Source organism: Oncorhynchus mykiss, chromosome 25 (assembly GCF_057628025.1).
Source record: "Oncorhynchus mykiss isolate SJ-2025 chromosome 25, ASM5762802v1, whole genome shotgun sequence".
Lineage (NCBI taxonomy): Eukaryota > Metazoa > Chordata > Actinopteri > Salmoniformes > Salmonidae > Oncorhynchus > Oncorhynchus mykiss.
The window spans coordinates 51379557-51451645 of record NC_143046.1 but is presented as its reverse complement, the minus strand read 5'-3'; the positions used below and the strand labels follow the sequence as shown (position 1 = coordinate 51451645).

The window sequence follows — 72089 nt, the reverse complement described above, 5'->3', positions numbered from 1 at the left end:
AAAACGACTCAGAAAAAGAGGGAAATGAGGCAGTCTTCTGGTCAGACTCCGGAGACGGGCACATCGTGCACCACTCCCTAGCATCCTTCTCGCCAATGTCCAGTCCCTTGACAACAAGGTTGATGAAATCCGAGCAAGGGTAGCATTCCAGAGGGACATCAGAGACTGTAACGTTCTTTGCTTCACGGAAACATGGCTCACTGGAGAGACGTTATCGGGGGCGGTGCAGCCAGCGGGTTTCTCCACGCATCGCGCCGATAGAAACAAACATCTTTCTGGTAAGAAGAGGGGCGGGGGTGTATGCCTTATGGCTAACGAGACATGGTGTGATGAAAGAAACATACAGGAACTCAAATCCTTCTGTTCACCTGATTTAGAATTCCTCACAATCAAATGTAGACCGCATTATCTACCAAGAGAATTCTCTTCGATTATAATCACAGCCGTATATATCCCCCCCCCCCCCCCCCCCCCAAGCAGACACATCGATGGCTCTGAACAAACTTTATTTGACTCTTTGCAAACTGGAATCCATTTATCCGGAGGCTGCATTCATTGTTGCTGGGGATTTTAACAAGGCTAATCTAAAAACAAGAGTCCCTAAATTTTATCAGCATATCGATTGCGCAACCAGGGGTGGAAAAACCTTGGATCATTGTTACTCTAACTTCCGCGACGCATATAAGGCCCTGCCCCGCCCTCCTTTCGGAAAAGCTGACCACGACTCCATTTTGTTGATCCCTGCCTACAGACAGAAACTAAAACAAGAGGCTCCCACGCTGAGGTCTGTCCAACGCTGGTCCAACCAAGCTGACTCCACACTCCAAGACTGCTTCCATCACGTGGACTGGGACATGTTTCGTATTGCGTCAGATAACAATATTGACGAATACGCTGATTCGGTGTGCGAGTTCATTAGAACGTGCGTTGAAGATGTCGTTCCCATAGCAACGATTAAAACATTCCCTAACCAGAAACCTAACCAGCATTCGCGTGAAACTGAAAGCGCGAACCACTGCTTTTAATCAGGGCAAGGTGACTGGTAACATGACCGAATACAAACAGAGCAGCTATTCCCTCCGCAAGGCTATCAAACAAGCTAAGCGTCAGTACAGAGACAAAGTAGAATCTCAATTCAACGGCTCAGACACAAGAGGCATGTGGCAGGGTCTACAGTCAATCACGGACTACAAGAAGAAATCCAGCCCAATCACGGACCAGGATGTCCTGCTCCCAGGCAGACTAAATAACTTTTTTGACCGCTTTGAGGACAATACAGTGCCACTGACACGGCCTGCAACGAAAACATGCGGACTCTCCTTCACTGCAGCCGAGGTGAGTAAGACATTTAAGCGTGTTAACCCTCGCAAGGCTGCAGGCCCAGACGGCATCCCCAGCCGCGCCCTCAGAGCATGCGCAGACCAGCTGGCCGGTGTGTTTACGGACATATTCAATCAATCCCTATACCAGTCTGCTGTTCCCACATGCTTCAAGAGGGCCACCATTGTTCCTGTTCCCAAGAAAGCTAAGGTAACTGAGCTAAACGACTACCGCCCCGTAGCACTCACTTCCGTCATCATGAAGTGCTTTGAGAGACTAGTCAAGGACCATATCACCTCCACCCTACCCGACACCCTAGACCCACTCCAATTTGCTTACCGCCCAAATAGGTCCACAGACGATGCAATCTCAACCACACTGCACACTGCCCTAACCCATCTGGACAAGAGGAATACCTATGTGAGAATGCTGTTCATCGACTACAGCTCGGCATTCAACACCATAGTACCCTCCAAGCTCGTCATCAAGCTCGAGACCCTGGGTCTCGACCCCGCCCTGTGCAACTGGGTTCTGGACTTCCTGACGGGCCGCCCCCAGGTGGTGAGGGTAGGCAACAACATCTCCACCCCGCTGATCCTCAACACTGGGGCCCCACAAGGGTGCGTTCTGAGCCCTCTCCTGTACTCCCTGTTCACCCACGACTGCGTGGCCATGCACGCCTCCAACTCAATCATCAAGTTTGCGGACGACACAACAGTGGTAGGCTTGATTACCAACAACGACGAGACGGCATACAGGGAGGAGGTGAGGGCCCTCGGAGTGTGGTGTCAGGAAAATAACCTCACACTCAACGTCAACAAAACTAAGGAGATGATTATGGACTTCAGGAAACAGCAGAGGGAACACCCCCCTATCCACATAGATGGAACAGTAGTGGAGAGGGTAGCAAGTTTTAAGTTCCTCGGCATACACATCACAGACAAACTGAATTGGTCCACTCACACAGACAGCATCGTGAAGAAGGCACAGCAGCGCCTCTTTAACCTCAGGAGGCTGAAGAAATTCGGTTTGTCACCAAAAGCACTCACAAACTTCTACAGATGCACAATCGAGAGCATCCTGGCGGGCTGTATCACCGCCTGGTACGGCAACTGCTCCGCCCACAACCGTAAGGCTCTCCAGAGGGTATTGAGGTCTTCACAACGCATCACCGGGGGCAAACTACCTGCCCTCCAGGACACCTACACCACCCGATGTTACAGGAAGGCCATAAAGATCATCAAGGACATCAACCACCCGAGCCACTGCCTGTTCACCCCGCTATCATCCAGAAGGCGAGGTCAGTACAGGTGCATCAAAGCTGGGACCGAGAGACTGAAAAACAGCTTCTATCTCAAGGCCATCAGACTGTTAAACAGCCACCACTAACATTGAGTGGCTGCTGCCAACACACTGACACTGACACTGACTCAACTCCAGCCACTTTAATAATGGGAATTGATGGAAATTATGTAAATATATCACTAGCCACTTTAAACAATGCTACCTTATATAATGTTACTTACCCTACATTATTCATCTCATATGCATACGTATATACTGTACTCTATATCATCGACTGCATCTTTATGTAACACATGTATCACTAGCCACTTTAACTATGCCACTCACCTCATGTATATACTGTACTCGATACCATCTACTGTATCCTGCCTATGCTGCTCTGTACCATCACTCATTCATATATCCTTATGTACATATTCCTTATCCCCTTACACTGTGTATAAGACAGTAGTTTTGGAATTGTTAGTTAGATTACTTGTTGGTTATTACTGCATTGTCGGAACCAGAAGCACAAGCATTTCGCTACACTCGCATTAACATCTGCTAACCATGTGTATGTGACAAATAAAATTTGATTTGATTTGATTTGACTTGACAGTGATTGCTTGCGCATTAACAGTGAGGAAAAAAGGCCATAGGCAAGGGGAAAGGGCTACAGTGGATGGCGAAATACATATTGCCGTTCTGCTTCGTGTGTTGGTGAGACTCTACACTTGTTGTTTACAAAGCATGTGACAAAAAACATTTTATTTGATTTTGACATGCTGACATCTGCACTGAGGATAGAGCCTGAGGGAGGGAGGCAGTTGTGGGGAGGGATGGTCACATGTGAACACGGAAGGGAGCTCTGAATGCTATCCTCTTCAGACTCCAGGGCTGCGTCCTAGGTTGGCCGCTACCTACTTACCTCACTTAGGAGGGTTACAAGGATGGAACCCTGCTGCGGAACCCTGATGCTGCTTCCTTACAGGGGCCTAGCCTGAGCCTTGGCATACTGTTGCATTGCCGGGGACCTTAATTACCCAAGGCCAGATTGTTGCCCTCTCCCAGTTGTGAGGTTGGGGCGAGATGCAGGAACCAACGGGCTGCCACAGGGCCCGGGTCTGCGGGGCAGGCAGAAGTTGAAGGCTTCACCTTCTTTCTTGCGCATGTCACACTTCAGCTGCATGTAGGCGACTTTTGTCGAGTCGATGTTGGCGATTGAAAATAGAAACCAGAAGAAATATCATTGATTTCATAGCGAACTGAAGCTTGTATCCCCTCGTAATATTAGACAGCACTTAGGGCATAACAGCATAGCCTTGTGGTTAGAGCGTTGGACTAGTAACCGAAAGGTTGCAAGATCGAATCCCCAAGCTAACAAAGTAAAATCTGTCGTTCTTCCCCTGAATAAGGTAGTTAACTCACTGTTCCTAGGCAGTCATTGAAAATAAGATTTTGTTCTTAAATGACTTGCCTAGTTAAATAAAGGTCAAATATAACATTTAAAAAGCATGTAAATTCTCTGCTATGAGAAAAAGCTGTCCACAAGCCTGATGACTCCCGCTCACCAGAAGTAGTTTGGCTGCAACCTCTGGTGGCATCAAAGACAGACACTTTTATCAAAATAACACGACACTCTGCCCCTTGTTTCAAGGGGAAAGAGAGGGATATATTTCTGGAGGCAAAGTGCTGCAGGCATGGAGTGCGGACAGGGCTTGATGGCGACTGACATTTACTCATCCAGCCTTGGCTTGAACCTAAAAAAGGTGCTGAGGGGAGAGGATGGCACTTGGGTAAGTAAGCACAAAAACGTCTAGCATAGGTTAGCAGTGGTAGAACCAGCCATGTCGCGTTAGCTAGCCTGTTATAATCTGTGTCACGGACCAGATCACTGCAAAGTGGGGCTGGTTCACTTAGTAGGCACAAAGCAACTCAATGCTAGGCAAACTTAATACGAGAGCAAAGCTAGCAATAGCCAGATGTGGGTAGCTAGCTGGCGTTAGCTGTGAGGACTCGTAGCAGTACTTAAGCTCAGCACAGGCCGGTACGCTGAAAAATCTTTACAACACTCGCAGGACTTGTAGAGGAGCTGCCTGAGCATGTTTGTTTCCCATTGGGTACAGTGGGGTCATAATAACTCTGGGGAGAAGCATTTCTTAACCGGGTTTTGCTAGTTGAAGCTTAGCCATGAGGCTTTTGATGTTAGCTAGCTAGTGTTCACCTTAGCCTAAGACAACCGTGTGAACAGCGTTGTTTCTTCAATCTTGACTCTGTTTTGGCCATAGCCCCTGTGAGGTGTATCTGGTCAGATTAGCCAATAAAAACAAGTGAATGTTTGGTGTACTTAACGAGAGAAGCAAGCTGGCCAGTAGTAGGTGGAATAACAGTTAGTTTGTAGAGCATCTACAGATGGACTATCCAAATAATCTACAGACCATCAGAAACATGTCTGTTGACTGTCAACAAGAAAGTGTCTGTAGTCCATCTACAGATGTTCAACAAACCATCTGTAGACTAAGCAGCATTTCAGCAATATGTCTTTAACCTTTCAGTAGCATCTCAACAGTATATCTCATAATTTCCAACAAGGTAGTCTATAGTCCATCGATAGATGCTCAACAATCCATATTTAGACTATCAGCAGCATATCTGTAGCCTGCCAGTAATATATCAACATTACACAGTATCCCTTCATGCCTAGCTGAAGTGAGCACTGTGTATGAGTGCTATAGAAGCTTTATATGACACCAATGTTTGCTTTGTAGCATCTACAGACTATACATTATGGAGTCTTAAAGGAGGCCTGGGTAAGGCCAGAATGTAATAAATATGCCAACTTTGATAAATGATTCATCAGTTATGCTTTTAGATACAAATGTCAAATATATGTCAACAATCTTTTATCCAAAGGACTATTATATGGATTATATTTTGTAAAAGTTCCCCAAATCATGATCATTTTTTGTCAGGGTTTTGTGAGGAATCACTCAACAGCAAAATCGGCACCTTCTCCTAAATGCATTTTCTACCTCGGGGTTAAGTATTAAGGGGAAGGCAATTACCTCCAAGAATGTAATGGTCCCATTATGCTGACGACAACATTATCAAGGCGTTTGAGAGCAATATCTGGAAATAGCGTTCTAAATCACTCAGCGTTGTGCTAAATCAAATCTTCTCCAATCTCCCATGCTTGGCAAAGCCTTATCGTCATGGTTTTGGACATAAAGTTTCAAGTGAGGATAACAACTTAGTTTCATGTCATCATATTCTCTCTTTCTGTGGTGCCATTTTTGTAAAGCTAGGGAAGTGTCTCTAAATGACAGATAAAATGCTTAGCGTACCATAATTCCTAGTTCAATTTCATTCATGATACAAATAACCTTAATGGGCAAAGGTAAAAATAATTGACATACAGAAGTGTTAACACCACTATTACCCATATCCATTATCAAACTAACTGTAAGATCTCTCAACAACACACGGCATGAATAAATACACATGCAAGTCCACTTCCTGTATTTCATGCATTCTACAAACATAGAATTATGTGCTTCCGCCTCATAATATGCCTGACAATTTACCTTGATCATCTCACCACTCAGTCAATGGTTAAATTTTCACAGTGTCAGAATAGCAACAAGGCAAAGCACAACAAGGCAAATAAAAATGACTACAGCAAAGAATTCACAATCATTATGTGTAGATTGTACGGCAGCTTTCTCTTACACACTCACACACACAAACAGCACACCCACTCATGACCGCATGCTTCCCTCAATCTCCTCTGCTTACCGTTTATATGTTTAACATCACATTTTCATCTCAGTACGATGACAATGTTAATAGGTCTGTGCATCTGGAACTCTGAGCAGTAGCAGCATGCATTGAGAAATAAGCCCTCCACCAATGCTGACTGAATACAGCATGCAGGAGGGACCTCAAAGCTGAATGAAGCAGGAGGGGGAGAGATGAGTGGGAGGGAGAGAGAGGAGGGGTTTGTGGTGTTTCAGCACATTAGCACAGAGGTTGAAAAGTGAAAGTAGCCTACCTCATGTCATACATCTCTCCATCAGAAGAAGCCTAGGGGGGATAGATAAAAGGGGAAAGAAATTAAAAGATTAGATGGAAAATCTGTTTTTATCCCGGTTGTTACTGAGCTGAGGCACTCTGTCTAGTATCTTTAACGAGCCACTTTTCAGTGTTAGAAGTGTCTCTCACTTACACACTCCATATCAGCATTGAGACATTGAGAGAGAGACAGACAGAGAGGAGAGGAAAATGACACATTTACAGTAAGATAAAACAAGAATGGGACCTGGTACCCCTGTGGCCATGGGTAACGAGAGAGAGATCAACTACTTTTACTTTTCTTTTTTAATTGAAGTTGAAAATTACCTGCTGATTTTGCTAAAGTTTTTGGGGGTGCTGTTGCAGTAGAAAGACTGAACTGAGATAAAAACAGAGCCATAAAAAGCTGAAAAAGCTTGGAAAAGAACTACAAAATAAATGACTAAGAGAAAATATAATTGGAGATGATGTACCCTACAGATGTCTGCTCTTCCAGGACAAAGAAAAACTTTGAAAGTAAAGTAGAGAGAGAGTTACCCGAGACCTTGGTGGCAAGCTTCTCAATAATAGATCTGAAAAAACATAAAATCTCTTATTTCACAGGGAGAGCACCACAGCCTTCCACACTGCCTTGTCCACAAAATACCCAAAACAGAAAGAATGGTATTGGAAAAACAGATAACAATCAACGAGGACAATGATGGAAACGGCCTGTGCTTCACCTTTAACATCTACCATAACGGCACCATCATGGGTCAGAAAGCAGCCTGAGGAAGTTCCAGGAAGACTTCCATTGCCTCAGAGAAGAAGCAAAGGAGCAAGAAGCCTCTCCACAGACCAAAACCCAGGAGAACACCGTTCCAAGCTCTGACAGCAGCCCTGTCTCTCCAAGACTCTCATCCAACATCAAATTGCTCATTGACAGTCTGTTTTAGAAAGAGACTTTGCTGCATTGAGGGAAATCCTTGACTTGCCTAAAGGAGAACAGAGGCAGTCAGCAGCCGACAGAGGAGAAGACCAGTCCGGTATCTCACATGAAACAGCAACAGAGTAAGATTCGGGAGCTATAGTCCGCCATGAGAGAACTGGAGGAGGACAACCAGGGCCTCAGAATGGAAGTGCTGTCGCTGAGAGAGATGCTGACTACCACAGCCACCTGCATCACTAACAGAGAGAGCTGAAGGAAAAGGTCATCAGCCACCAGCCCGGCCAAACAGCCACCCCCTCTCCCTCTTCCTCCCATCACACACACACACTTTGTCCCCCTCCCATCGACACACACCATGACCAACCCAGCACTGACACACACACCCCTGCCCAGCACTGAAACAATGAGAGGAACAACCCAGGGATTGCACTCGTGTGATTCTAACGGGAAGTTCATTGACCTGAAGTGTCTCTTCCCTGGTGAAAAGAGTCTTCAAGCTCTGGTGGTTGGATCTGGAAACACTTCCTATGTCTTCCACTAGATGTCCTCATTCAGTAGAACTTGGAATGGAGCATATGCTGTGAACTTTGACCTAATGGGTTGAGAAACTGTAAGTGTTGCAAGGATTTTCATGTGCGTGAAAGGCGCGCTTGGGGAAGAGTGCTTCCTTATTTCCAATCAGACGAACATGGATGTCCCGGTTGGAATGATATTCGATCTGTATGATTATAACATCCTAAAGATTGATTCTGCACTTAGTTTGACCAGTTTCGTCGACCTGTAATATGTAATTTGGAAGTTTTGATGCACAATTATTCTGGACCAGAAGTAATTTTGGGGGCATTTGAGCTTAAAGTGTTAGCAGATGCTACTACATGGACACTAGAATTGAACATTATGAAACAAAACGATTTATCGTTGAAGTAGGACTCCTTCCACTACATTCTGATCGAAGACAATCAAAGGTAAGGGAATATTTACGTTGTAATTTTGTATTTCTGTTGACTCCAACATAGCGGAGAAATATTGTTACGTCTGAGCGCCGTCTCAGATTATTGCATGGAAAACTAATTCCGTAACGTAAAAAAAAAATGTGACACAGCGGTTGCATTAAGAACCAGTGTATCTTTCTAATTATATGTAGAACATGTATCTTTAGTCAAAGTTTATGATGAGTATTTCTGTTATCTGGCGTAGCTTTCTAAAATTTCTCCGGACATTTTGGAGAATTTTCTGAACATGGCGTCAATGTAAACCGAGATTTATGGATATAAAATGCATATTATCGAACAAAACATAAATGTACTGCGTAACATGTCGTATTACTGTCATCTGATGAAGATTTTCAAAAGGTTAGTGAATGATTTTTCTTTTAATCCTGCTTTTGTGATTGTATCTTTTGTTCTACAAAATGGCTGCATATTGTCTGTGTTTTTGTGGTGGTCTAACATAAATATGTGCTATGTTTTTGCCGTAAAACATTTTAAAAATCTGACACGCTGGGTAGATGAACAAGGTGTTTATCTTTCATTTGAGGTATTGGACTAATGTTAATGTGTGGAGGTTAAATATTTCTAAGAATATTTTTGCATTCCCTGCCACAAAAGGACCAGCTGACATCCTGTCAGTGATTCTCTCGTTAACACAGGTGTGAGTGTTGATGAGGACAAGGCTGGAGATCACTCTGTCATGCTGATTGAGTTTGAATAACAGACTGGAAGCTTCAAAAGGAGGGTGGTGCTTGGAATCATTGTTCTTCCTCTGTCAACCACGGTTACCTGCAAGGAAACACGTGCCGTCATCATTGCTTTGCACAAAAAGGGCTTCACAATCAACTGTCATGACGTTGGCCTGGGGGGTTGGGTTATGACAGTCATAAATACCTCTTCCCCCTTTTTCCTCTCTCTACCCTACTATAAGGTTACATTCGCAAAACTCTTGGTTAACATAGAGATTCTGGGAACGTCAGAATGTGGGGGGAAATGAACTATATTCTGGTAATCGAACAATTGAACATATGCGGTGGTACTTAATGAATATGATGTCAGTTCGGTTGTCATCTTAGACATTCTCATCAATGATAAGATTACATAAACTCTACAGTGGAAAGTCTACACATCAGAGTTATCGGATTCACATGGAATTGTTGTTCAATTTAAATGTTTGAAGATGAAATTATTTGTGACAGGATGAAATGTGATTTTAGCTTCTAAAATGAGAGATGTTAATTTTCATAAGTTAGGGCTGCTCACTCAGTGGCCCGCCTCTGTGAAGGAACATGGGCTATAAAACTTTTCAAACACGCCCTCTTCTCCCTTCTTATATAAAGCCTTGACGACAATAGAGCTTCCTGTTCCGAGGATATGAGGGTGACAGTCCTATGTCAGAATGGTTCAGATGATAACTACAGAATGAAGCCAACATCAGCATGAGCTTTGGTTGCGAATGGTATGAACTTTTCAACTCTTATTCACTACAGAAGTGATACCTCCTAGCTGTTGAGTTAGCGACCACAGCTGCAAACGCAGGTTAGGAAGGAACAGACAGAGTATCCCGTCTATCACACAACGACGTTACTACAATTTATCCAAGTGACCAACTGAGACATTCTTCAAAGGACAGAGGATTCGGTTTGGCAACATGGTCTTCCATCTACCTCCAACCTACTGAAGCGCAGCTCAGAGTAAATATTTATTGCATTTTCCTTTTCCAAATGGGCGGTAATTTAGAATGCATAAGATACTGTATTTACGATAGCACAGCTTTTTCCCATTGTTCCTCAGTGTCCCGCTCTTTCACTCAACCCAGCCCCTTTTCCTTTGTGTAACAAGCTGTCATATCTGTTCCGCCCGCTAGGGACGTTTTCCTTTATGACGTAATTTGTAATCAAGTTATGATTTAATTATGTGTCTGTGTGATTAGTTAGGTATTTAGTAAATAAATGATTAAACCCAATTTTGTATTGCTGATTCAAATTGTTAGCCAGGGTTCTTGCAGATAACCAAGAATTTACAACTTTCAGATGAGACTGAAGTAAGATTAAGATTAATGTCCAAAATGCGCAATAAAATTTTTATGCTGATGATACTGTCAAAGCAAGGGCTGATTTCAAGGTTTTACTGCTAACCTACAAAGCATTACATGGGCTTGCTCCTATACCTATCTCTCTGATTTGGTCCTGCCGTACATACCTACACGTACGCTACGGTCACAAGACGCAGGCCTCCTAATTGTCCCTAGAATTTCTAAGCAAACTGGAGGCAGGGCTTTCTCCTATAGAGCTCCATTTTTATGGAACGGTCTGCCTACCCATGTCAGAGACGCAAACTCGGTCTCAACCTTTAAGTCTCTACTGAAGACTCATCTCTTCAGTGGGCCATATGATTGAGTGTAGTCTGGCAACGAACCGCCCTTGCTGTCTCTGCCTGGCCGGTTCCCCTCTTTCCACTGGGATTCTCTGCCTTTAACCCTATTACAGGGGCTGAGTCACTGGCTTACTGGGGCTCTCTCATGCCGTCCCTGGAGGGGGTGCGTCACCTGAGTGGGTTGATTCACTGATGTGGTCATCCTGTCTGGGTTGCCCCCCCCCTTGGGTTGTGCCGTGGTGGAGGTCTTTGTGGGCTATACTCAGCCTTGTCTCAGGATGGTAAGTTGGTGATTGAAGATATCCCTCTAGTGGTGTGGAGGCTGTGCTTTGGCAAAGTGGGTGGGGTTATATCCTTCCTGTTTGGCCCTGTCCGGGGGTGTCCTCGGATGGGGCCACAGTGTCTCCTGACCCCTCCTGTCTCAGCCTCCAGTATTTATGCTGCAGTAGTTTATGTGTCGGGGGGCTAGGGTCAGTTTGTTATATCTGGAGTTCTTCTCCTGTCCTATTCGGTGTCCTGTGTGAATCTAAGTGTGCGTTCTCTAATTCTCTCCTTCTCTCTTTCTTTCTCTCTCTCGGAGGACCTGAGCCCTAGGACCATGCCCCAGGAATACCTGACATGATGACTCCTTGCTGTCCCCAGTCCACCTGACCGTGCAGCTGCTCCAGTTTAAACTGTTCTGCCTTATTATTATTCGACCATGCTGGTCATTTATGAACATTTGAACATCTTGGCCATGTTCTGTTATAATCTCCACCCGGCACAGCCAGAAGAGGACTGGCCACCCCACATAGCCTGGTTCCTCTCTAGGTTTCTTCCTAGGTTTTGGCCTTTCTAGGGAGTTTTTCCTAGCCACCGTGCTTCTACACCTGCATTGCTTGCTGTTTGGGGTTTTAGGCTGGGTTTCTGTACAGCACTTTGAGATATCAGCTGATGTACGAAGGGCTATATAAATAAATTTGATTTGATTTGATTTGATACTGTTATTTACCGTAATTGCCTCGTCTCTTACAAAAGCTTTCCAGAACTTGCAAACTGCTTTTTATACTGTTCAACATACCTTGTGTCAATTGAAGCTTATCCTCAATACTGACACAACTAAACTAATGGTGTTTTCTAAAGCAGGAAATAGACCTCTGAACCTTTCACCTATTACTACCTGTCAGGCCAAGGAGATTGAGGTTGTAACTTCATAAATATCTTGGAATTTAAATTGATGACGGCCTCTTTTAAATTGCATATTCAATTTACAAAACAATTTAAGCTGAAATTGGGATTTTATTTTAGGAATAAGGCCTGTTTTTCATTTGAAGCCAGAAGGCGGAGAGTATCAGCTATATTTCTGCCTTTACTAGACTATGGGGATATTTGTCACGACTTCTACCGAAGCTAACTCCTCTCCCTGTTCGGGCGGCGCTCGGCGCTCGGTGTCGCAGGTCTACTAGCCGCTACCGATCCCTTTTTCTTTTTCTGGTTGTTTTGTCTGTGTTCCTTTTCACACCTGGTTTTCAATTGCTTTGATTTCTGTGGGTATATAGGGCACCTGTTACCTGCCGTAATTCGAGCACTGCCCGGACACCTCAGGTGAGTCGGCACCAGGCTCACCCAGAGCCCCCTGTTGGTCACATGTATGTATGGATTGTTTTTCCTGAATTTTCCCCTCTTTCCCGGCATAAGGCGCTAGTAGATTCAGGCGCGGCGGGGAATTTTATTGACCGCGGTTTAGCGAACAGGTTAGGGATTCCCCTTGTTCAGCTGGACAAACCCTTCCCAGTGCACGCCTTAGATAGCCAACCATTAGGGTCAGGGCTAGTCAGGGAGGCCACGGCTCCACTGGGTATGGTTATGCAGGAGGGTCATGAGGAGAGAATTAGTCTCTTCCTCATTGATTCTCCTGCGTTTCCGTTGGTGTTGGGGATCCCCTGGTTGGCCCGTCACAACCCCAGGATTTCGTGGCAACAGAGGGCTCTACAAAGGTGGTTGGAGGAGTGCTCAGGCAGGTGTGTAGGAGTTTCCATCGGTGCTACAACGGTGGAGAGTCCAGACCAAGTCTCCACCGTGCACATTCCCTCAGAATATGCCGATTTGGCTATCGCTTCCTGTAAAAAGAAGGCAACCCAATTACAACCTCATCGACGAGGGGATTGTGCGATAAATCTCCTGGTAGGCGCTGCACTTCCCAGGAGTCACGTGTATCCCCTGTCACAGGAGGAGACGGTGGCTATGAAGACATACATATCGGAATCTCTGGGGCAGGGGTTCATTCGGCCCTCCATCTCACCTGCCTCCTCAAGTTTCTTTTTTGTGAAGAAGAAGGAGGGTGGTCTGTGTCCGTGCATTGACCATAGAGGTCTAAATTCCATCACAGTGGGGTATAGTTACCCGCTACCTCTCATTGCCACAGCAATTGAGTCATTTCACGGAGCACAGTTTTTCACAAAACTGGATCTCAGGAGTGCATATAACTTGGTGCGTATCCGGAAGGGAGATGAGTGGAAGACGGCGTTTAGTACCACATCCGGCCATTATGAGTACTTCGTCACGCCGTACGGGTTGAAGAATGCTCCAGCATTCTTCCATTCTTTTGTGGATGAGATTCTCGGGGACCTGCACGGTCAGGGTGTGGTGGTTTACATCGATGATATTCTGGTCTATTCCGCTACACGGGCCGCGCATGTGTCTCTGGAGCGCAGGGTACTTGGGCGACTGTTGGAGCATGACCTGTAAGGCTGAGAAATGCTTGTTCTTCCAACAGGCCGTCTCCTTCCTTGGATATCGCATTTCCACATCGGGGTTGGTGATGGAGGATGACCGCATTGCAGCCGTGCTGCAATGCTCTTTTTACCTCGGCTCCCGTGCTGGCGCATCCGGCGCTCGGGTGCGCCACCGAAACTATGATGTGGGGGATCAGGAGCTGCTAGCTGTTGTCAGAGCCCTGAAGGTGTGGAGACATTGGCTTGAGGGGGCCCAACACCCTTTCCTCATCTGGACTGACCACCGTAATCTAGAGTACATTCGGGCAGCGAGGAGACTGAACCCTCGTCAGGCAAGGTGGGCCATGTTTTTCACCCGATTTAGGTTTACCATCTCCTATAGACCAGACTCCCAGAACACTAAGGCAGACGCACTGTCCCGACTATATGATACGGAGGAGCGGCCATTGATCCTGCGCCCATCCTCCCGGCTTCTTGTCTAGTGGCACGTGTAAGGTGGGAGGTGGACGCAGACATTGAGCGAGCATCGCGTGCTGAGCCCACTCCACCACAGTGTCCAGCGGGACGGGTGTATGTTCCGCTGGAGGTTAGAGACAGGTTAATTTGGTGGGCTCACACATCCCCCTCCTCTGGTCACCCGGAGATCGGGAGGACGGTGCGATGGCTTAGTGGGAATTACTGGTGGCCCACTTTAGCCAAGGACGTGAGGGTTTATGTGTCCTCCTGCTCAGTGTGCGCTCAGTGCAAGGCTCCTAGGCACCTGCCCAGAGGGGGTATTGTCACAATTTCTCCTGAAGCTAAGTCCTCTCCCTGTTCGAGCGACGCCGGTCTACTGGCCGCTACCGATCCCTTTTTCTTTTTCTGGTTGTTTTGTCTGTGTTCCTTTTCGCACCTGGTTTTCAATTGCTTTGATTTCTGTAGGTATATAGGGCACCTGTTACCTGCCGTAATTCGTGCAGGATTAGACTTGTGTGTATTGCGCTCGATTGTATTTGATGTTTGTTGTTTTTTCGCTATTACGCACGTGCATGTAAAGTGTCAGAACTGTGTTTGTTCCTCCGTGCGTTTGCACGAGTTTCTGAGTATTCGAGAGCATAGTTTGGGGATTTTTGTCTGTGCCGTTTTGTATTGGTGGACTATATTATTAAACACGCTTCTCAGACATCCCTGCTCTCCTGCGCCTGACTCCTACACCTCTCACCAAGACGCATGTTATCACAATATTTTATATATGAATGCTTCCGCTCAGTGTTTGAGATCAATTGGCACTTTGAGATTTATTTTATACTACAAAATTCTTACGCACCACTGCACTTTGTATACCAGGGTTGGCTGGTCACTCATGGGTTCAGGCACTGGTATACTTTTATTTACAAAGCCATTTGGGGTTTTACTACCTTTTTATTTGGGCATTTTTATTGTTCATAAATGTGGTGGATACTCTCTTCTTTCGCTGGACTTTATCCTGCTAACTGTTCCAAATATCCGAACTGAATTTGGTAAAAGGGCTTTTATGTACTCTGCGCCATCGTCTTGGAATGCCTTACAAAATACTTTTAAACTGGAAGAATTTGTCCAGATTGGTATTTTTTAAATCACTGATGAATGATCTTGAGACTGATTCCCTGACCTGTCAATGTTTTTAATTTTCTGTTTTTGATTTTGTTATACTCTTGTGAATTCTATGGTTTTTACTAGATTACTTGTAGTTTCTTGTTTGTCTGTAATTTTTGCAATGACTTGGCATAGAAAATGGACACTGTTGCTTGAGAGCTAGCCAACAACAAAACTAACACTATCACTCCAAACACTATCACTCCAAACTGAAATTGGAACGACTTCAAAGTAGCTGCACTTTGTTTAGTTTTACCTGTTTTCTATTGATTGTTCTTTGTGTATATCCATAAAAATGATGCCGATTCATGATTTCGACTGGCTGAGAGAAGCTGCCTACCTGTCTGTCTAGCTGGAGATCAAATTTGAATATTGAAACAATGCTGCAAATTTCGGTAGAGACAGAGAGCAAGGTTTATACAAATATCCACTGTTGAAAACGACATTTTAGTCTAAAAGAAATGTGAGATGTATTGCGCAGTCAGCTGGACCAGAGTAAATAGGCATTTTAAGATCATAGATTTAGATAGTGGTAACAGCTGGAATGCGGTTTTAACCAATCAGCATTCAGGATTAGACCCACCCATTGTATAATAGCCTATACTACTACCCTAGTGCACTTAGAGACCACTGTTGTTAATGGCATTTCAGAAGCAGCAATGCTAGAGCCAAGCCAAAGAAAGAGGATTGTGAATTATTTATGTTGGGTACCTTCACAGGCAGGTAGAATTGTGAAATGTGTTTTTAAACCATCTGTCAAAGCAGCCATGTTTATTCTCAGCATGGACAGTGAGTGAGAGGGGTTGTGAATAAAGCCGATGTATATTTTTCGACATATGCCAAAGACCATAACCATCACCAGTATTTATATTGCTATGGCTGCTCACAGTTTAGAAGGGAGAAAAAAAACTCCATCAATCAGGCCTTTGTGGTAGAGTGGCCAGACGGAAGCCACTCCTTTGTAAAAGGCACATGATAGCCTGCTTGGAGTTTGCCAAAAGGCACCTTAAGGACTCTCAGACCATGAGAAACAAGATTCTCTTGTCTGATGAAACCAAAATTCAACTCTTTGGCCTAAATGCCAAGCATCACATCTGGAGGAAACCTGGAACCATCCCTACAGTGAAGCATGGTGGTGGCAGCATCATGCTGTGGGTAAGTTTTTCAGCGGCAGCGACTGGGAGACTAGTCAGGATAGAGGGAAAGATGATCGGAGCAAAGTACAGAGAGATTCTTGATGAAAACCTACTCCAGAGCGCTCAGGACCTCACACTGGCGCGAAGGTTCACCTTCCAACAGGACAACTACCCTTATCACACAGCCAAAACAACGCAGTGGTGGCTTCGTGAAAAGTCTCTGAATGTCCTTGCGTGGACCAGCCAGACCCCATACTTGAACATGAACAAACATTTCTGGAGAGACCTAAAAATAGCTGTGCAGCGATGCTCCCCATCCAACCTGACAAAGCTGGAGAGGATCTGCAGAGAGGAATGGGAGAAACTCCCCAAAAAACAGGTGTGCCAAGCTTGTAGTATCATACCCCAAAAGACTTGAGGCTGCCAAAGGTGCTTCAACAAAGTACTGAGTAAAGGGTCTGAATACTTTTTCCGTTTTTTATTTGTAATAAATTAGCAAAAATTTCTAAAAACCTGTTTTTGCTTTGGCATCATGGGGCATTGTGTGTAGATTGATGAGGGGGGAGGGGGAACTATTTAATCCATTTTAGAATAAGGCTGTAATGTTACAAAATGTGGTTCAAGTGAAGTGGTCTGAATACTTTCTTAATGCACATACATTTATACTGACTCTACACACACACAAACAAGCTGATACTACTCTGTTTATCTTATATCCTGTTGGCTATTCACCTTACCCCTATACATATCTACCTCCAGCATCCCTACACATTGTATTTATTCATCTGTTATTCTACCAGGTAAGTTGACTGAGAACACATTCTCATTTGCAGCAACAACCTGGGGAATAGTTACAGGGGAGAGGAAGGTAAAATCAAAAATAAAAAAAACATCACTGGACTCTATACTCCTCTGTAAACTGGTCATCTCTGTATACCCATCGCAACCCACTGGTTGATGCTTATTTATAAAACCCTCTTAGTCCTCACTGGGGATTATTAGGTGATTGTGATGGTTTGATGGCCAGATTGGGAATTTAGCCGGGACACTGTTGTTAACACCCATACTCTTATGATAAGTGCCATGGGATCTTTAATGACCGCAGAGAGTCAGGACACCCGTTTAATGTCCCATCCGAAAGACAGCACCCTACACAGGGCAGTGACCCCAATAACTGGCCTGGGGCATTGGGATATTTTTTAGACCAGAGGAAAGAGTGCCTCCTACTAGCCCTCCAACACCACTTCCAGCAGCATCTGGTCTCCCATCCAGGGACTGACCAGGACCAACCCTGCTCAGCTTCAGAAGCAAGCCAGCAGTGGTATGCAGGGTGGTACGCTGCTGGCTAATTGTAAATATAGTATTGGAACTGACCCTATATATAGTATGCATACTTACTTTCTCATTGTGTCCTTCACATTTTTTCTTATTTCTTGTGTGTTTTCTTCTAGTATTACATTGTTACTGATTATTGCATTGTTGGGTTTTGAGTTAGCAAGAAAGGTATTTCACTGTACTTGTGCATGTGACATTAAAACTTGAAGTTGGATGTCCTTTGGCTGGTGGACCATTCCTGATACACACAGGAAATTGTTGAGCGTGAAAAACAAGCAGTGTTGCAATTGTTGACACACTCAAACCGGTGCGCCTGGCAACTGCTACCATACCTCGTTCAAAGGCACTTACATCCTTAGTCTTGCCCAATCACCCTTTGAATGGCACACATACATAATCAATCTTTTTAAATTGTCCTAAGGCTTAAAAATATTTCTTTAACCTGTTCTGTCCCCTTCATCTACACTGATTGAAGTGGATTTAACAGTTTATTTATTTCATTTGAATTATTTATTTAACTTTTATTTAAGTAGGCAAGTCAGTTAAGAACAAATTCTTATTTTACAATGACAGCCTACCCCAGCCAAACCCTCCCCTAACCCAGACAACCCTGGGCCAATTGTGCGACACCATATGGGACTCCCAATCATGGCCAGTTGAGATACAGCCCAGGATCAAACTTGGGTCTGTAGTGATGCCTCTAGCGCTGAGATGCAGTGACTTAGCCTGCTGCGCCACTTGGGTGTATCAACAGGAGACATCAATTAGGGATCATAGCTTCCACCTGGATTCACCTGGTCAGTCTATGTCATGTAAAGAGCATGTTTTGTAGACTAAATATTATAGGCTACTAAATAAATTGAAGCCTAGCCTACTCACCGGTGATGGCGAGTGTTGTGGGGTAATGCGTTACTTGTAACGTGTTAGAGTACTCAGATAACATTTGTGTGGTAACAAGTAACGCATCTCTAGGGGCGCTATTTCATTTTTGGATAAAAAACGTTCCTGTTTTAAGCGCGATATTTTGTCATGAAAAGATGCTCGACTATGCATATTCTTGACAGTTTTGGAAAGAAAACACTCTGAAGTTTCAGAATCTGCAAAGATTTTGTCTGTAAGTGCCCCAGAACTCATTCTACAGGCGAAACCAAGATGATACGTCAAACAGGAAATGAGCAGAATTTCTGAAGCTCTGTTTTCTAATGTCTCCTTATATGGCTGTGAATGCGACAGGAATAAGCTTAGACCTTCTGCCGTTTCCCCAAGATGTCGGCAGCATTGTGACGTATTTGTAGGCATATCATTGGAAGATTGACCATAAGAGACTACATTTTCCAAGTGTCCGCCTGGTGTCCTGCGTCGAAACTGGTGCCCAAAGCCATGTGCAAGTATTTTTCCATTTGATTGAGAGGAGAAACCATGCTTCCACGAACGATATATCATCGAAGAGATATGTGAAAAACACCTTGAGGATTGATTCTAAACAACGTTTGCCATGTTTTCAGTCGATATTATGGAGTTAATTTGGAAAAAAGTTCGCGTTTTGAGGACTGAATTTTTGTTTTTTTTTGGTAGCCAAATGTGATGTATTTCATTTAAGTAATCAGTTACTTAGTTACTTTTTCAAATGAGCAAGTCATTACTTTTACAATATTATTTCCCTATTTTTTTCCCCCACCAATTTTTTTTTATAATACCTCCCCCTACAATATGCGTGTGTTGGAGTGTCAGTATAGTATGTGTGAGTGTGTGGTTAAAGTTGAGTCTATGTAAGAGAGTCAGTGCAAAGAATAAGAATTTATACAAATAAAACAAGGGGTCAATGCAAGTAGTCTGGGTAGCCATTTGATTAACTGTTCGCAGTCTTTTGGCTTGTGGGTAGAAGCTATTAAGGAGCCTTTTGGTCCCAGGCTTGACGCTCTGGTACCGCTTGACATGCAGTAGCAGAGAGAACGATTTATGACTTGGGTGGCTGGAGTCTTTGACAATTGTTTGGGCCTTCCTCTGACACTGCCTGGTATAGAGGTCCGGGATGGCAGGAAGCTCGGCACCAATGATGTACGTGGCCGTACGCATTACCCTCTGTAGTGCCAAGCAGTTGCCATACCAAGCGGCGATGCAACCATGCTCTCGATGGTGCAGCTGTAGAACCTTTTTCCGTACGCACAAAAAGCTTACTTCTCTAAAATGTTGTGCAAAATTGTTTATGTCCCTGTTAGTGAGAATTTCTCATTTTCCAAGATAATCTATCCACCTGAAAGGTGTGGCATATCAAGAAGCTGATTAAACAGCATAATAATTACACAGGTGTACCTTGTGCGGGGGACAATATAATGCCATTCTAAGATGTGCAGTTTTGCCACACAACACAATGCCACAGATCTCAAGTTTTGCGGGAGCATTCAATTGGCATACTGACTGCAGGAATGTTCACCAGAGCTGTTGCCAGAAAATTGAATGTTCATTTCTCTATCAGAAGCCACATCCAACATTGTTTTAGAGAATTTGGCAGTACATCCAACGGATTTCACAACCGTTTATTTACACTTGAATTGTGGTGTTTTTTTGTGTGTGTTTTTTCATTTTGTACATATAGCCCACAGTTACATAAACTAATGAAAATGCTATTGTGTTTTTTGAAATATATTTGCTTTCATATTCTCATGTTACCTTCATAAACACAACTAAATTATTATTTTTGTGATAGGCATAGGCCTATATGAAATGTATTTATTAGACTGTTAGAAGGTTGAATACACGAAGACGTGTCATTGTCTTAGCCTATGTGGGCTTTTCTAGTGTTAAGGATATAGCATAACAATGACCAACAAGCACAAGGCATCTTTGAAGTTTTTTGTTGTTTTTAGTAACGTAAGTAACGTTGTAACGTAACAAGTTACTTTTAATGGAAGTAACGTTGTCATGTAAAGTTACTTTTATTTCAATTTAGCAGGGGTTGCAGATTCAAGTCATTATGCATCTCTGTAATCTCGTCCTTTCTGCTCCCCAGTTTTTTAATAACGGATCTCTGCTCTGCTCTGCTCTGCTCAGCAGGGTCATTGCTAAAGAATTTGCATTTGTTTTATGATGCAGTCCTGTTTAAATTAAATGTAGAATTCATTACCATAATTAAGATATTGTAATCCGGAGGGATGTATAACTATGTGTATGTACGGTTTTCTACAGGGTACTACTCACTGTGTTAGTAACAGGTCTAGGCAGAGAAGTGGACCTGTATTGGTATTTGGAAAAACCTTGGGGCCAGGACAAGACAGGACACAGACTTGGGCTTCTCAGTCCCTCGAAGCTCACTCGAGGTGGTTCAGGACTGCCACACATAATTCTTCTCTCCCTTTCCCTCCCTCTCTCCAGGGAGCCATTAAACTCCAGTTCATCCTGTCTCCTGACAATGTCAATGTCCGTCTCTACGGACTCCAGCTCTGAGTAGAAACAGCTTTCTCCCTGGCCTACTTTCCCCAGGCCTTCTCCATGGTCCAGCACCTTACAGCTGGGTAAGCTGTACTTGCTCCACTGATGCATCAAGTTGGCACAGTCCACCCTCGGGTCTTGTAGTTCCTGTATGGTCTGTAGAGAGGAAGACATTGGGCTGTACCAGGAGGCTGCACCTGCAGCTAGTTCTCTCTGTCGGACTGGGTTGAATGACTCCCAGGTACTCCCGGGAATCAGCACCCTGTTGGTGACCTCATCCAGGAACTGGAAGAATTTGAGCCGCTCATCTACTTTCTGCTCTTGCTGTGCTGAGAAGGTTACAACCTTGCCCTGACCCTGGTTGCTGGATGACGACAGACTTTGGGTTGAATCCCATTTTACTTTCAACACTTGTGCTGGCCCCTCCTGGCTCTCAGCTCGGTCTGTTCTGCTATGAGTCTTGTAGTTTCCCAGGGTCTGGTAGACGTTCTCTGTAGATGTGTTGCTGGCCTTATCAGTCCTGCCACCAGGACCAGGTGAGCTGGCGTGTGCCTGGAACACCTTGTTTCTGTGCTGCTTGATAGAGGTGCGCAGCAGGCAGGTGGCCCCAGAGCTCCAGGTGTTGGTGTCCCAGCTGTCATCCTCGCTGGAGCTGCAGCTGCACAGGCTGGAGCTAGAGGTGCTGTGCAGACTGGGACTAGAACTTCGCAAGCTGGGAATGGAGCTGCGCAAGTTGGTGCTAGGGCTGAGTCTAGAGATACTTGGACCCAGGCTAGAGCTACGCAGGTACGGGCTGGAGCGATCCAGGCTCGCCAAAGAGTGCCTCAACCCAGAGATGGAGCCCTTCAGGCTGGGTAAGGAGCCTTGGAGGCTGGGTAAAGAGCCCTTGGAGGTGGGACCGGATGAGTGGAGACTGGGTAAAGAGCACTTGTGTCTTTTGCCGGACGAGGTTAGGCTGGAGTTGGAGACAAATTTGTGGAGGCTGGAGTCGGAGATAGACGAGTACAGGCTGAAGTTGGAGCCCTGGAGGTTGGGAAATGAGAGGCTGGAGGGACAATGTGAAGGTGGGTCCTCCTCTAGGTCACTATGCCTGCCGGAGAAGACGGGACAGGAGGCGGTGGAGGAGCAGGAACTGCGCTCCTGCCGCTGCAGGGCCCCTGTGGTCCTGTTCAACATTGTCCCTCGACCCGTCTTTGATGATCCACTCGCTGATCCTTTTGCAGATCCGTTTGTTCATCCGTTCTGCATTTGAGGGCTGGAGTTTGGAGCTGCACCCTTAGAAATTGCTGGCACAGGCAACTGAACCATGGCCAGCTGAGTGGGACAGATTTAAAACAGGTTTTCTGTCCTGTAGCTTCTACATCACTGGTCGTCCTAGATGTGTTGGCTTCCCATTATGATCTCTGCCTATTGCTGAGGACTGACAAAGTTTCAACCCCCAGCTGGTTAGAACTGGATTTGGGGATGTACTTCCATTATGGCCCCACTGACATTCTAAACATAATCTATTCCTGTTTACAAAAGGCATTAGAAAGCTCAAGTGCATTCACTCTGTGGACAGTATTTGTAATGAATATGTGTAGCTATTTATATAGGTTTTACAGCAGAGCCCAGAATGCTTTCCAGGTCATTGGCTTGGTGGGGCAGAGACATTGATCACAGATACCATGTGACATCTGGAATGTGGGCATCGAAACAAAGTTAGAGTGCCATAATCAATGACTCTTTGGGGGGGACAGTTTTTTATGTGGCACATAGTAGGCGTTATTTGATTTTGGACAAAATAATGGACACACACAGCTTAGTCAACTTTAGCTTATTACAGAACCTAAGTGCTTGAAATTCAACTGGCACAGCTGCCGCTGTCACGTCTGCGGAGGTCCCTCTCCTTGTTCGGGTGCTGTTCGGCGGTCGACGTCACCGACCTACAGAATCTCTGACCACACTATGGAGTCAGCAGGAGAGGATACCCCTGCCATTGAGTTGGAGGAGCGCATCCAGGAGCATGCAGCAATGCTTTACCAACTTAGCACTGCCATGGACCCCATTGTCCAAACTATGGACCGCTGGCAGAGACAGGGAGTTTTTCCAGCTCCTACACCAGCCCAACCTGGGTCTCTCTTGAATGCCCCTTTCCCGCCTGAACCAAGTGGAATCCGTAAGTATGGTGACGCAGGGGGGTCATACGGAGAGAATTAGTCTCTTCCTCCTTGACTCTCCTGCGTTTCCTGTGGTGCTGGGCCTACCCTGGTTAGCCTGTCATAACCCCACTGTTTCTTGGCCACAGAGGGCTCTCACGGGGTGGTCGCAAGAGTGCTCAGGTAGGTGTTTAGGGGTTTCCGTAGGTGCGACAACGGTGGAGAGTCCAGACCTGTGTGCCTGTGTATTGACTATCGGGGTCTGAATCAGATCACTGTGAGGTATAGTTACTCGCTACCGCTCATAGCTACAGCGATAGAGTCAATGCATCTTCACCAAACTAGATCTCAGGAGCACTTACAACCTGGTGCGTATCCGAGAGGGAGATGAGTGGAAGACGGCTTTCAGTACCACCTCTGGACACTATGAGTATCTCGTCATGCCGTACGAGTTGATGAATGCGCCATCAGTCTTCCAAGCCTTTGTAGATGAGATTTTCAGGGATCTGCATGGGCAGGGTGTAGTGGTGTATATTGATGACATCTTGATATACTCCGCTACACGCGCTGAGCATGTGTCCCTGGTGCACAGAGTGCTTGGTCGCCTGTTGGAGCATGACCTGTACGTCAAGGCTGAGAAATGCCTGTTTTTCCAACAGTCCGTCTCCTTCCTAGGGTATCGCATTTCCACTTCAGGGGTGGAGATGGAGAGTGACCGCATTGCAGCCGTGCGTAATTGGCCGACTCCCACCACGGTAAAGGAGGTGCAGCAGTTTTTAGGGTTTGCCAATTATTTATCCAGGGTTTTAGTCAGGTGGCAGCGCCCATTACCTCACTGCTGAAGGGGGGCCCAGTGCGCTTGCAGTGGTCAGATGAGGCAGACAGGGCTTTTAGTCACCTGAGGGCTCTGTTTACCTCGGCTCCCGTGCTGGCCCATCCGCATCCCTCTTTGGAGTTCATAGTGGAGGTGGACTCGTCCCAGGCTGGAATAGGAGCGGTGCTCTCGCAGTGCTCAGGTACACAACCGAAGCTCCGCCCCTGTGCCTTCTCCTCGAAGAAGCTCAGCCCGGCGGAGCAAAACTACGATGTGGGGGAACGGGATATGTTGGCTGTCGTCAAGGCCTTGAAGGCGTGGAGACATTGGCTTGAGGGGGCAAAACACCCTTTTCTCATCTGGATTGACCACCGTAATCTGGAGTACATCCGGGCGGCAAGGAGACTGATCCCTCACCAGGCAAGGTGGGCCATGTTTTTCAACCGTTTTGTATTTACCATTTCATACAGACCAGGCTCTCAAAATGTTAAGGCAGACGCATTGTCCCGGCTGTATGACACAGAGAAGCGGCCCATGGATCCCACTCCCCTACTCCCGGCCTCTTGCCTGGTGGCACCAGTAGGGTGGGAGCTGGACTCGGGCATTGAGCAGGCGTTGCATACAGAGCCCGCTCCCCTTCAGTGTCCGGCTGGGCGCATGTACGTTCCGTCTGCTGTCCGCGACTGGCTAATCTATTGGGCCCATACGTCACCCTCCTCTGGTCATCCTGGTGTCGGTCAGATGGTGAGCTGTCTTAGTGAGAAGTACTGGTGGCCCACTTTAGCTAAGGACGTGAGGGTTTATGTTACCTCCTGCTCAGTGTGCGCTCAGTGCAAGGCTCCTAGACACCTGCCCAGAGGTAAGTTTCAACCCTTACCCGTTCCACAATGGCCGTGGTCACACCTGTCAGTGGATTTCCTGACTGATCTTCCTCCTTCACAGGAAAACACCACTATCCTGGTCGTTGTGGATCGTTTCTCTAAGTCCTGCCGTCTCCTCCCTCTGCCCGGTCGCCCTACGGCCCTACAGACTTCGGAGGCCTTGTTGACACACGTCTTCCGACACTACTAGTGTCTGATCGAGGTCACCAGTTCACTTCAAGGGTCTGGAAGGCGTTCATGGAACGTCTGGGGGTCTCGGTTAGCCTTAAGTCAGGTTTTCACCCCGAGAGTAACGGGCAGGTGGAGAGAGTAAACCAGGATGTGGGTAGGTTTCTAAGGGTCTATTGCCAGGACCGGCCGGGGTAGTGGGCAGCGTTCGTGCCCTGGGCAGAGATGGCCCAGAACTCGCTCCGTCACCTCGTCACTCCTCCACAAACCTCACCCCTTTCCAGTGTGTATCAGCTGGTTCTGGCTCCTTGGCATCAGAGTCACACCAGGGCTCCTGTGGTGCCTCATGTCCACCTTCAATGGGCACAGACCGTCACTGCAGTGAGGCCCCGGTGTTCACACCAGGGGATCGGGTCTGGCTCTTCTAGCCATAATTTTAATTTTCCATTGTCTTGTCTTCGTACACACCTGGTTCCAATCCCATTCAGTACATGTTGTGTATTTAACCCGCTGTTTCCCCTCATGTCCTTGTCAGAGATTGTTTGTTTCTATGTAGGTGTGTTATTTGTTCTGGTGTGTGATGGGTTTTGCACCCTATTATTTTATTTTTGTATACTTTGGTTTTCAAAGGTTTTTTGAATGTTTATTAAACAGCTCCATTTTTACCAAGTTCATTCTCCTGCGGCTGACTTCCCTGCCACCAGCACGCACCGCATTACAGCCACACAGAGTTTTGTTTTATATTCCATGTGTTGTAACTAAGCACCTGAAGGGTACACTACGCATTCAACTATTAAAGCAGAGATGCAATGAGTTTGAGACTTTCAAAACAGTATTTTAATAGAAACGGTGCATTGTGCTGTATTTGCTATAATTGAAACATGCTTCCGGTAGTATTTCATTATTTTATATCATACTACCTATTTCCCATTGACAGATCACCTCATCAAAACAAGATACAAGCGGGTAAGAACCAGTTTTTTTGCTCCTTCGCTTTCCCCACCGGTTTTGTACTTTAATAAGTGCTATAAAAGGTGTGGCTCACTAGAAATATTTGGATTTAATGTTAAAGACATGGCATGGTGGATAATTAATTTGAGGCCAACATTTTACATTTCAACCAGCTGATGCACCATAAGTGAGAAATACATCCTTAATGGCCAGGTGTCTAGACAAAGTTACATCTGCTGGGGTGGGTCTTTTTTCATCCTCACTGTCAGCAACAGCTGCTATCCTGTAAGACACCTTCAGATAGACCTGCTATATTTAGATAAAGGGGCTTTGCATGCACCATCATAGAGGTTTTGGAGAATTCATACACACACAAGTATTCAAGCCATTGTAACCAGGCCATAGCAAAACAATCTGAAATTCACTACTTTCATTCATCTGCTTGCTCTGCCCTCTTATTTAGCCTCAGATTGAAGTGTTTCACAATTCTCTTTGTTTATTGACATTCACAAATGTAATAATGCCTGCAAGCAAAAATCTGATAAAAGTTTTATTTATAAGAGTGCTGTAAGTACAGAAATGGGTGGCTCAGTGGGAAATGAATATCCAGCTAATCAGACAACTGTGTGGAGTTTGGAGTTTGTGACAGCAAATATGTAAGCTTATTACAACATTATAGACACTATTTCATGTGCGGAAATTAGTAACATTTCCTATAGTTCAACCCGTTTGGACTTTAGAGATGTTTCCATGAGAACAACTGATTTCCGGATGTCTCCTGGTCTCATAAACTACACTCTAACTCAACCTCCGTCCATAGCACAGGCCTGTGGATACTATGGGCGGATCCAGGACAAATAGACATGCCAAATGACACGTTCTGGAAGACTGTAGCTGAATCTGGCGACCAATTAGGTGTTCAGAACCAGTCCAAATCACAGATCCGTGATATTGGGAATGATGGAGTTTTAAAAGTGGGACTGGTGGCTAAAGAAATGTTCAAATAGAATCACAACTTTGACAGTGACAGTCATGCAGAACTTATGTTAATTTTAGGAGTTTGAAACCAATTTGCACATGGGTATGATGTCCATTTAAGAACATCAGTGTTATGTCTCAGAGAGGTTCGGAAAGTCTCAGTCAGTGGGGTAGTGGAAGGTAAATGCACGTAAACGCTGTTTTGCATGAGCAGTTACCCACTTTTTGCAGAAAAATGCATTGAAAGTATGGGGAGTATTACCGCGAACGCCGATCAGTGATTTTGGAACTGCTCTGGGGTAAACAAAATGTTGCAAATGGACATACTATGTTTCTCAATTTTTATTGGTGTCATGGACAGTGTGCTGTATGCTTGGTACAGTGGTTCCTCCTTTAAAAGTTTTGAGCTTACACAGCGGGACTTAGAGGTACCCAGCGTCAAGGCTGAATTGCTCCAGACTCCCACAAGAGGGAGTTAGAGCACTCATTATGCATTTGGGTCCCAAAGTTTTTATATGACCAATCATATCGAGTGGTTCCAATAGCAAATTTGATGCGAGCCACCCGTCCCTGGTGACTTTCTTCAGCAAAAATGGCTGACAAAACATTACGCGGGAAGCAAATGTAAGTAATTATAACATCATAACGAGTCAAGCAAAAACATTACAATTGAGAGGAATATGTTAGTTAATGTAGCGACAAATGATTATGCATTTTTCTTTGTCATAAAGTTAATTTACGGAAATCGCTATTTAGCAAGTTAACTGACGAGGTAACATTAGCCAGCTAGCTAGCTGGTGTTATGACATGAGTATGACATTGTAATTCATGTTGTTTAATGTTTTAGGGACTCCTGCGAAAACCAGCAAATCAGGCTGTCGTCATGGGAAACAGTGGATGTAAAGAATCTAGCTAGCTAAAGCATTTACTGCAAATTGAATGTGTAATTGTGTAAGCTTGCCTTGCCGTGCAATGCAGCTGAAGTAACATAGCTAGCTAACTATTTGCTTGCTTATTGTGTAATGGAGGAAAAAAATAACTGTATGCCTATGGATGTGTAGCTAGCTACGGTATGTAGCCGATCTGTGTAAAATGTTAGGTTTTGAACTAATATTAATACCAATCTATGAACCTCAGCTATCATAGTTGTATCAACTTCATGTCTGAATGACATTAATGAAGCCTATGGATAGAGTAGAATATAATAACTTTATTGTGCCAAGAATGCAAGTCCTATATACATGTACTGTAGTTATTACCACACATGAGATCCCCACATTGTAGCCTGTACACTGAATATATTAACTAACCTGTCTGCTGCCATTCCTGAGCAAGCTCTGTACTGGTGGTGCCCCGATCCCGCAGCTGAATCAACTTTAGGAGACGGTCCTGGCGCTTGCTGGACTTTCTTGGACGCCCTGAAGCCTTCTTCACAACAATTGAACCGCTCTCCTTGAAGTTCTTGATGATCCGATAAATGGTTGATTTAGGTGCAATCTTATTGGCAGTAATATCCTTGCCTGTGAAGCCCTTTTTGCGCAAAACAATGATGACGGCATGTGTTTCCTTGCAGGTAAACATCGTTGACAGAGGAAGAACAATGATTCCAAGCACCACCCTCCTTTTGAAGCGTCCAGTTTGTTATTCGAACTCAATCAGCATGACAGAGTGATCTCCAGCCTTGTCCTCGTCGACACTCACACCTGTGTTAACAAGAGAATAACTGAAATTATGTCAGCTGGTCATTTTGTGGCAGGGCTGAAATGCAGTTGAAATGTTTTTTGGGGATTTAGTTCATTTGCATGGCAAATAGGGACTTTACAATTAATTTCAATTAATCTGATCACTCTTCATAACATTCTGGAGTATATGCAAATTTCCATCATACAAACTGAGGCAGCAGACATTGTGAAAATTTATATTTGTGTCATTCTCAAAACTTTTGGCCACGACTGTACATTATATGCTTTTGAACGGGTGAAGAGTAGCATTCCAGCAGACTGGGTTTCAGTCATAAATAGAGATGAAATTAGGGAAGATTTGTATGTATTACCGAATCTATATATTGGCAATGGGGATAAATGGAAATCATTATCTTGTGTCAGAACAAATGTTTTTTATAAAATGTTACTGGTTACTGACAGGCCTGCTGCTGAGAAGATGTGGGTGGAACTGTTTCTGAATTTGGATGTTAATCTATCATGGAAAAATGTATACTTACCTGTAAATAAATTGGAATGTGAAAATAATGATTTTAAAATAAGACAGAATCGTATATTCACAAAAGTAGTGTTTTATCAAATTAATAAAGAAATAAAAAGAGAATGCGATATATGTGGTAGGATACCAGAAAATGTATTACACTTATTTGTAGAATGTGAGGAATTATACATTTGTTTTGGAAAGTAAAAGAAATGAGAAGTAAAAATTGGGGAAGTGTTTTTTTTGTGAAAGTATGTGTGGGAGGAATTGGTTTTATTTGGTGTGTGTGATGACTGGGATGGGGTTTTAATGTGTATTTGTTGAATGTTGTTTTGAGGTTGTTAGGTATGCTATTTTTTGTCGGAGAAATTCTGCGTATTTTGAGGGGAAGAGGGTAAGGGTGTGGAGTATTTTTATAGCATCGTTTAAGAAGCACATAGATATGTTTTATTTTTATGGAATGGAACATTTGGATTTTGATTAAGCTTTTGTTGATGGGAGTGGGTTAGTTGCAAGGGGGGATGGTGGAGGAATCACATATAATTTTTGAAAGCATTGTTTTGGTATTTTATTTGGTTTCTATAGTTGATAGGGGTTTGCTTTTAACCTGTTTCTTTTTTGTTTCTTTTTGTGAGTGGAATTTATGTCTTAGTCTTGACTGTATTTGTATATTAGTTTTTATTTTTATTTCTTTGAGTTCTTTGATTTGATAGGGGGTGAATTGTTCACCTGCCTATGTTAGTCTAGAGTTTTGTGTATTGTTAATTCTATAGATATTGTAATTTAATACTTTTTATATAAATAAATTAAAAAATATGCCTGATTTTGTCTGATCTTGGAAGCTAATCATGGTCAGGTCTGGTTAGTACTTGGTTGGGAGACAGCTTGGGAATACCAGATGCTGTAAGCTTTTTTGCCCAGTTGAGTATACTCTTCTAATCACAAATATATTATAACGTCCATTTTTAAAATGGAATGGATATTCTACTTCCTCAAAGTTTTTTGAATTACATAAACCTGAAATAGTCTGTCCAACTCTTCTTCCATGGCTTACGGCCATACTATCCTGAAAACTCCTGATCTCGAAAGCTAAGCAGGGGCAGGCTTGGTTGGGTGACCGCTTTGGAATACCAAGTGCTGTAAGCTTTTTGCCCAGTCGAGTATAGTCTTCTAAACACAATAATAATATAATGGCCATTTTTAATTGGAATGGCTATTCCACTTCCTCAAAGGTTTTTGAGTTACATAAACTTAAAATAGTCTTTCCAACTCTTCTTCCATGGCTTACGGCCATTACATCCTGAATACGCCCGATCGACACATTATTCCATTTCTGTTAGTCACATGTCTGTGGAACTTGTTCAGTTTGTCTCAATTGTTGAATCTTGTTATGTTCATACAAATATTTACACATGTTAAAATTGCTGAAAACAAACGCAGTTGACAGTGAGAGGACGTTTCTTTTTTTGCTGAGTTTATAATCATATACATCCCCACAAGGGGGCTGAGGGATAACATAGTGGTGATACAACATAACACTGTCCTTCATCGTCGTGTGTGTATATATATAAGGCCGTGTAAAACTCAAATTAAGGAAAAAGAAAAGTACAAATGAAGAAGGAGCCAAAAAGAGACACCTCTGATGACTGTGTGGGACTTGCCTTCCTTACAGCAACACTACAGATCTAGAGGGGTCCCAGCCACGACATGTTTGTGCCTTACTCGGCTTCAGCAGGTAGCAAGGACAAAAATAGGGATAAAAAATGCAAAAAAAATGCAAAAAGTCGGTACTAGGGGTTAACTGTTCACAACTGTACAGTGTACAGTCGGAAGTTTACATACACCTTAGCCAAATACATTTAAACTCAGTTTTTCACAATTCTTTACATTTAATCCTCATAAAAAAAATGCCTGTCTTGCGTCAGTTAGGATCACCACTTTATTTTAAGAATGTGAAATATCAGAATGATAGTAGAGAGAATTATTTATTTCATCACATTCCCAGTGGGTCAGAAGTGTACATACACTCAATTCGTTTTTGGTAGCATTGCCTTTAAATCGTTTTACTTGGGTCAAACGTTTTGGGTAGCCTTCCACAAGCTTCCCACAATAAGTTGGGTGAATTGTTTCCCATTCCTCCTGACAGAGCTGGTGTAACTGAGTTAGGTTTGTAGGCCTCCTTGTTCGCACACACTTTTTCAGTTCCGCCCACATATTTTCTATAGGATTGAGATGAGGGCTTTGTGATGGCCACTTCAATACCTTGACTTCGTTGTCCTTAAGCCATTTTGCCACAACTTTGGAAGTATGTTTGGGGTCATTGTCCATTTGGAAACCCATTTGCGATCAAGCTTTAACTTCCTGTATGGTGTCTTGAGATGTTGCTTCAATATATCCACATAATTTTCCTGCCTCATGATGCAATCTATTTTGTGAAGAGCACCAGTCCTGCAGCAAAGCACCCACTCAACATGATGCTGCCACCCCTGTGCTTCACGGTTGGGATGGTGTTCTTCAGCTTGCAAGCCTCCCCTTTTTCCTCCAAACATAACAATGGTCATTAGGTCCAAATATAGCTATTTTTGTTTCATCAGACCAGAGGACATTCCTCCAAAAAGTATGATCTTTGTCCCTATGTGCAGTTGCAAACCATAGTCTGGCTTTTTTATGATGGTTTTGGAGCAGTGGCTTCATTCTTGCTGAGCGGCCTTTCAGGTTATGTCGATATAGGACTTGTTTCACCGTGGATATAGATACAGGTATCTGTTTCCTCCAGCATCTTCACAAGTTCCTTTGCTGTTGTTCTGGGGTTGATTTGCACTTTTCGCACCAATGTACGTTCATCTGTAGGAGACAGAACGCGTCTCCTTCCTGAGCGGTATGACAGCTGCGTGGTCCCCTGGTGTTTATACTTGCATACCATTGCTTGTACAGATGAACGTGGTACTTTCAAACATTTGAAAATTGCACCCAAGGATGAACCAGGCTTGTGGAGGTCTACAACATTTTTTTCTTAGGTCTTGGCTGATTTCTTTTGATTTTCCCATGATGTCAAGCAAAGAGGCACTGAGTTTGAAGGTAGGCCTTGAAATACATCCACAGGTACACCTCCAATTGACTCAAATGATGTCAATTAGCCTATCAGAAACTTCTAAAGCCATGACATAATTTTCTGGAATTTTACAAGCTGTTTAAAGGCACAGTCAACTTAGTGTAAACTTCTTTCCCACTGGACTTGTGATACAGTGAATTATAAGTGAAATAATCTGTCTGTAAACAATTGTTGGAAAATGTACTTGTGTCATGTACAAAGTTGATGTCCTAACCGACTTGCAAAACTATAGTTTGTTAATTAACAAGACATTTGTGGAGTGGTTGAAAAACGAGTTTTAATAACTCCAACCTAAGTGTATGTAAACTTCCGACTTCAACTGTATCTATAGGCGCAGTGTTCTGTGTGTTTTACTTTCCTTTGTTGTAGTCTTGGTTGAGTTTGTGGAGCAATGTGTTGTCTGGTTGTCCCCCTGTAAAGTTGAGGTGTGCGGCTCCTCTAGTGTTTGGTGGGCATGGCCCAGGTGTTGTGGGTCATTTCGATTGGTCCGTTCTGTTACGGCAGAAAACAGGTTTTGGGTTGAGGGGTTCAGATTGAAATAAGAATTTCAGTGGGATGCAATTAAGGTTGGTGTAGGGTTAGAGTTAAGGTCAGTGAAAATGTGTGTATATCTGTAGGTTTGGTGTTCTATGTGTTTTGCCTACCTTTGATGTAATCTTGGTTACATTTGTGGAGTGATGTGTTTCTGGTTGTCCCACTGTAAAATGATGAGAAGTGTGTGGAAGGGGGTTTGCTGCTCCTCTAGTGTTTGGTGGGCGTGGCCCAGGTGGTGTTGTGAATTTTTGCATGGTCCGTATTGTTGCTATGCCGTGTGGCAGATAACAGGTTTTGGGGTAAGGGGTTCAGATTAAGGGGAGAATTTGAGTGGGATGCAATTAAACTTGGTGGGGGGTTAGAGGTAAGGTCAGGCACACATATGACAAAAGTCCAACCTTGTAGTAACACAAGGCTTGTTAAAACGTTATTCGGTATGGATAAAACTATGGAGTGTGACAAAATGGGGATCGCAATACATTATAAGGGACAAGGTTAACAACACGAGGTCAGGCACAGAGTTTGTTTTGATATTTCAACCTGCGTGTCGTGATCGTTTTTGGTGTGGGGGGACAAATTTGCACACAAGCACGTCCAGATTGGGATGGGGTTAGGGTTAGGGTTGGGATGGGAGTTAGGGTTGGGATGGGGGTTAGGGTTAGGATGGGGTTAAGATTAGGGTTGGGACGGGACAGGGGTTAGAATGGGGGTTAGGGATAGGGTTAGGAGTTGGTAGGGTTAAAATAAACTGTTTTGTTTCTTTAGGTGCACAGGCCTATTCCTATGTGCCCCTCCAATGTCTTAATAAAATGTGTTATTCAAATGCTGTATATGAGTCGCTAGATGGGAGCATAGGATCATAAATGTAACAAAGATGGTACTGAGAGAGTCTTAAAAGCAGTAGGCCAGGCCTCTGGAGGGCCGAATTTTCTAAGTCATGAATAAACAAGTGCATGCTCTAAAATCAATCAGTTTTAGAACTATTTATTAACAGAGAAACATACACATTATCAATCAAACCATCTTTCTTTCATAATTGACATTTTTGTATTACAACTAAAAAGGTTCAATCCCTCCAACCCCTCCCCACAGCCCTATCCCTGTTTTTCATTTAAACCCTCCAGTGTTATGGTTTTTAAAACTCTGATTCAATTGCGTTCTGCTGCCCCTCGCTGTCTCCCGGTCCACCCAGGACCCGACTGCAGACCCGATACACTGAGGTTAGTGATTGGGTGATCTTGAAAGTGATTAACCAGTACTGTCTGTAATTATGCTTGTTTGATGTTGTACAGACGTTGTTTAAACCGGGTTTCTATTGTATGTTTTGCTTGACCGATATAGGGTTTATTGCAAATTGTACAGGTGATAATATAGATAACATTGGAGGTGCTGAGGGAGAGGCTATCTGTGATCGGGGCAGAGGTGTCACTGTTGGGATTGGAGATTAATTTTCTCTTTCTGTAGTGGGTGGTATTGGGTTTGGGGGGTTGTGGTGGTATGTTACTGAACTTTGTAAGTCTTTGAGATTTTTAGTCTTCCTGAATGCTGAAATGATTCTGTAAGGTTGAAGGGGTGGGTAAACCTGTTGTACTATGGAGAAGTTGTGTTTTATTGCTTGATGTAGGGGTCGGGGGTGGGAGTGGAATGCGAACCCGAGTTATGGTAAGGGTTAAGGTTAGGGTTAGGGGTGGGAGTGGGATGCGAAACCAGGTTAGGGTAAGGGTTAAGGTTAGGGGTGGGATGCGAACACAGGTAAGGGTTAAGATTAGGTTTAGGGGTGGGATGCGAACTCGGGTTAGGGTTAGGTTCTTTGCTAGTTGTGGAGTCGGTTGATCCACTTCCATCTCTGCCATGTGGAAACCGGAGGGGGGATTAGAGACGGTGACTCCACGGCATTGACGCATGAGCCCGTGGGATCCGGGTACACCCGGACAGAGTTGTAGACCCCTTGGTTGCCCACCTGTCATAAAAAGGCTCATGGGTGCGATGGCTGGGCGTTAGGATCAGTCTGTCAGCAGGGTTGGGGTTAGGGTTGGGGTGAGGCTACACACACATACAGTATGCTTAAAAATATCTTCCAAACGTTTGTTCTTACAAAATCGAAAAATGCGTAAAAAGGAATTTAGTCCTTTGTGTGCACCCCATCATGAGCATAATGTGCAGTCTACAGTCTCAAATAGTGAAATCTGATAATGTGATGAACACCAATTGTTTAACGATTAACTGAATGTAGTTCCTTCCATAATCGAACTTGAGCTGTAAACCATGTGGTGCACTGCACAGAAAACGTTAAGCCTTGATCTTGGACTTCCCTTAAAATATCACAATGTGTCATATGCAGGCACAACCCTTGCTACATCCAATTTCGCAGCACCAAATACTTCATTTAAATTGGTTGAATTTACCAAAGACACATCAGCCATTGGCTTGTCAATACAGTTATGAACTAAATTCAACAAAAGCTAGTGTTTTTTGAATTCTAATGACCTAAGCGAAGCTGGGCGGGCTGTTTTTTTCCACTTTGCGGCCTCGCTCAGTTAGAAAGTGTCAGCTTAGCCTGGCTGACATGCAACCCACATGACTAAACACAGCAAGCTGTGACTCACTGGTCTGCTATATCAGACTTGTAAAAAGAGAAGTTAGCAAAAGATTTGAGTGACTTTTTCCGAATTTTTGATTGGTTCTCCTATGCATCTAATTTGCATGTGCAATTCTCTCCCCCCCCCCCCCCCACACACACACACACTTCCTCATCAATTTGCTACGCCCCCACAAGCCAAGCTAAAGTTGTGCTCTGAAAATGGAGCTTTCTGAAAAAGAGAGAGAGATGACTGCCACATAAGTTATAGCATGTTAGCAGATCCCACAGACTTCCAGTCACTGCGCTGACGCTAGTTAGCAATCGCGCTAACACTAGTTAGCAACTTCCTTCAAAATGCACGCAGAGACGCAAAAAGGGTATCCATCTGATGCTGTGTAAAATAATCTTGCACTATCCCTTTATGTAAACTAGCTAACTGCCTGGCTTTCTTTAAATGTTGTGACATCTATGTGACAAGAACTTCATCAGTATTATGTATGCATTTTAATGGCCTTTGCATTGTTTGAAAGTCCCAATCACACCATTTTTTTTAAAGACATTTATTTTGGTCATTTTGCTTTACATGACATTAATCTTTGGAGATATAACAATGTTGTTGGTAAACAATTTACATTTGTATGTCAGTATTTTGTGATGTGTTATATTTTGTTTTATTTCTTATGGTCAATTTGACCATTGCCATTTCACAATATTCAAGTCACATACAAGGAAGTCAGGTACAACATGGTGCACAGAAAGTAATGAATGTATCTGATTGGTCACCAAAACAAAGGTTGTACAAAAACACAGACATACACAAAAACAAGAATCACTTGCTGTAATCAGTAAAAAAAAGAAAAAAAAGTTAAATAAGAACATTTCAGGACACAACATAGCCATAACACCTCAATTTCACATGTTGCCTCCACTCACAAAATAAAACTCTGAATCATTGGTAACTTTGTTGATTGCCTCCCCATCCCTGATAATGTGTTAGATTTCCTTCCTCTTAGCACCCACTTCTTGTATTTTCAATTTGAGATGCTTCTATTCCTCAAAAAGAGAGAACTGCCTGGTTGGTAAAGACAGGGAGATAACTTGTTTGATAAATAGCTTGCGGATTTTGTTGTGTGGTTATTGGGTGACACCGATATCACGTTGAAGCGATAAGGAACCCAGAGAAAGAGCAATGGACGTTCTCAGCGGCAAAGACGCCATTGGCCTCATCATCAGGAATCTGAAGGTAGACTGTGTCATTCACATCAAGCATAAGGACAGTGCTACCGGACATCTGGTCCAGGAAGCCCTTGTTGTACTCATCATAGCTGAACATGACCGGCTTGACGTTCTTGTACAGAGCCACCAGAGCATGAGCCCCATTCACGTGAATGGTGTATGAGAAGTAGTATACTCCAGGGACCTGGCAAGTGAACTTCCCAGTGGTAGTGTCATAGTGATTCTCTGCATTGTACACCTCATTGTCAAACTTAATGGGTTCCCCAGATGGAGGATAAGGACTAGCCAGGGAAACAGAGAAAGCAGACATTGGGACCTTGACAAGAGTAGGCACCATTACCTCACTCATGCCTATGCTCTTCTCGAAAATGACCTCGCCAGGAGGACCAGGTGGGCCGGGAGGTCCAGCAGGGCCTTGGCCACCATCCTGACCATCACTACCAGGGAGCCCAGGGGGACCCTGAGGGCCGGGGGTGGCCTTAACGGCAAGTCCAGCTGGGCCAGGTGTGCCAGGGAAACCTGGGTGTCCTTTAAGGCCAGGTGCACCTGCGGGACCAGCAGGCCCAACCGGCCCTCTGGCACCTGGGGCACCGGCAGCTCCAGCCTCACCTGCCTCACCATTGCGCCCTGGGAAACCTTTGGGCCCGGCAGGTCCTGGGACACCTGAAGCACCAGTTGAACCTGTGTGGCCAGTGTCACCTTTGTTACCTGGAGCTCCAGTGGCTCCAGTGGCACCAGTTGGCCCTGTTGCCCCAGTATAACCTTGCTTGCCCTGGAAACCTTGTGCTCCCTGATCTCCCTTATATCCCTTTGGTCCCTGGGGTCCCATTGTACCTGTGTCACCTTTGGCACCCATTGCCCCAGTATCTCCCTGGAAGCCTCTTGCACCCTGAGGACCAGTGGGACCCATGGGCCCAGTAGCACCAGTAGCTCCAGTGACTCCATGTGCTCCTGGCTCACCCTTCTGACCTGTTGTACCTGAGCTTCCTACAACTCCCCTTTCACCTTTCTGTCCATTTGCTCCTGGCTTTCCATATCCAGGGATACCAGGAGCACCAGTTGCTCCAGTTGCTCCCTGATGACCTTTAGGACCAGATGAACCAGGCATACCTGGAGCCCCATTATCACCTGGTTTTCCTGGCTGACCTACACCAGGAGCCCCAGTGTGGCCCTTAGCACCTGGCAATCCAATGGGACCAGCGCCCCCATCCCTACCTGGGCTACCTGATTTTCCTGCCTCACCTGGGAATCCTGGCTTGCCTGTCTTTCCAACACCGACTGCTCCAGGCTGCCCAGCTGGTCCCATAGGTCCCACAGCCCCTGTCTCACCTTGTGCCCCTGGGATACCCACCCCTCTGTCCCCTTTAGCTCCTGACAAACCAGGCACACCTGGATGTCCCTTAAGACCTGTTTCCCCCCTTGGTCCCATTGCTCCGGGCAGACCGTGAGGTCCAGGTATGCCGGTGGAAGAGATTCCAGCAGGTCCGGGGCTTCCAGCAGGTCCAGGCATGCCCCTGGGACCCTGAAGTCCAGCTGCCCCCACCTTTCCTTTCTCGCCAGCTGCACCAGGAACACCAGGCTTACCAGGACCACCCGGGGAGCCAGGTTTGCCAGGTGCGGAGTAGCCAGCAGGTCCGGGTGGTCCGGCAGGGCCCTCTGGTCCGGGCTGTCCCACAGCTCTTTCCCCTGGGGGGCCAGGTGGGCCAGGGGGGCCCTCTGGGCCGGGCTCACCTGGGGTACCGGGCTCTCCTGCCACTGACACCACTGTGGAGAAATACAAGTCACCTTATTAATACAACTGATGCCAAGTGATCCTCTTCTAGTAAATGTGTTATTGGCAATTGTCTCTACCTAATTATAGAATTATAATTAAGTCAGCTACTATTGTCGATCATTCTCCATTTATTATTATTTTAATTTAAGACTAGGAGCTGAGATTGGTGTGCCACTCCTGAAGTGTGCATTTGTCCACTCCTCCATACATATTTTAAAGCATTGGAAAGGTGTAAGCATATTTATATATTTTTCCTTTTGAATCCATTAAGTATATATAAGTGCACATACTTGTTCAGAAGTGTATAGAATTGGGAGGCAGAAATGTAGTGCACTTTAAAAGCACAATTCTTTGACTATGAACACATTTAGGTGCCAGGATGTAATAAAAAAAAAGAATACTAAGATAATACTAATAATAACACTAATTTACAAACAAGTGGGGCACCTTATCCTATTTGTTGTGTTTTATTGGATATGGTGCCGATATAGAGGTGTAGATATGAAAGAAAGGAGGAGAGAGGGTGCTAGAGCACTGAGTCGGATTCGGAAAACATGCTCACAGCTGCACAGTACATATGATCAAAGGCAGCCGATTAGACCGCTAGACCACCCCAGGCAACAAATTGAGGCACTTTTGGTCTTTGTACAGCAGGGGCATAGCCAGAAATACATTGGTGGATGGTGGATGGAGTATTGTTTTCATAATAACGTATTCTTGTTTTGTATTTGCTCAATCTAATTGGGTGGGCCTGGCATGGCATGGACAGGCCCTCATATTTGTTTGAGTGATGGAGGATGGACATTTTAATTTATGGACATGAAAAATGAAGAGGATTAGAACTTATTCAAGTAAGTAAAGTATTGTGTTACACAGCAATTGTCAGAGGAACGATCATATTTTTTTGCTCTGTTCTGCTTCCATATTCAAATGTCATGTACATTTGGTGGAAACCTTATTTGTTTATACTAGGATTCCCAGAATGGAATTCACCGCATTTACCAAAATGGTGTACTACATCTTTGTTTTGGTTAGGCAGGATAGTTAGCTAGCTAGACAGACGTAAGTAGTGTTTCCCAATTTAACCTCGCTCTGGTTTGACATTTGGTTAACACCCCCTTTTGCTGGAAACATGGGAACTTGAGTCCTGGGGCTGTATGTATCAAGTGTCTCAAATTAGGAGTTTTGATTTATGATCCATATAATCTTATTCATTGTGATCTGATCCAAAACTGATCCTCCTACTCGGAGATGCTTGTTATATATGGCCCCCAATCAACTGCAAAATGTTAGGGTATTCTCTCCCTCAAGGTCATTCCAACGATTTTGGCACATTTATTCAAAATGTTTATCAATGAAATTGCCCTTTTGTCCATGTATGTTAAACCTGCATGGTGGAGGAAATCGCCTAATAAGGCAAACTAGAATATTAAATCACATTTTTTGGGGGGGGAATTGCTACTTCGAAAGCATTGGGTATGATAGCATTAACAGTGCAAGTCAAACCTGCATAGACATTTAAACCTGTTGAATTATTAGCTGGAAATAATTTTCTCAAGGGTTCAATCTGTTCTTATTTCACCATAAAAAAATAGGACATTTCTGTCTTAAGAAACTATAGTATGGCGAGAAAACAAGCATTTGTAAAGCAGAATGATGAATTGTAAGAGTCTTTTTAAAATTAATTGTTTATGTGGTCACATGACCCAGTGTGTAAACGACATGTCCTTGGTCAAATGTAGAGGTCTAGTTTAGATTCATCAAAACATATGTTTCTACTTTTTGAAAGGCACACCTATACATTTCTGGGTGATTGAACTGTAATTGACGGTGTTAAAGTCGTATAATATTAACAAGAGGCACATACTATTTTACACACTACTTTATATGATATGAAAATACAGTTGAAGACAAGTGAATGTCCATTTGCTACAGCAAGAAACCAATGATGTTGAGCTGTCTATAAATTAATTAATTGTTATCTTCTAGATCTTCTATTGTAATGAATAGCTGACTTTGCCCTACCTAACTGATGGTAACAGTACTGATACTGGATTTTTAAAAGTCATATATATATATATATATATATATATATATATATATATATATATATATATATATATATATATATATATATAGTTAATTAAAACAAACATGAGAAGAATCATACAATATGTGTCTTTATCCTTCCTTAGTAATACATTAGCTAACTATATCTATGACTTTAAAAAAATCTAGTATCGGTACTGTTACCATCAGTTAGGTAGGGCAAAGTCAGCTATTCATTACAATAGAAGATCTAGAAGATAACAATTAAATAATTTATAGACAGCTCAACTTATTGCCACTTTATAAATGACTGAAATGAGCCATCATCTGTACTGAAGTGTCCTTTTCTTAAGGTTAAATATAAAAAAAAATCTAAAATAACAGCACATCTATATTCCCCACTAAGTTCTTTACAACTGAATCACTGATCTAACTGGGGATCCTAATATCAATCAACTGCTGAATCACTGCTCTAACTGGTCATCCTAAAATCACTTCTTAAGACCTAATGAAGGCACCAAGAGATTGACTGAGAATCCAGTAAAAATTTGATTTACACTAATTTGGAGTGAAGATATCGTGAAGGTATTAAAACGGTCAGTTGGTCATTCCAACGATTATAACAAGGATTATAACAAAATGACTGTTGAAGAAATAGGGCTCCTTAGTCTGAGTGAGAGCAATAACAACTGCATACACAGTATACTCACTTCAGACAGTATGCAAGATAATTTTTATTTTACCAGGCAAGTCAGTTAAGAACAAATTCTTATTTTCAATGACAGGAACAGTGGGTTAATTTATTTAATTGTTATCTTCCCCCTGTTCAGGGGCAGAACGACAGATTTGTACCTTGTCGGCTCGGGGGTTTGAACTTGCAACCTTCCGGTTACTAGTCGAACGCTCTAACCACTAGGCTACCCTGCCGCCCCAATAATGTGATTCAAGTGTTACTATCGCTGTGTGTTTATGTGTCAATTGATCCCGTAAGGGATGGGTTGTCTACTGCCAATATGACACAAAAATAAAAGGTAATTTATTAATTCAACTGTATGTCTGAGTGTCCCTGTGCAAGAAATGAAAGTGGACATCCTCAGATGTAAATCACATGTTAAGTGGAAAAAAGTGCACATATATATATGCATATTTGTGGTAAAGTGTGAAGATGTTAGATTTATCATTGATTATTGTTGAACTCTTACATTGTCCATTGAAACTATCACATGATTTTCAAAGACATCACCTGTATCATACTAGGCTATGTAGACTAGGATGTTGGTTCTTACCGTGGCTCTTCACAGAGTAGGGCTGGTACTGGGGGGAGGCCTTCATTACCTTCTTCACTATATATGAACCACTACCATGAACAGCTGTCAAGCCCACCAGGAGGAGGAGGATGCTCAATACTCTTACTTCCATTTTCTGAAACAGGAAAATATTCAGTACTGCTTAGCTTTAATTTTGAAGTTGCTGCAATGACTCAAGCAAGGACATTTTTGTAACACTCTTTCACCTCTCTGCACACATATACTGAACTCTGAACTGCACACATAACTGAATTACACCCCCCCCCCCCCCCCCCCCCCGAAAAAGCACAACAAATTATATAGATAGCAAGGAAATTCATTTGAATACTGAGTTTCAGCCTCCTGGATCTCAGCCTGTTCTCCTTGAACGCTGGCTATGCTGCTTGGTTTTATAAGGCACCAACATCTCTTCCACCTGCCCAGTCCTAGCTCATCCCAGTGGGAGTAGGAGTCAGGCCTCGGAAGGGCCCTATTGCTCACTGCGCCAAGAGATTAAGAAGATAGAGAGGAAGAGCACACATACCAGCATGCAGTTGAGTGAGTTGGAGTTCCAAGAAGGGGTAAGAAATCTTCAGCACCACTGTCCTCCTACTGCTGCAGTTTATCCTTAGGTTAGGAGCACGTTGGAGAATCTGCTGCCTCCCAGTACAATGATGTGAGTATTTATACCATATCTGCCCCTTGCATCATAAAAAATAGCCCCAACCACACAAGTACCTCCCTTCTCAGAGCTATGCTGTAATTAGCAAACAGATCTGCCCAATGCAGGCATGTCACATACTGTAAGGATGCCTATTTGCGTTGAATAGTTAGACACATGATTAGGACCTATTTTAGTCTAGCAAAATAATCAAGTTTAGACACCAAAATGTAAAATAGTTTACCGTTTGGTTTGAAGATTTATTTTAATTATTGCTCTTGTTCATATGGGTTTTTCCTCTACCTTATGTGTGGTGAACAGATCTGGTAAATGTTCTTTGAGATTTTGTCAGTTTTCTGTCAATATTACCATAAGAGTAAACAGCAAAATCTGTGTTAAAAGTGTTAAACTAACTCGCTGTAGTGCTAATTTGAAAACTTTTGCCGTGTGTATATGCATCCACTCTCAGCAGAGTGAATTTCGTACTTTCAAAATTGTTAAAAAATTCTACATTTAGACAATTTTTCTGTAACCCTTTACAGAGTAGATAATTTACAGTGGCTGTGTGAAATTCACAATACACTGGAGTGAACTAATAGGCATTTCACTCTACACTGGAGTGAACTAATTATCAATCAATCAATCCAATTTGTCACAAAGTGCTATACAAAAACCGAGCCTAAAACCCCAAAGAGCAGTGGGAGGCCCTGTTGCACAACTGAGCAAGATGACAAGTACATTAGAGTGTCTAGTTTGAGAAACAGATGCCTCACAAGTCCTCAACTGGCAGCTTCATTAAATAGTACCCGTGTCAACAGTGAAGAGGCGACTTCGGGATGCAGGCCTTTTAGGCAGTTGCAAAGAAAAAGCCATATCTCAGACTGGCCAATAAAAATAAAATATTAAGATGGGCAAAATAACACAGACACTGGACAAAGATATGGCTGTTTCTTTGCAACTCTGCCTAGAAGGCCAGCATCCCGGAGTCACCTTTTCACTGTTGATGTTGATACTGGTGTTTTGCAGGTACTATTTAATGAAGCTGCCAGTTGAGTACTTGTAAGGCTTCTGTTTCTCAAACTAGACTTCTGTTTTTCAAACTATGTACTTGTCCTCTTGCTCAGTTGTGCACCGGGGCCTCCCACTCCTCTTTCTATTCTGGTTAGAGACTGTATATGTACGAGATCTTCAGTATCTTGGCAATTTCCCGAATGGAATAGCCTTCCTTTCTGAGAACAAGAATAGACTGTTGAGTTTCAGAAGAAAGTGCTTTGTTTCTGGCCATTTTGAGCCTGTAATCCCACAAATGCAGATGCTCCAGATACTCAGCTAGTCTAAAGAAGGCCAGTTTAATTGCTTATTTAATCAGAACAACACATTTCAGCTGTGCTAACATAATTGCAAAACGGTTTTCTAATGATCAATTAGCCGTTTAAATTTATAAACTTGGATTAGCTAACACAACGTGCCATTGGAACACAGGAGTGATGGTTGTTGATAATGGGCCTCTGTACGCCTATCTAGATATTCCATAAAAATTCAGCTGTTTCCAGCTACAATAGTCATTTACAACATTAACAATGTCTACACTGTATTTCTGATAAATTTGATGTTATTTTATTGGACAATTTTTTTTGCTTTTCTTTCAAAAACAAGGACATTTCTAAGTGACCCCAAACTTTTGAACAGTAGTGTATATTTTTATGTATATACTGTGTATATATATATATATATATATATATATATATTATTATTATTTATTTATTTTTGCTAAAAATGTGGGTCTCAAAACAGAGCCCCACCTGCCCTGAATGACGGGTATGTTTTCATTTGAAACTTCAGTATGTGGAGAATAGGGCAACACTTTTAATTATATCCTGTGATCTGCTGTACCAAGGACAGTCAACATATTGAAATATCACGTAGTCACTTGCTATAGATGTAGATGACAAAATATACATTTCAGATATAGATTATCAATGACAAATATTCTTATTCATCAAAGACTAAACACATTGCGAGTATGTTTTCTGTTTCTGTTTCATTTTTCAATGACCCTCTACGCACATATCCAGATACTAAAACAAATCTAAAATTAACCCCAGGTTTTTGGTGCCGCTACAGTGGAATCATTGCCTCAGAAAGATGGCAGGATATACATGCCCCACCCTGTCTGTATTTGACAAGCCTGTTACCTTTACTTACTGTCTGAACATCTCCCACATAGTCCTATGAAAAAGTAAACAAAAACACTGGAAGGGCAGCGGAGGTATGGCTCCTCTCTTAACCTAATATTACAACAGTCAGAATAGGACCTAAATGTACACCTACCTAAGGCTAAACACACTTAGCCCTTTACCCTAAAATGAACATAGCAGCATGGATTCTGTTTGGTCGAGTACACAGTGAACCTTTCATTTCATCCACTATTTTAGGCCTAACAGTTTATAGTCCTTAACTTGTGTATTTTTGTTCGTTCTTCAGCCTCGAAACAGCTAATAACGCTCTCAAAATAAGTACTGGAAAAGCCATTTGTGTTGGACTTGTTTTTTCTCTGCCTGGTGAATGCAGTGTAGTGTGTGGTTGGCCAGTGCTCTTGAGATGAAGTGTCAAGACTTGAACACCAGGGGGCAGGTTCTGCCATTCAACTTCTGTGGGAAGTTGAATGGCACACACCCAAATAATCAGAGTTTTATAACACACAAGTGGCCATAAATTATGTGTAGGGTACTTAATATACAGATTGCGTCCAAAAACGTTTTGAACATAGTACCATTTATGGTTGATTTCCTGCATTTTGAATGCACTGACTGGTTTATATGTCTATTTTCGTCACAGAGGCAAATAGGGGTGAAGACAGGGGTGAGTGGAAGGGGTATGCTGTAACAGGATTCTGTGGAGGATTTCTATATTAGCCGTGACACGAGAAAACCCCTTCCACAAAGGGTATAATAAAAAATTCTTAGAACATGAAACTTGTTTGAACTTTTCCTATTTTAGAATTAGACCAAATTAACTGCAATTTTCTAAAGTGCTGCCTTGCATAGTTGATAGTTATAACACTCAATCGAGGTTGACACGTCTTGTTTAAGCATGTTGTCACTATCAAATGAAAGATCATGTTTTATATGAGCTCAAAACACTGAAATATCCCAGATTAAGTAGTATAAAGATGTCTCGTTTCTAAGACATTGGAATTAGAACAAAAGGAATTGTGACATTAGATCATTCTATGCAGTTAGCCAATGACTCACTTTCAGGCACCCATCATAAATGCCAAGCGTGTTTTTCATTCTGTTCATACATGTTCCCCCTTTGAACAAGGCTGCTTTCATTACTATGCGTTGTCGAGTGCTGTGAAACAGTTGCTGTACCTTATACTGTGGTGGTATATAGTATATTCCTGTGCCACCTATACTGATATGCCTTGGCCATACTTTTATTTCAAACTCTGTGTTTATGACCCACATAAGAGGACCAATCATCCCAACTTTGGTCATATTTAGCTAAATGGGAGAGCAAGAGAAGATGGAGTCAGGATTTTATACTTTTCTAAGTTCAGATAATTCTAGTTTATTTTTTGTTATTTTAAACAGTGCTAACCACAAAGAACACATAAAAAATAAAATGTATGATGCTCCAACTGTATATCTGAAGGAAACTAAGTACATGATGTGCCTTACAGTGTGCCTAACAGTGTAATTTGGTTACTTTCTATGTTTACACAATATATAATTTTGTCCTTTTCTACACTAAAGCATTATGAAGGGCTTATGATGTCCTTATACTTGGTGGTGAAATCCAGTATCATAAGACTATGACAGTGTATAACTTATTCTTCCTTCGTCCTCTGTTCAACTCACAGTGGCATGATGTGGTAGCATTGCCTCCGTCGTGATAACCATCATGGATTAGGGTAACTGCTGTAGAAATTAACATCAGTGACAAAGCTTTTATATTGTCTATTGCTGTGCATTGTAAAATACTTTAAGCATAAAGTATCAAACTCTGTCACCCTCCCCCATTTTTTTTTTTACCACACCAGAGGACATAAAGAGAATGTTAATGCCCCAAAATAAATCATTCTTACTCCTGCACATACGTTACATACAGTTGAAGGCGGAAGTTTACATACACTTAGGTTGGAGTCATTGAAACGCATTTTTCAACCACTCCACACAAGAACAAGGCAGTTAACCCACTGTTCCTAGGCCATCATTGAAAATAAGAATTTGTTCTTAACTGACTTGCTTAGTTAAATAATGGTAAAATAAATACATCTTTGTTTGACATCATGCGAAAATCAAAAGAAATAAGCCAAGACCTCAGAAAATAATTGAAGACCTCCACCAGTCTGATTCATCCTTGGGAGCAATTTCCAAACGCCTGAAGGTACCACGTTCATTTGTACAGACAATAATACGCAAGTATAAACACCATGGGACCAAGCAGCCATCATACTGCTCAGGAAGGAGAAACGTTCTGTCTCCTAGAGATGAACAAAATTTGGTGCGAAAAAAGTGCAAATCAATCCCAGAACAACAGCAAAGGACCTTGTGAAGATGCTGGAGGAAACAGATACAAAAGTATCTATATCCACAGTAAAATGAGTCCTATATCGACATAACCTGAAAGGCCGCTCAGCAAGGAAGAAGCCACTGCTCCAAAAAGACTACGGTTTGCAACTGCACATGGGGATAAAGATCATACTTTTTGGAGAAACAGAACTGTTTGGCCATAATGACCATCATTATGTTTGGAGGGAAAAGGGGGAGGCTTGCAAGCCGAAGAACACCATCCCTACCGTGAAGCACGGGGGTGGCACCATCATGTTGTGTGGGTGCTTTGCTGCAGGAGGGTCTGGTGTACTTCACAATAAAATTATGTGGATATATTGAAGCAACATCTCAAGACATCAGTCAGGAAGTCACAAATGGTTCTTCCAAATGAACAATGACCCCAAGCATACTTCCAAAGTTGTGGCATAACGGCTTAAGGACAATAAATTCAAGGTATTGGAATGGGCATCACAAAGCCCTGACCTCAAATCCTGTAGAGAATTTGTGGGCAGAACTGAAAAAGCGTGTGCGAGCAAGGAGGCCTACAAACCTGACTCAGTTACTCCAGCTCTGTCAGGAGGAATGGGCCAAAATTCACCCAATTTATTGTGGAAGGCTACCCGAAACGTTTGACCCACGTTAAACAATTTAAAGGCAATGCTATCAAATACTAATTGAGTGTACGTAAACTTCTGACCCACTGGGAATGTGATGATAGAAATAAAAGCTGAAATAAATCATTTTGTCAACTGTTATTCTGACATTTCACATTCTTAAAATAAGTGGTGATCCTAACTGACCTAAAACTAGGATTAAATGTCAGGAATTGTGGAAAACTGAGTTTAAATGTATTTGGTGAAGGTGTATGTAAACTTCCGACTTCAACTGTATACAAAAGTATGTAGACATTGCTTCAAATTAGTTGATTTGGCTATTTCAGCCATACCCGTTTCTGACAGGTGTATAAAATCAAGCACACCGCCATGCAATCGCCATAGACAAACATTGGTAGTAGAATGCCCTTACTGAAGAGCTCAGTGACTTTCAACGTGGCACCGTCATAGGATGCCACCTTTCCAACTAGTCAGTTAGTCAAATTTCTGCCCTGCTAGAGCAGCCCTGGTCAACTGTAAGTTATGTTATTGTGAAGTGGAAACGTCTAGGAGCAACAAAGGCTCACCCGCAAAGTGGTAGTCCACACAAGCTCACAGAATGGGACCGCCGAGTGCTGGAGTGCGTAAAAATCATCTTTCCTCGGTTGCAACACTCACTACCTATTTCCAAACAGCCTCTGGAAGCAACTTCATCACAAGAACTGTTTGTCAGGAGCTTCAATGCAATTGGTTTCCATGGCCGAGCAGCCATACACAAACTCAAGATCACCATGCACAGTGCCAAGCGTCGGCTGGAGTTGTGTAAAGCTCGCCGCCATTGGACTCTTGAGCAGTGGAAACACGTTCTCTGGAGTGATGAATCCCGCTTCACCATCTCGCAGTCCAACAGACTAATCTGGGTTTGGTGTATGCCAGGAGAACGCTACCTGCTCCAATGCATAGTGCCAACTGTAAAGTTTGGTGTAGGAGAAATAATGGTCTGAGACTTTTTTTCTTATTTCGGACTAGGCCCCTTAGTTCAAGTGAAGGGAAATCTTAAACTCCAGCTTACAATGACATTCTAGATGATTCAGTGCTTCCAACTCTGTGGCAACAGTTTGTGGAAGGCCCTTTCCTGTTTCAGCATGACAATGCCCCCGTGCACAAAGTGAGGTCCATACAGAAACGGTTTGTTGAGATTGATGTGGAAGAACTTGACTAGCCTGCACAGAGCCCTGACCTTACCCCCATCGAACACCTTTGGAATGAATTGGAACGCTAACTGCGAGCCAGGCCTAATCGGCCCAACATCAGTGCCCGACCTCACTAATGCTCTTGTGGCTGAATGGAAGAAAGTCCCTGCAGCAATGTTCCAACATCTATTGGAAAGCCTTCCCAGAAGAGTGGATGCTGTTGTAGCAGCAACATCAGTGCCAACTCTGTATTAATGCCCTTGATTTTGGAGTCCACATACTTTTGGTCTTGTAGTTAATGTACTGAACTGTGCTTTACAAACTGTTTTAATATAAAGTTTATCCATATGCTTGCAAAAAATATTGACAAACATATTATATATTTCCTTTTTTGAGAATAGATCTGATAAAAGGTGAAGATGTGGAGGAATAAGAGTGGGAAGTCGTGACTTGGCAAATTCTCTCATGACCTTACTGGACTCCAAACACTGTCCTAAGGAAATCCCTGGTCTCTTTATTTTTGTAACACACAGTAAGAGGGTTTAAGACCACTTTTAACATTGAATTCCTAGCAGTGTTTCAACTTGTGGGATGATAACAGTGTCTGGACAAAAGGTTTCCCATTTTGTATGTTTTTGTGCGCATCAAGAACTGATGTTTCTGGTTTTTCTTCCTGCTGACTAGACCCAGGAGGATAATATGTTTGGCAGTTGATGTAAGGGAGGCCAAACCCAGCACGTGAGCTAAGGCTAAAGATATCCCATCATGGTTAGGATACGGATTTAACGTTTCAATAAACTCAATGTACCACTAAGAGCTACTTTGAGAGTTATGAATGGAAGGGTTGATGGGGGCCCATGTGACTGATTGGTAGTGAAATTACAGGGTCCCAAAGGCAAACATCCCCAAATGGATACGGAAGGGGAAAGGTCCAGAGGAGTGGCGTTTGCTAAAACAGGGACTAAAACACCCCAAAGAAAATTCCTAGTTATCACAAAACATTGTGTTTTAATTGGTAATTAATTTAAACGTAATGTATTATTTAATAACTAGAAGATGTGAGCTCTTGAACCATTAGATTGTTATGTTGAACGTGTTATTCTTATTGAAATAGTGATTTTACTTATATGGTTATGCTACTATTTATATTGTCACCAAATCCTTTGTTACTGCTACCAGAAGAAAAACTTGAGTTTGAAATGACATTTATAGATACACTACATGGCCATAAGTATGTGGACACATGCTCGTCGAACATCTTATTCCAAAATCATGGGTATTAATATGGAGTTGATCCCCCCCTTTGCTGCTATAATAGCCTCCACTCTTCTGGGAAGGCTTTCCACTAGATGTTGGAACATTGCTGTGGGAACTTACTTCCATTCCGCCACAATAGCATTAGTGAGCCCTGACTCACAGTCAGCGTTCCAATTCATCCCAAAGGGGTTCGATGAGGTTGAGGTCAGAACTCTGTGCAGGCCAGTCAAGTTCTTCCACACCGATCTCAACAAACCATTTCTGTATGGACCTCACTTTGTGCATGGAGGCAATGTTATGCTGAAACAGGAAAGGGCCTTCCCCAAATTGTTGCCACAAAGTTGGAAACACAGAATAATCTTGAATGTCATTGAAGGCTGTAGCTTAATATTTCCGATTTCTGGCAGGTAGCATTCTCCTGGCATCTGCCAAACTCAGATTCGTCCGTCAGACTGCCAGATGGTGAAGCATGATTCAACACTCCAGATAATGCTCTTCCACCGCTCCAGAGTCCAATGGGTTTACACCACCCTGACGCTTGGCATTGCGCATGGTGATCTTAGGCTTGTGTGTGCCTGCACGGACATGGAAACCCAATTCATTAAGCGCCCAACGAACAGTTCTGCTGAAGTTGCTTCCATATTTAATCAAGAATTCACTTTCCATATTAAATAGTACTTCCAAATCATGATCTTGTAAAACAATTACCATTATGTTTTTGAATTCTACTCTCCTGTGGATTGTCTTCAAGAATTCCCAATCAAATAGAAGACAGTCTTAATGACGGAAAGGGAGGCAGAAATGAATGCTTATTGTGAAATAATTTAAGGGTATCAAAGTTAAATAAAGCCATCTTAATGGGTTTTTCAGCACATAAGTGTTGGTGGTGGAGACCTGTATTTAAGGATAATAAATAATCAAAGACAGAAAGCCTATGAAAATTGCAGGTTTAGCTGTCTGCATGGGATAATTTCTGCAATTTCACAAAACTTGACAAACCTGTCAAAGTGTGAGAGAACACCAGCATGCAGCTGTCAGTGTGAAAGCCAATGCCATAGCAGACTGGAGTGCCATATTAGACAATGCAGAATTAACTATGATGTTAAACCCATGTGCAATTCTATTTACTTGAGTTAATATGAAACAAACCGAAACTCTGTACTAGAAGGATAACTTTACCCAAAAAGTATGGGTCAGTTCCATTAAACTCATAATTACATTTTTTTTTTTGCCTCAATTGTACAAAAAGGACCATGAAGTATCATTCATATGGTACCATTTATGTTTACCATAATTTATTTGACTTTGCTATATAAACACTAATGATTCAAATGGATATACTTCTCCATTTCGTGTAGCTCAAAATGTATGTGATGGGACAGACAGGAAGTTTAGTCGAGACACTGTCACCGCTCCTGTTCACCCCACGTTGATTTGATTTGATTTTTTGAGACTATGCATTGCACCATAATGAGTCATCGAGAGAGAAGTGCTGTTGTATTTGAGACCAGCCATGTCTGTCTCAAATTATGGGTGCTATAAAATAAACCTTGCCCACACTATTCACATATCTTTCATACTTTACACAGATCCACTGTCATATGAAACCACCAAATATAGTGTATGACAGTGTACAGTACTAAGAAAGAGGCTGGACCCTATGTGGTTTGTAGGACTTGGTGGCTCACCATTGGAGGCTGTGTGGGAGTTGACACTTCTTGTGGTGTTGAAAACCTCACACTTTCTACGAGGCACACGAATATAACGCACATGTAGGATACACTTATAGCACATTATAACAGTTGCTGTCATAACGTCTCATAAGTAGTTATGAAATCTTTACAATACATCGTTATGATGCATTATGAGACTAAGGTGCGTTATGCAACATGCCCCATCTATATACAGTGCCGTGAAAAATACCCAATTCCCCTGTGTGAAAAAATAATTGCCCCCTTACACTCAATAACTGGTTGTGCGAAAAAATAATTGCCCCCTTACACTCAATAACTGGTTGTGCTACCTTTAACTGCAATGACTGCAACCAAAATGCTTCCTGTAGGTGTTGATCAGTCTCTCACAACGCTGTGGAGGAATTTTGGCCCACTCTTACAATTGTGGGTTCTCAATCATGAACTGCTCATTTCAAATCCTGCCACAACATCTTAATTGGGATTAGGTCTGGAATTTGACAAGGCCATTCAAATACTTCAAATTAGTTGCTTTTTAACCATTTTCATGTAGACTTGATTATGTATTTTGGATCACGGTGTTGCAGCATGAACCAGTTACGCTTCAGCTTCAGCTCACAGACGGATGGCCTGACATTCTCATCTAGAATTCTCTGATTCAGAGCAGAATTCACGGTTCCTTCTGTTGAGGCAAGTCGTCTAGGACCTGAGGCAGTAAAGCATTCCCAAACCATCACACTACCATGTGACTGATTGGTAGCGAAATTCCAGGGTCTCAAAGACAAACATCCCTAAATGGATACCATTCCATAATCTCATCCAAAACTTGACTAAAGCTTGCCAAAAAGCACCTGGAAGCAACTGAATGATCATGGACAGATGAGTCAAAAGTATAACTATGCCTGGCGAAATGTTTATTTATTTACAGTACAACGTCAGGTATTTATACAAACAAGTTTGACACCTGATCAGAGAAAACACTGACTGTGCTGTTTCCCACTCATTGCCACCATTGGTCTCCTCCCGATGTCGCACCGGGTGGTTACTTTTCAGGAAGTGCATCGATGCACTGTCCAAGGTCGTGAACATTATCATTCACCATGTTATGTGAAACTCTTGCAAGGGTGGAGCTTTTGGGTTCAACATCATAGCAGCCAAGGCAGGCGGTCAGCTCACCAAAGTAGGGTTATGATGCATTCTGGACATCGGTCTTATAATGCTTCATAGTACTGTATTATAAGGATGTTATAACTACTTATGGGTTGTCATGACAGTGTATAGCAAGTCTTACCGAAATGTGTTAATTTGTTGTATAAGACTTTCATGAGTTATTCTTCGGACCCTTTCGTACTGTGTACCTGTGAAAATTGTAAGGATTTTTAACCATTCATAGATGTTTGATTGACACATTGATTTCTCTGAAGAACAAACCAAGTGTTTGAATATCTGAAAAGACAGAAAAATGTATCTAAGAATGTGCAAACAAGTTGTCTGCAACTGAATCTGCTACTGGCCATTCATGGAAAGAAGGTCAACTTAAAATTGATCAAGAAAAAAAGTATACTTATAATGGTTGATTCATTCAAACGGGTTTGCACGATAACAGTGGTCAGCTTCGGGATCTGTTTGTTTAGGGGTTTTGGTTTGACCAAGCTCTTCATTTGTGCAAGATATTTTGAACAGTTGCAAAGAAGGTGGCTTTTGTAGAGCTCTAGAGTTGTCTGCATGTTTCGTGTCTCACGTGGCCACAAATTGAGGCATTGGAAAACTGTTCTTAGTACAGTGTGTCTTGATTGTTTCTTTTGAACAACCACTATACGGAAACCACAATGCTAAAGTTATCTGACAAATGGTCATCTTTGGGTGAGACCGTCTTAGCAATACTTTCAATATACTATAAAAACAACATAGCCCTATTACTCACACAATGACACACTCAATGCCTGACTGCTGAGTAGACTGTAAATGCTTCTTCCACAGTAATGGGATTCTATGAGGATATAATGGAACAGCTCAAAAGCAACTATTGTATTGTGTATTGCACAAGGATGTTGACTTTGGCATAGGGGAAGTTGTTGGAAATTATAATGTCATAAATATTTTTCACAATGAAAAGTCAAGGCTACCTCCACTTTTACTGTTCTAAATGCATCTCCTGCTCTCTAAACACATCTCCTGCTGTGTGTTTTTGCAACTTTTTACACCGGATTCACACTTTCCGAGAAGATCAGGGATCATCTGCCTAGTGGGTGTATTCTTCAAACAGCATGCATGACGGCAGTTGGCTGTTAGCCAATGTCAAAGCATGCTAGTGAAAGCTACCCTCCATCGATTGGCTCTCACACAGTCGCATCAGTGAAACATACATCAACTCTATGTGTCTCCTCATGTCTCCTTCCATTGCAAATAAGTGGTCACTGGTATCTAAGTTGCTGATGATCACTGCAAGTCTGATAGGGAGGTTAGACCTTACACAAACCAACAACCATACTGTATGTTAGACCTAACCCAGATCAAGTCCCAATGTTTATTTATTTATTTTTATTTCACCTTTATTTAACCAGGTAGGCAAGTTGAGAACAAGTTCTCATTTACAATTGCGACCTGGCCAAGATAAAGCAAAGCAGTTCGACACATACAACGACACAGAGTTACACATGGAGTAAAACAAACATACAGTCAATAATACAGTATAAACAAGTCTATATACGATGTGAGCAAATGAGGTGAGATAAGGGAGGTAAAGGCAAAAAGGCCATGGTGGCAAAGTAAATACAATATAGCAAGTAAAACACTGGAATGGTAGATTTGCAATGGGAGAATGTGCAAAGTAGAAATAAAAATAATGGGGTGCAAAGGAGCAAAATAAATAAATAAATAAAATACAGTAGGGAAAGAGGTAGTTGTTTGGGCTAAATTATAGGTGGGCTATGTACAGGTGCAGTAATCTGTGAGCTGCTCTGACAATTGGTGCTTAAAGCTAGTGAGGGAGATAAGTGTTTCCAGTTTCAGAGATTTTTGGAGTTCGTTCCAGTCATTGGCAGCAGAGAACTGGAAGGAGAGGCGGCCAAAGAAAGAATTGGTTTTGGGGGTGACTAGAGAGATATACCTGCAGGAGCGTGTGCTACAGGTGGGAGATGCAATGGTGACCAGCGAGCTGAGATAAGGGAGGACTTTATCTCTTGTAGATAGATATGTCTTGTAGATGACATGGAGCCAGTGGGTTTGGGGACGAGTATGAAGCGAGGGCCAGCCAACGAGAGCGTACAGGTCGCAATGGTGGGTAGTATATGGGTGTTACGGTGCGTGAATGAGGACCCAAAAGCGAATTAACTTAAACAGAGCTTCTTTAATTACCAAACATATGTAGGCTCAGACGGACCGGCAGATTCCGACAGGACAAGACAAGGTTACAGCAAACATGACGACAGTCTGGTTCAGGCATGAAACACAACAAACAAGAATCCGACAAAGACAGGAGCAGAAACAGAGAGAGATATAGGGACCTAATCAGAGGGAAAAAGGGAACAGGTGAGAAAAGGGATGACGAGGTGGTTAGGAGGAGACAAGGAACAGCTGGGGGAAAGAGGGGGAGAAAAGGTAACCTAACAACGACCAGCAGAGGGAGACAGGGTGAAGGGAAAGGACAGAGACAAGACACAACATGACAGTACATGACAGTACCCCCCCACTCACCGAGCGCCTCCTGGCGCACTCGAGGAGGAAACCTGGCGGCAACGGAGGAAATCCTCGATCAGCGCACGGTCCAGCACGTCCCGAGAGGGAACCCAACTCCTCTCCTCAGGACCGTACCCCTCCCAATCTACGAGGTACTGGTGACCACGGCCCCGAGGACGCATGTCCAAAATTCTACGGACCCTGTAGATGGGTGCGCCCTCGACAAGGATGGGGGGGGGGGGGGAAGACGAGCGGGGGCGCGAAGGACGGGCTTGATGCAGGAGACATGGAAGACCGGGTGGACGCGACGAAGGTATCGCGGAAGAAGAAGTCGAACTGCGACAGGATTAATGACCCGAGAAATACGGAACGGACCAATGAACCGCGGGGTCAACTTGCGAGAAGCCGTCTTAAGGGGAAGGTTCTGAGTGGAGAGCCAAACTCTCTGACCGCGACAATATCTAGGACTCTTAGTTCTACGCTTATTAGCAGCCCTCACAGTCTGCGTCCTATAACGGCAAAGTGCAGACCTGACCCTCTTCCAGGTGCGCTCGCAACGTTGGACAAAAGCCTGAGCGGAGGGGACGCTGGACTCGGCGAACTGAGATGAGAACAGCGGAGGCTGGTACCCGAGGCTACTCTGAAAAGGAGATAGCCCGGTCGCAGACGAAGGAAGCGAGTTGTGGGCGTATTCTGCCCAGGGGAGCTGTTCTGACCAAGACGCAGGGTTGCGAAAAGAAAGACTGCGTAAGATGCGACCAATAGTCTGATTGGCCCGTTCTGCTTGACCGTTAGACTGGGGGTGAAAGCCGGAAGAGAGACTGACGGAAGCCCCAATCAAACGGCAAAACTCCCTCCAAAATTGAGACGTGAATTGCGGACCTCTGTCCGAAACGACGTCTGACGGAAGGCCATGAATTCTGAAAAACATTCTCGATGATGATTTGTGCCGTCTCTTTAGCAGAAGGAAGCTTAGCAAGGGGAATGAAATGAGCCGCCTTAGAGAACCTATCGACAACCGTAAGAATAACAGTCTTCCCCGCTGACGAAGGCAGTCCGGTGACAAAATCTAAGGCGATGTGAGACCACGGTCGAGAGGGAATAGGAAGCGGCCTGAGACGGCCGGCAGGAGGAGAGTTACCGGACTTAGTCTGCGCGCAGACCGAACAAGCAGCCACGAAACGACGCGTGTCATGCTCCCGGGTGGGCCACCAAAAACGCTGGCGAACGGAAGCAAGCGTACCCCGAACGCCAGGGTGGCCGGCTAACTTGGCAGAGTGAGCCCACTGAAGAACGGCCAGACGAGTAGGAACGGGAACGAAAAGAAGGTTCCTAGGACAAGCGCGCGGCGACGGAGTGTGAGTGAGCGCTTGCTTTACCTGCCTCTCAATTCCCCAGACAGTCAACCCGACAACACGCCCCTCAGGGAGAATCCCCTCGGGGTCAGTGGAGGCTACTGAAGAACTGAAGAGACGAGACAAAGCATCAGGCTTTGTGTTCTTAGAGCCCGGACGATAAGAAATCACGAACTCGAAACGAGCGAAAAACAGCGCCCAACGCGCCTGACGCGCATTAAGTCGTTTGGCAGAACGGATGTACTCAAGGTTCCTATGGTCAGTCCAAACGACAAAAGGAACGGTCGCCCCCTCCAACCACTGTCGCCATTCGCCTAGGGCTAACCGGATGGCGAGCAGTTCGCGGTTACCCACATCATAGTTACGTTCCGACGGCGACAGGCGATGAGAAAAATACGCGCATGGGTGGACCTTGTCGTCAGAGAGGGAGCGCTGAGAAAGAATGGCTCCCACGCCCACCTCTGACGCGTCAACCTCGACAACGAACTGTCTAGAGACGTCAGGTGTAACAAGGATAGGAGCGGATGTAAAACGATTCTTGAGGAGATCAAAAGCTCCCTGGGCGGAAACGGACCACTTAAAGCACGTCTTGACAGAAGTAAGGGCTGTGAGAGGAGCTGCCACCTGACCGAAATTACGGATGAAACGACGATAGAAGTTCGCGAAGCCGAGAAAGCGCTGCAGCTCGACGCGTGACTTAGGGACGGGCCAATCAATGACAGCTTGGACCTTAGCGGGATCCATCTTAATGCCTTCAGCGGAAATAACAGAACCGAGAAATGTGACGGAGGAGGCATGAAAAGTGCACTTCTCAGCCTTCACAAAAAGACAATTCTCTAAAAGGCGCTGGAGGACACGTCGAACGTGCTGAAGATGAATCTGGAGTGACGGTGAAAAAATCAGGATATCGTCAAGGTAAACGAAAACAAAGATGTTCAGCATGTCTCTCAGGACATCATTGACTAATGCCTGAAAGACAGCTGGAGCGTTAGCGAGGCCGAAAGGAAGAACCCGGTATTCAAAGTGCCCTAACGGAGTGTTAAACGCCGTCTTCCACTCGTCCCCCTCCCTGATGCGCACGAGATGGTAAGCGTTACGAAGGTCCAACTTAGTGAAAAACCTGGCTCCCTGCAGGATCTCGAAGGCTGAAGACATAAGAGGAAGCGGATAACGATTCTTCACTGTTATGTCATTCAGCCCTCGATAATCTATGCAGGGGCGCAGAGACCCGTCCTTCTTCTTGACAAAAAAAACCCCCGCTCCGGCGGGAGAGGAGGAGGGGACTATGGTACCGGCGTCAAGAGCTACAGACAAATAATCTTCGAGAGCCTTACGTTCGGGAGCCGACAGAGAGTATAGTCTACCCCGGGGGGGGGGGGGTGGTTCCCGGAAGGAGATCAATACTACAATCATACGACCGGAGGAGAGGAAGAGAGGTGGCCCTGGACCGACTGAACACCGTGCGCAGATCGTGATATTCCTCCGGCACCCCTGTCAAATCACCAGGCTCCTCCTGTGAAGAAGAGACAGAGGAAACAGGAGGGATAGCAGACATTAAACATTTCACATGACAAGAGACGTTCCAGGAGAGGATAGAATTACTAGACCAATTAATGGAAGGATTATGACAAACTAGCCAGGGATGGCCCAAAACAACAGGTGTAAAAGGTGAACGAAAAATTAAAAAAGAAATGGTTTCACTATGATTACCAGAAACAGTGAGGGTTAAAGGTAGCGTCTCACGCTGAATCCTGGGGAGAGGACTACCATCCAGGGCGAACAAGGCCGTGGGCTCCTTTAACTGTCTGAGAGGAATGTCATGTTCCCGAGCCCAGGTCTCGTCCATAAAACAGCCCTCCGCCCCAGAGTCTATTAAGGCACTGCAGGAAGCTGACGAACCGGTCCAGCGTAGATGGACCGACAAGGTAGTGCAGGATCTTGAAGGAGAGACAGGAGTAGTAGCGCTCACCAGTAGCCCTCCGCTTACTGAAGAGCTCTGGCCTTTTACTGGACATGAAGTGACAAAATGACCAGCGGAACCGCAATAGAGACAGAGGCGGTTGGTGATTCTCCGTTCCCTCTCCTTAGTCGAGATGCGGATACCTCCCAGCTGCATGGGCTCAGCACCCGAGCCGGCAGAGGAAGATGGTAGTGATGCGGAGAGGGGGGCAACGGAGAACGCGAGCTCCTTTCCACGAGCTCGGTGACGAAGATCAACCCGTCGCTCAATGCGAATAGCGAGTTCAATCAAGGAATCCACGCTGGAAGGAACCTCCCGGGAGAGAATCTCATCCTTTACCTCTGCGCGGAGACCCTCCAGAAAACGAGCGAGCAAAGCCGGCTCGTTCCAGCCACTGGAGGCAGCAAGAGTGCGAAACTCAATAGAGTAGTCTGTTATGGATCGATTACCTTGACATAGGGAAGACAGGGCCCTGGAAGCCTCCTCCCCAAAAACAGATCGATCAAAAACCCGTATCATCTCCTCCTTAAAGTCCTGATACTGGTTAGTACACTCAGCCCTTGCCTCCCAGATTGCCGTGCCCCACTCACGAGCCCGTCCAATAAGGAGAGATATGACGTAGGCGACACGAGCAGTGCTCCTGGAGTAAGTGTTGGGCTGGAGAGAAAACACAATATCACACTGGGTGAGGAACGAGCGGCATTCAGTGGGCTCCCCAGAGTAACACGGCGGGTTATTGATTCTGGGCTCCGGAGATTCGAAAGCCCTGGAAGTGGCCGGTGGATCGAGGCGGAGATGGTGAACCTGTTCTGTGAGGTTGGAGACTTGGGTGGCCAGGGTCTCAACGGCATGTCGAGCAGCAGACACTTCCTGCTCGTGTCTGCCTAGCATCGCTCCCTGGATCCCGACGGCTGAGTGGAGAGGATCCGAAGTCGCTGGGTCCATTCTTGGTCGGATTCTTCTGTTACGGTGCGTGAATGAGGACCCAAAAGCGAATTAACTTAAACAGAGCTTCTTTAATTACCAAACATAGGTAGGCTCAGACGGACCGGCAGATTCCGACAGGACAAGACAAGGTTACAGCAAACATGACGACAGTCTGGTTCAGGCATGAAACACAACAAACAAGAATCCGACAAAGACAGGAGCAGAAACAGAGAGAGATATAGGGACCTAATCAGAGGGAAAAAGGGAACAGGTGAGAAAAGGGATGACGAGGTGGTTAGGAGGAGACAAGGAACAGCTGGGGGAAAGAGGGGGAGAAAAGGTAACCTAACAACGACCAGCAGAGGGAGACAGGGTGAAGGGAAAGGACAGAGACAAGACACAACATGACAGTACATGACAATGGGGCTTTGGTGACAAAACGGATTGCACTGTGATAGACTGCATCCAATTTGTTGAGTAGGGTTTTGGAGGCTATTTTGTAAATGACATCGCCGAAGTCGAGGATTGGTAGGGTGGTCAGTTTTACAAGGGTATGTTTGGCAGCATGAGTGAAGGATGCTTTGTTGCGAAATAGGAAGCCAATTCTAGATTTAACTTTGGATTGGAGATGTTTGATATGGGTCTGGAAGGAGAGTTTACAGTCTAACCATGTGTACCGAGATTGTGACAAGACCTAAACTGGTTTAAATGTGGAGAAAGAAGACTCCAAGACCCAAGACTGATATCAAGACCAACTCATCCTAAACAATAAAAGTTAAGACACTACCAACACAGTTAGCATCTCATTATTACACCAGCTATGTGCAAGTCTGTGTGTTTAGTGTGTGCAAGTACAAGAGAGATTTGAAACCGACTCAACAAGCAAATTATCTTTGATTACACAAATATGGTGGTCTTAAGAGGTTTTAAGGACTATGATAGGATGACTGCTTGACTTGGCTAGTTACTGTAGCTAGCTAGCTATCGCTAGATGGCGAATGTTTGGATTTGAAATGCACCTTCAGAAAACATTGGCTTTTTGTGTCACCTGCTGGTTGCTGTAAGGATGAGTGCGCAGAAATGACAGAGGAGGGTCATTGTGGGGACTGTTCCAGTCCACTACAGATGTGTGGTGGGCTTTCTGCACTTTTACAGCTGCAAGGGCATCACCCAGGCAAGTGCTACACTTTCAGCAGTGGAGGACTAGCAACCTACGAGGTACTGCAGAAGTCACAGAGCTCTGAAGAAAAGCTCCTAGCCTGTCTAGACGGACTTTTGCCCTGCCCTACACCATCAATGCTCCCTCCGCCCAAGCCATACTACTTTTCTAAACTGGCTTCTAACCGAAATAACTAGAGACTTGCTTTCCATCTTTTTCAATCTAATATTATTCATTTTTTTTCGGGTCTGTATACTGCCAATCAGCTTTTAGCTTTTAGCTGTAAATGTCTTGGAGGGCAGCCGGTGATGCGTTGGGCTGAGTGCACCACCCTCTGGAGAGCCCTCCGGTTGCGGGCAATGCAGTTGCGGCGATGTGTTTACATAGTACAGTCGTGGCCAAAAGTTTTGAGAATGACACAAATATGAATTTTCACAAAGTCTACTGCCTCAGTTTGTATGATGGCGATTTGCATATACTCCAGAATGTTATGAAGAGTGATCAGATGAATTGGAATTAATTGCAAAGTCCCTCTTTGCCATGCAAGTGAACTGAATCCCTAAAAAACATTTCCACTGCATTTCAGCCCTGCCACAAAAGGATCAGCTGACATCATGTCAGTGATTATTACAGGTGTGAGTGTTGACAAGGACAAGGCTGGAGATCACTCTGTCATGCTGATTGAGTTCAAATAACAGATTGGAAGCTTCAAAAGGAGGGTGGTGCTTGGAATCATTGTTCTTAATCTGTCAACCATGGTTACCTGCAAGGAAACACGTGCCGTCATCATTGCTTTGCACAAAAAAGGTCTTCACAGGCACGGATATTGCTGCCAGTAAGATTGCACCTAAATCAAACATTTATCAGATCATCCAGAACTTCAAGGAGAGCGGTTCAATTGTTGTGAAGAAGGCTTCAGGGCGCCCAAGAAAGTCCAGCAAGCACCAGGACCATCTCCTAAAGTTGATTCAGCTGCGGTATCGGGGCACCACCAGTACAGAGCTTGCTCAGGAATGGCAGCAGACAGGTGTGAGTGCATCTGCACGCACAGTGAGGCGAAGACTTTTGGAGGATGGCCTTGTGTCAAGGGCAGCAAAGAAGCCACTTCTCTCAAGGAAAAACATTAGGGACATACTGATATTCTGCAAAAGGTACAGGGATTGGACTGCTGAGGACTGGGGTAAAGTCACTTTCTCTGATGAATCCCCTTTCCAATTGTTTGGGGCATCTGGAAAAAAGCTTGTCCATAGAAAACAAGGTGAGCGCTACCATCAGTCCTGTGTCATGCCAACAGTAAAGCATCCTGAGACCATTCATGTATGGGTTTGCTTCTCAGCCAAGGGAGTGGCTCACTCACAATTTTGCCTAAGATCACAGCCATGAATAAAGAATGGTCCCAACACATCCTCCGAGAGCAACTTCTCCCAACCATCCGGGAACAGTTTGGTGATGAATAATACCTTTTCCAGCTTGATGGAGCACCTTGTCATAAGACAAAAGTGATAACTAAGTGGCTCGGGGAACAAAACATCAATATTTTGGGTCCATGGCCAGGAAACTCACCAGACCTTAATCTCATTGAGAACTTGTTGTCAATCCTCAAGAGGCGGGTGGACAAACAAAAGCCCACAAATTCTGACAAACTCCAAGCATGGATTATGCAAGAATGGGCTGCCATCAGTCAGGATGTGTCCCAGAAGTTAATTGACAGCATGCCAGGGCGGATTGCAGAGGTCTTGAAAAAGAAGGGTCAATACTGCAAATATTGACTCTTTGCATCAACTTCATGTAATTGTCAATAAAAGCCTTTGACCCATATGAAATGCTTGTAATGATAATTCAGTATTCCATAGTAACATCTGACAAAAATATCTAAAGACACGGAGGCAGCAGACTTTGTGAAAATTAATATTTGTGTCATTCTCAAAACTTTTGGCCACGACTGTAGAGTGGCAGGTAGCCTTAGTTTGAATCCCAGAGTCGACTAGGTGAAAAAACTGTCAATGTGCAAGGCACTTAACCCTACACATGGGGTGGGGGTGTGTGTCTTTTTGACAATAAGAGCTGGTGCGCGATATCTAATGTTAAAGAAGTCTTGAGGTATTGCTTGCCTGATGTACAGTACCTTATGATAAGCTGTAGACCACATTATCTACCAAGAGAGTTCTCATCTGTATTATTCGTAGCCGTCTATTTACCACCACAAAATGAAACTGGCACTAAGACCGCTCTCAACCAACTCTATAAGTTGTCTATAACAACCATAAGCAAAGAAGAAAATGCTCATCCAGAAGTGGTGCTCCTAGTGGCCTGGGACTTTATTGCAGGAAAACTAAAATCAGTTTTATAAAATTTTTACCAGCATGTCACATGTGCAACCAGGGAAAAATAAATCCTAGATCACCTTTACTCCACACACAGAGATGCATTCAAGCTCTCCCCCGCCCTCCATTTGTGAAATCTGACCATAATCTGACCTGATTCTTGCTTACAAGCACCAGAGTACCAGTGACTCTCTCAATACGAAAGTGGTCAGATTACGCAGATGCTACACTACAGGACTGTTTTGCTAGCAAAGACTGGAATATGTTCCGGGATTCATCCAATGGCATTGAGGAATACACCGCCTCAGTCATCGGCTTCATCAATAAGTGTATCGATGACGTCGTCCCCAAGTAACTGTACGTACAAATTCCAACCAGAAGCCATGGATTACAGGCAACATCCGCATCGAGCTAAAAGATAGATCTAACGCTGTCAAGGAGCAGGAGACTAATCCCTCAGACTATGCCCTCAGACGAACCATCAGACAAGCAAAGCGTCAATACAGGATAAAGATTGAAACCTACGACACCGGCTCTGACACTCGTCGGATGTGGCAGGGCTTGAAAACTATTACGGACTACTAAGGGAAAGGCAGACGCGAGCTGCCCAGCGACGCAAGCCTACCAGATGAGCCAAATGCCTTATATGCTCGCTTCGTGGCAAGCAACACTGAAGCATGCACGAGAGCACCAGCTGTTCTGGATGACTGTGTGATAACGCTCTCGGTAGCCGATGTGAACATAACCTTTAAACCTGTCAACATTCACAAAGCCGCTGGGCCAGACGGATTACTAGGACATGTACTGAAAGCATGCGCGGTCCAACTGTCAAGTGTCTTCACTGACATTTTCAACCTCTCCCTGACCGAGTCTGTAATACTTACATGTTTCAAGCAGACCACCATATTCCCTGTGCCCAAGGAAGTCAATGTAACCTGCCTAAATGATTACTGCCCCGTGGCACTCATATCGGTAGCCATGAAGTGCTTTGAAAGGCTGGTCATGGCTCACATCAACAGCATCCTCCCGGACACCCTAGACCCACTCCAATTTTTATACCGCCCGAACAGATCCACAGATGACGCAATCTCAAACGCACTCCACACTGCCCTTTCTCACCTGGACAAAAGGAACACCAATGTGAGAATACTGTTCATTGACTACAGCTCAGCGTTCAACCATAGTGCCCACGAAGCTCATCACTAAGCTAAGAACACTGGGACTAAACACCTCCCTCTGCAACTGGATGCTGGACTTTCTGACGGGCCGCCTCCAGGTGATAAGAGTAGGCAACAACATGTCTGCCACGCTGATCCTTAACACTGGGGCCCCTCAGGGGTGTGTACTTAGTCCGCTCCTGTATTCCCTGTTCTCCCACGACTGTACTCCCTGTTCACTCATGACTGCACGGCCAGGCACGACTCCAACACCATCATTAAGTTTGCTGACGACACAACAGTGGTAGGCTGATCACCGGCAACGATGAGACGGCCTATAGGGAGGTGGTCGGAGAACTGGCAGTGTGGTGCCAGGACAACAACCTCTCACTCAATGTGAGCAAGACAAAGGAGCTGATCGTGGACTACAGGAAAAGGTGGGCCGAACAGGCCCCCATCAACATCGATGGCGCTGTAGTGGAGCGGGTCGAGAGTTTCAAGTTCCTTGGTATCCACATTATCAACGAACTATCATGGTCCAAACACACTAAGACAGTCGTGAAGAGGGCACGACGAAACCTTTTCCCCTCAGAAGACTGAAACAATGTGTCATGGGTCCCCAGATCCTCAAAAGGTTCTACAGCTGTAACATCGAGAGCATCCTGACAGTTGCATCACCGCCTGGTGTGGCAACTGCTCGGCATCTGTGCATAAGGCACTACAGAGGGTAGTGCGAACAGCCCAGTACATCACTGGGGCCAAGCTTCCTGCCATCCAGGACCTATATAATAGGCGGTGTCAGAGGAAAGCCCATAAATTTGTCAGAGACTCCCCCCTCCCTTTTGTACACTGCTAGTATACATTTGGGTTTTAAAAACCTTTTATAGCTCTACAGTCTTTCTACTGTGGTAATGGGTGTGATCAAAATGTCTAATTATGTGTGTTGCTACATTTGAAAGTTTCTCAGGGTACAGTAACTCAGACAGTGTTTGCCTTGTAATCAGTGATGTCAAACTCCAGATGAGGCTCAGTCTGAGATTAAGGTTAAAATCTAGCTGCGGTTTAGCAGTCAAGCAGACATGGTTATCCTGATAGCATAATGCCGGCTTGCTTGGTGGTGCCCCTTGTGGTGTAGCAGATTCTGGGGCCTTTCAGAACAGGTGTGTATATATATTGAGATCATGTGGCACTTAGATTGCACACAGGTGGACTTTATTTAACTAATTATGTGACTTCTGAAGGTAATTGGTTGCATCAGATCTTATTTAGAGGCTTCATAGCATGGACCAATTTGCACGGACCAATTTTTTGCGGAATTTTCAATTTTCTTTGAAACAAGTTATTTTTTTCATTTCACTTCAACAATTTGGACAATTTCTTGTATGCCATTACATGAAATTCAAATAAAAATCAATTTAAATTACAGGATGTAATGCAACAAAATAGGAAAAACGCCAAGGGGGATGAATACTTTTGCAAGGCACTGTAAAACATTCCCATCAAAACCATATATATACAGAACATATTTTGATTTGTTTAACACATTTTTGGTTACAACATTATTCCATATGTGGTATTTCATAGTTTTGATGTCGTCACTATTATTCTGCAATGTAGAAAATAATACAAATAAAGAGAAACCCTTAAATGAGTAGGTGTGTCCAAACTTTATATACAGTACCAGTCAAAAGTGTTTTACTGTTTTCTACATTAGTAGAAAATTCTACACATATGGAATCATGTAGTAACCAAAAACAAGTGTTAAACAAAATATATCTTTGATGTTTGGTTCTTCATCGTAGCCACCCATTGCCTTGATGAAAGTTTTGCACACTCTTGGCATTCTCTCAACCAGCTTCACCTGTAAATACTTTTCCAAACGTCTTGAAGGAATTCCCACATATGCTGAGCACTTGTTGGATGCTTTGCATTCACTCTGCGGTCAAACTCATCCCAAACCATCTCAATTGGGTTGAGGTCAGGTGATTGTGGAGGCCAGGTCATCTGATGCAGTACTCCATCACTCGCCTTCTTGGTCAAATAGCCCTTACACAGCCTGTAGGTGTGTTAGTGTCATTGTCCTGTTGCAAAACAATTGATAGTCCCACTAAATGCAAACCAGATGGGATGGCGTATCGCTGCAGAATGCTGTGGTAGCCAAGCTGGTTAAGTGTGCCTTGAATTCTAAATAAATCACTGACAGTGTCACCAGCAAAGCACCATCACACCTTCTCTATGCTTCACGGTGGGAACCACACATGCAGAGATCATCCGTTCACCAACTCTGGGTCTCACAAAGACACGGCGGTTGGAACCAAATATCTCAAATGTGGACTCATCAGACCAAAGGACAGATTTCCACCGGTCCAATGGTAATTGCTCGTGTTTCTTGGCCTAAGCAAGTCTCTTCCTCTTATTGGTGTCCTTTAGTAGTGGTTTCCCTGCAGCTATTCGACCACAATGACCTAATTCACGCAGTCTCCTCTAAACAGTTGATGTTGAGATGTGTCTGTTACTTGAATACTGTGAAGCATTTATTTGGCCTGCAATTTCTGAGGCTGGTAACTCCAATGAACCTATCCTCTGCAGCAGAGGTAACTCAGGGTCTTCCTTTCCTGTAGCGGTCCTCACGAGAGCCAGTTTCATCATAGCACTTGATGGTTTTTGCAACTGCACTTGAGGATACTTTCAAAGTTCTTGACATTTTCTGGATTGACTGACCTTCATGTCTTAAAGTAATTATAGACTGTTGTTTCTCTTTGCATATTTGAGCTGTTCTTAACATAATATGGACTTGGTCTTTTACCAAATAGGGCTATCATCTGTAAACCTGTAAACTACAGCGTGACAGCGCCCTGACCTTAGCTGATGCCTCTGCTTCCGTGGAACAGGACCATGGATCGTTGCCGGAGGCTCTGGACCGTGGATCGTCGCCGGAGGCTCCGGACCGTAGATCGTCGCCGGGGCCTCTGGACCGTAGATCGTCGCTGGAGGAACCAGACCGTGGATCGTCGACGGAGGAACCGGACCGTGGATCGGCGCCGGATGCTCTGGACCGCGGATCGTCGAAGGAGGCTCCGGACCGTGGATCATCCCCGGAGGCTCCGGACCGTAGATCGTCGCCGGGGACTCCAGACCGTAGATCGTCGCCGGGGACTCCGGACTGGGAACAATCGCAGGAGGCTCTGGACTGCCGCCCATCGTTGGAGGCTCTAGGCTGCAGACCGTCGCTGAAGGCTCTGGACCGAAGACCGTCGCTGGAGGCTCTGGACCGCAGACCGTCGCTGGAGGCCCTGGACTGCAGACCGTCACTGGAGGCTCTGGACTGTCGACCGTCGTTGAAGGCTCTGGACTGCAGACCGTCACTGGAGGCTCTGGACTGCAGACCGTTGCTGGAGACTCTGGACCTTGGATCATCACTGGAGGCTTTGGACCATGGATCATCACTGGAGGCTTTGGGCCATGGATCATCACTGGAGGCTTCGGGCCATGGATCATTACTGGAGGCTCCAGGCCATGGATCATCACTGCAGGCTCCGGGCCATGGATCATCACTGGAGGCTTCGGTCCATGGATCATCACTGGAGGCTTCGGGCCATGGATCATCACTGGAGGCTCCGGGCCATAGATCATCCCTGGATGCTTCGTGCGTGGAGCGGGCACAGGACGTATCAGGCTGGAGACACGCACTGGAGGCCAGGTGCATGGAGCTGGCACAGGATATACTGGACAGTGGAGGCGCACTGGAGGTCTGGAGCGTAGAGCTGGCACAACCCATCCTGGCTGAATGCTCACTTTATCCTGGCGAGTGCGGGGCGCTGGCACAGAACGCACTGGGCTGTGAAGGCTCACTGGCGACACGGTGCGTAGAGCCGGCGCATGATATCCTGAACCGAGGAGGCGTACTGGAGACCAGGAGCGCTGAGCCGGCACAACTCATCCTGGCTGGATGCTCATTTTCGCACGGCAAGTACGGGGAGTTGGCACCGAGCGCACCGGGCTGTGAATGCGCACTGGAGACAGTGCGTATCACCACATAACATGGTGCCTGAATGGTCATATTCTCCTTAAAGAAAGTGTGGGGAGTTGGCTCTGGTCTGAAACCTGGCTCCGCCAACCACCCCGTGTGCCCCTCTCCCATACTTGTGTCGTGGTTGCAACCCCCGGAGTCATCGTTGATGCTCCTTCTCTGCTTCCCTTGCAGGCTTTCATATCTCTCCAATACTTCCTCCCAAGTCCAGGCTATTATCACCTCAACCTCCTCTATAGACCAGGATGCCATCTCCTCCCGGGCACGCTGCTTGGTCCAGTGGAGGTGGGATCTTCTTTTCCGTTCGTTGATGGAATGAGACCAAGGTGCAGCGTTGTAGGCGAACATCTTACTTTACTTTAAAACGAACACATAAACCCAACAAAATACAAAACGAACGTAAAGTTCTAAAGGCTATACAGCAACTAACAAAATCACAAGATCCCACATACTAAAGGTGGAAAAAGGCTGCCTAAGTATGATCCCCAATCAGAGACAACGATAGATAGCTGCCTCTGATTGGGAACCATACCTGGCCAACAAAGAAATAGAACAACTAGAATGCCCACCCAAATCACACCCGGACCTAACCAAATAGAGAAATAAAAGAGCTCTCTAAGGTCAGGGCGTGACAGTATGTAAATGTTTGACCCACTGGGAATGTGATAAAAGAAATAAAAGCTGAAATAAATATTATTTAGAATATTATTTCACATTCTTAAAATAAATTGGTGATCCTAACTGACCTAAGAGAGTGAACCTGTATTAGGTTTAAATGTCAGGAATTTTGAAAAACTGAGTTTAAATATATTTGGCTAAGGTGTAAGTAAACTTCCGAATTCAACTGTTGGACAAGAGCTGGACAAGAGACTTGTAAACAATGAGGGTATGGGGAGAATTCTATCGTCCAATGTATTTCTTAGTTAGGTTGGCTGTGTCACAACCGGCCGTGATTGGTTGCAATTTCAGTTTCATCTACCAGAAAAGACAAAACAAATAATAGAACAAAAAGTATTATTATTATTATTAATCACATCCGACCGTGATTGGGAGTCCTTTTGGGCGGCGTGCAATTGGCCCAGCGTTTCTCTCCCTCTAAAAACAGAAATAAATGTTTTGGCCTTCACAAATATTATTTTGGCCTTTATTCAGTTTACAATCGCTCACTTTCATTCAAAATAAATAAATAAATAATCTCCAAAATATCATTATATATTATTAGTTGATGGCACAGTCATATAGCCCGGCACCTACATAAAGCTGAGTGACTCACTCATTCATGGCTTTGTATCAAAATAAATAAGAACCAACATTATTTCTGATACCCTTTAATAAAGAAATGTTTTGGTTATCCTGACCTGGACACCATGTACAGTATCTAAATAGCCCTCCCGAAGACACTGCATCGCAGTGCAAAATTGCTTTGCGACAGGTTCGATACCAGTGCTGGCCTCCACCGGGAGACCCATATGTAATCTCACTAGTGTTGAGTAATGTGCTGTTAAAAGTTGTGTAGGTCTTATTTATTTAAAGATCATAGCAAAGTTAGGCGCAATAGGATTTTAAGCAATTGCCTACCCACTGTGGTCACTATTTGCGCACTGAGACAAGCATGGGGACTGGTCTTGATAAATCAATGAGATTTTTATATTCACTGAATCTCCTTTTGGGTATTGGTTAGACTACAATTATACAATTAGTGTGTGGAAATGTTGTGCTCTTAGTACTGTAACCTACTGCTGAACCGAGGAGGCGTACTGGAGACCAGGAGCGCTGAGCCGGCACAACTCATCCTGGCTGGATGCTCATTTTCGCACGGCAAGTACGGGGAGTTGGCACCGAGCGCACCGGACTGACACTTTGTACAGCGCCATATTTTCCATTCCATCTTTCCACTCCATTTTTCTTGGAATAGAAACACCATAATATTAATCAAATTCATTAAGCAAAATTTCTTAAAATCAGTCCCATATACTATGTTCTTACAAAAAATATGTTAAATTCTCTAGTACAGCCACTATTGAAGGCTATCAAGTGCTTCTCAAAGATGCCTTCTGGTGGTCAAACTAGCACTAACTAGCATTAATGGTTCCAATGGTTGGCCATGCAAGCTGTGCTGCAGTACGCTGCAACTTTTTCTTTTTGTGAAGAATCAACAACAAGTGGGACACAATCATGAAGTGGAAAGACATTTATTGGATATTTCAAACTTTTTTAACAAATAAAAAACTGAAAAATTGGGCGTGCAAAATTATTCAGCCCCCTTAAGTTAATACTTTGTAGCGCCACCTTTTGCTGCGATTACAGCTGTAAGTCGCTTGGGGTATGTCTCTATCAGTTTTGCACATCGAGAGACTGACATTTTTTCCCATTCCTCCTTGCAAAACAGCTCGAGCTCAGTGAGGTTGGATGGAGAGCATTTGTGAACAGCAGTTTTCAGTTCTTTCCACAGATTCTCGATTGGATTCAGGTCTGGACTTTGACTTGGCCATTCTAACACCTGGATATGTTTATTTTTGAACCATTCCATTGTAGATTTTGCTTTATGTTTTGGATCATTGTCTTGTTGGAAGACAAATCTCCATCCCAGTCTCAGGTCTTTTGCAGACTCCATCAGGTTTTCTTCCAGAATGGTCCTGTATTTGGCTCCATCCATCTTCCCATCAATTTTAACCATCTTCCCTGTCCCTAATGAAGAAAAGCAGACCCAAACCATGATGCTGCCACCACCATGTTTGACTGTGGGGATAGGGTGTGTTCAGGGTGATGAGCTGTGTTGCTTTTACGCCAAACATAACGTTTTGCATTGTTGCCAAAAAGTTCAATTTTGGTTTCATCTGACCAGAGCACCTTCTTCCACATGTTTGTTGTGTCTCCCAGGTGGCTTGTGGCAAACTTTAAACAACACTTTTTTGGATATCTTTAAGAAATGGCTTTCTTCTTGCCACTCTTCCATAAAGGCCAGATTTGTGCAATATACGACTGATTGTTGTCCTATGGAAGGAGTCTCCCACCTCAGCTGTAGATCTCTGCAGTTCATCCAGAGTGATCATGGGCCTCTTGGCTGCATCTCTGATCAGTCTTCTCCTTGTATGAGCTGAACGTTTAGAGGGACGGCCAGGTCTTGGTAGATTTGCAGTGGTCTGATTCTCCTTCCATTTCAATATTATCTCTTGCACAGTGCTCCTTGGGATGTTTAAAGCTTGGGAAATCTTTTTGTATCCAAATCCGGCTTTAAACTTCTCCACAACAGTATCTCAGACCTGCCTGGTGTGTTCCTTGTTCTTCATGATGCTCTCTGCGCTTTTAACGGACCTCTGAGACTATCACAGTGCAGGTGCATTTATACGGAAACTTGATTACACACAGGTGGATTGTATTTATCATCATTAGTCATTTAGGTCAACATTGGATCAGAGATCCTCACTGAACTTCTGGAGAGAGTTTGCTGCACTGAAAGTAAAGGGGCTGAATAATTTTGCACGCCCAATTTTTCAGTTTTTGATTTGTTAAAAAAGTTTGAAATATCCAATAAATGTCGTTCCACTTCATGATTGTGTCCCACTTGTTATTGATTCTTCACAAAAAAATACAGTTTTATATCTTTATGTTTGAAGCCTGAAATGTGACAAAAGGTCGCAAAGT

General features: G+C 44.1%; 2 protein-coding genes across 2 annotated transcripts; both read right to left on the bottom strand.

Moving 5' to 3' along the window:
• Nucleotides 1-36040: 36040 nt before the first annotated feature.
• Nucleotides 36041-42529, bottom strand: col10a1a (collagen, type X, alpha 1a). Its single transcript, XM_021584367.2, has 3 exons — nt 42445-42529; nt 41901-42036; nt 36041-38555 (listed from the first exon to the last, which is right to left on the bottom strand). The coding sequence occupies exons 1-3, from the start codon at nt 42448-42450 to the stop codon at nt 36709-36711; spliced, it is 1989 nt and encodes a 662-aa protein (XP_021440042.1). The 5' UTR covers nt 42451-42529; the 3' UTR covers nt 36041-36708.
• Nucleotides 42530-50637: 8108 nt separating this feature from the next.
• Nucleotides 50638-68047, bottom strand: LOC149972034 (uncharacterized). Its single transcript, XM_090219294.1, has 3 exons — nt 67275-68047; nt 51852-51907; nt 50638-50738 (listed from the first exon to the last, which is right to left on the bottom strand). The coding sequence occupies exons 1-3, from the start codon at nt 68045-68047 to the stop codon at nt 50638-50640; spliced, it is 930 nt and encodes a 309-aa protein (XP_090075420.1).
• Between the last annotated feature and the right edge of the window lie 4042 nt (nt 68048-72089).

Bases quoted from the DNA above. Each gene is read 5' to 3' on its own strand.
- LOC149972034 (XM_090219294.1), bottom strand. From the start codon at position 68,047: ATGATCTATGGCCCGGAGCCTCCAGTGATGATCCATGGCCCGAAGCCT. The intron at 51,908-67,274 runs GTCAGGGCGCTG...TGTGCCTCGTAG, and splicing joins AAGCAGAGGCATCAGCTAAG to AAAGTGTGAGGTTTTCAACA. The intron at 50,739-51,851 runs GTGAGCCACCAA...ATGTCCGTGCAG, and splicing joins CTCCCACACAGCCTCCAATG to GCACACACAAGCCTAAGATC.
- col10a1a (XM_021584367.2), bottom strand. The intron at 38,556-41,900 runs GTAAGAACCAAC...ATTTCTCCACAG, and splicing joins CTACTCTGTGAAGAGCCACG to TGGTGTCAGTGGCAGGAGAG.